Source organism: Schistocerca piceifrons, unplaced genomic scaffold (assembly GCF_021461385.2).
Source record: "Schistocerca piceifrons isolate TAMUIC-IGC-003096 unplaced genomic scaffold, iqSchPice1.1 HiC_scaffold_913, whole genome shotgun sequence".
Classification (NCBI taxonomy): domain Eukaryota; kingdom Metazoa; phylum Arthropoda; class Insecta; order Orthoptera; family Acrididae; genus Schistocerca; species Schistocerca piceifrons.
In genome coordinates, this window is record NW_025729183.1 from 4,387,915 (window position 1) to 4,460,003 (window position 72,089).

Sequence of the window (72,089 nt, forward strand, 5' to 3'; positions counted from 1 at the left end):
GACCGCGCCAGACGACAGTAGTGGCACGCAGCGAGTCGCCAGGAACAGTTGTTATATATATTTATTGTAGCGCGAGTCGGGAGAGGTAGTAGTCAGTCGACAGTAGTAGCGGGTGGACGGTTGTACTGAGCGGGCGTCGGCGGCGTGCTCTGCTCGTCTCGCGACTCTGGTCACGGTTCGGGACGATGTACAGTATATTGTGTTGCAATAAAAAGGTAGTGTGAAGCTGCATTGCGCAAATCTGATAACGTGTGTTAATTGTACTTATTTTGTTCAACAACACAAGCCCCACTATTACTTTTTTCTAAAGTAACTTCTTTCTTTTAACGAAAAACATTCACTTTTTAAAGACTACTTCCTATGGCATTTCCCTCCAAGGAGTGCAATTAATTACCAGCCAGCACTCATTCATTGCACACAGCTGTGTAAGGGGGGGTATCTACAATTGAGGAGCAGATATAAATGCAATTTTTTGTTTCTTTCGTGTGTCTTTTTCATTGGGGTAACGATCTTTGGCTCTTTTTATTCTGAATACAGGGCCAAAGGTCAACGCTGCTGCCCTTATACAATTCATCAGGTTTCATTATGTCTGTTGCAATGTTACATACGGTTCATTCTTTCATTAATATTATCGTTGGGTTTCTTTTGTAGGGACCTTAACATTCTGGCACATTTTTATTATCATCGGTCTCTCTGCCTATTTGTGCGGGGAGGTTATACCTGGGTCCATTTCCATTTACATTTCAATATTGATAGACTTTTTGTTTTCTTTTTTGTTTCTTGTTCTTTCTTTTTTTCCTTCTTTTTTTTTTTGTTTTGTTTTTCCCGCTCTCACCACCACCGCCGCATCACGCCATGCCTCCCCCCTTCCGTTTTTTTTTTTTGGTTTCTTTTCTGTTCTTCAACTGCTTCAACATCACCGCGCCCCATTTCCACACCACAGCCATCAGCCTCCAAGACGGGCAGCCGCAGTGTGCCATTTCCGGCGCACAAGCACACCCGTACGGTACTCTCCTCGCCCCCACGCCACCAACAACACGGCGACCACGCGGCTTTCAGGCATGGCACGGCACCGGCGAAATGCCCCGCCCCCGCCCCCGCCCCTCCGCGCATCCGTCCGTCTCGCCACGTTCACTGACAGCCGCGTCTGCGGCTACACCACGACAACCACAACACAACACCGCTCCCCTCCCTGGCAACTCATTGTTTTTCTCCTCCTCTTTTGCACAAACCACAACGCCGAGCACAGGCGCAAGCCACCCACACCGCGCCCCTCCCCGTGTCTTTGGCCGCCGCTCCTCGTTTCCTCGTTTGCCCCCTCCCATCTCCCGAAATGCCATGCCAGCAGCGTTACGCATGCCCCTCCCCTGTCCACACAACACTACCGCCAGCCAAACGAACAGCCTTCCGGGCCACATGCAGGGCAAGCCCACCTCCAAACACTGCCAATTCACGGACGCAATTCGCTAAACACACACACACACACACACACACACACACACACTTTCTCGACACCTTTCTGTACGGAGGGTGGCGTCATCTCGACCGTGACAGAGTGACGGCAACTATCGACGATCCATTTCCCCCCACTGGTAAAACATGTCCACCAACACCTACATACATCATTCAAGTACACAGACAATAGCATACACACAATGGGAGGGCACACGAACATGGACGGCACGGCACTGTCATACACTCTTCCTCAGAACCATATCAACAAACGTTACGTACACCCGGGAAAGCGAAAGCGAAAGCAAAAGCAAAGCCCAATGCAGCCGTCAAAGGTAACGTTCACCACGGCAGACACTTGCAGCCGCGCCGCCGTTAAACGCATTTCAGTGCGGCTCCAATACGCCTCCGACACGGGAACGTTCCGTTGCTCTGCGAATGCGTTTCTCCCTTTTTCCCTTCCTCTCTCTTTTGCCCCCCCCTCTCCCTCTGTCCTTTCCTCCTGCACTCTTGCCTCATTCCTCACGTTCTGCCCAGACATTCGACCGATCAAAGTCAACCTTTCGTTACCGTTCTCAGCGCGACGGCGTACAACAGTATGACGGGTGTGCCCAAGACTTCGGTTCAGTTGCGTGACGCCGGTCTATCGCGCCGATCGACAGTTACTCAGGGGGCGACGGATCGGACCACGTCACCGACACACAAAACACTTCCAAACAAACAAATACATACACACCGGATGGACACAGACAAACACGTGTACAGACATTCGCCAAAAACGACCGCCGCCGCCGTCTAGCGTCGCGCTTACTGTACTGCACTGGACACGCGTGCATCTTGAATGACGACATCGGTGTGCGTGCGTCGTACGCAATCAGTCAGACACGGCTATCAAAAATCAGAGTCGAATGGTACATCATCGTGCGTGTCGCCGTACACGTACAGTACAATACAACAACAATGCGTCTTAGTGGCACGTTCATTTCAACGTCACTCACACACCTCCACGCTGCAGTTACGTCGCACCATTGTCAAAACTCGGCGTACAGCAAAGGGAATAGTGGGCGGCAAAAAAACAAAAAAAAAAAAAACAAAACAAATAAAAACATTTCACATTTCACCCTCGCCATGTATGGATGTGCAAAAACAAACCCGCAAACGGCCGTCGTTACGGTGACAAAAAAAAGTCGGCGATCGCACTGTCCCCCCTCGCAGACAGGTAACACACACACACCAACACCAATGGGTCAAAAAACCACGCCACGGCGACCAACCTCGTGGCCGTACCCCGCAACACCCTTTGACGCGCCCCCCCCACCCACAATCAAAATGCACACACACAACACAGCCGTCCACACAAACAACAACAACAACAACAACAATTCCGCCCTTCCCGCAAAAGGCAAGTTGGTGGCCCTGAAAAGGGCCGTTTTGCCGCTCTCGCAACGGAGGAGCCTTCTCCATCCTTCCTTCCTTCCTTCCATTCCAGAGCCACCTCCTTACTTGGAGCTCGTGTACTTGGTCACCGCCTTCGTGCCCTCGCTCACGGCGTGCTTGGCCAGCTCGCCAGGCAGCAACAGCCGCACAGCGGTCTGGATCTCGCGGGACGTGATGGTCGAGCGCTTGTTGTAGTGCGCCAGGCGAGAAGCCTCGGCCGCAATGCGCTCGAAAATGTCGTTCACGAAGCTGTTCATGATGCTCATCGCCTTCGACGAGATGCCCGTGTCAGGGTGCACCTGCTTCAGCACCTTGTAGATGTAGATGGCATAGCTCTCCTTCCTCTTGCGCTTCTTCTTCTTGTCGCCCTTCGAAATGTTCTTCTGCGCCTTGCCAGCCTTCTTGGCGGCCTTCCCGCTAGTCTTGGGCGGCATCTCGAACGAACGTACGGCAGCAGCAACACCAGTAGCAAGCGCTCCGCTCTAGTCAGCGTCTCCCCACACAGTGGCACCCGCCGCCAGCCGCCGCCGCACCTTTACCAGCTCGCCCTGTTGCGGCCGCCGACCAATGGGGCGCGCGCGCAACCGGCCGCCGCACCCGAGCCCATAAAGCACCCCCACCCCGGCTGCGCCGGCACGCACACTCAACCGAACCACCTATTATAGACAACAACACCATCATAACACAAGACAAGGACAAAGCAGAAGTTTTCAAAAATGTGCTAGAGAACATCCACAAACTCCCAGAGGATGAAAAATTCGACCTAGAACACGAAAATATAGTGAAAATGGAGCTACCAACCATAATGTCCACCCCCACAGTACACAATATGGAAGAAGCAAGACTCATGGAAGAAATCAGCTACAAAGAAATCACAGAAGCCATCGGAAGCGGCAAAAACAACGCGCCAGGACATGACGGAATCACCAGACGACAACTAAGACTAGCCCCACAGGATAAGTTACTAACAGCAATGAAAACCTTATTCAACGGAGCAATCAAGCTACATACCATCCCGAAAAAGTGGAAGACAGCAAAAGTGAAAATGCTACACAAACCTGGAAAACCACCCAATAACCCACTATCTTACAGGCCGATAACACTACTCCCAGTGATGGGAAAATGTTTCGAAACAGTAATCACAAACCGAATCCAGGACTACTGCACCAAAAACAAACTCATCCCCAAAATTCAAGCAGGCTTCCGAAAAGAACACTCAACCATCGATCCCATACTACGCCTCTGCAACAAAATCACAGAAGGACTTAACCTATGCGACATCGCGTCAACACTGATGTTAGACATAGAAAGGGCCTTCGATAAGGTGTGGCATGCTGGCCTTTACTATAAGCTGCTGAAAATGGGACTACCTCAAAATCTAATCTCACTACTCAAAAATATACTCGACGAAAGACCGACTAGAGTATACGTTAATGGCAAGCCATCAAACATCTTCTATCCAGAGGCAGGGGTGCCGCAAGGAGCCATACTTTCACCACTGCTGTACTCCCTTTACACACATGACATCCCACAACCCACCAGGTGGAACGAAGGGCTAGCACTCTACGCCGATGACACGGCTTACTGGTGTCACTCTATGACAGCGGCAGGACTCTCTGAAATGACAGCGCAATACATTCAAAAGCTAGAGCCGTGGCTAGCAAAATGGAAAATAAGACCAAACGCCCTCAAGAGCCAGCTTATAGTTTTCCAGCATAGGAACAGGACAATGGACAGAAGCCAAAGCCGAAAAGACATCACAGTGCAACTATGGGGACAAAACATTACACCGCAAGACACTGGCAAATATCTAGGCATCACGTTAGACAGGACTCTATCTTGGAGCAATCACATCACGGAAATACTAGCAAAAGCGCGGCGCAGAATGGGGCTGATAAAGATTATCAGGGGTAGGGGGCATGGAGCTACCACGGAGACAATGCTGCACACATATAAGGCATTCATCCGACCAGTACTGGAATACGCAGCCCCAGTCTGGATGGCACACAACCAACAAACCCAGAGAGTGTGTGCAACGGAAAGGCGTATATTACGAATTGCGCTGAACGTACCATGTAGCACAGGAGAGTTAATAGTATACGACCAATCTAGGATAGAACCATTATCGCATAGACTAATAGAACTAAGTTATAGGATAGGACTAAATAGACTAAAAAGCAACACCCTCACAACAGAAGAACTGAAAAAGGAATACCACACCGCAAACTTCCCAGCATACCGATACCCAATACCAACACATACCGTAATATCAGCAATAGACATAGTAGACCCACAAAACGAAGAAATAGCAAACTTACACAAGGACCAGCGAATACTACAACACCTGCTCCAAACGGAAGAGAATGTATAAAGCAAACCAACAGAGACAATACAAAAAACAATACAAAAAACGGAAAGAAGCACAAAGAAAACACCCAACCCTTGCTGAGGTTTTTAAGGAGGTTTCCCTCAGCAGTAAGGCGAATGCCAGGGCTGTGAATACTCCTCCAAACTAGAAACTAGATAAGATGTGAAAAAAAAAAAAAGAAAAAAAAAAAAAAAAACCAGACAGACAGTAGAATACAACGGTCAGAATTAGATATCAGATAGAATACGGATAGGAAATAGGAATAGCATGTAAGAATAGTATATAAGAAATCCACCCAATGTTGAAATAAAGAGAGTCCAAACAGTATCAAAGTAAGATAAGCTAAGGCGTCAAAATGGCATTAGGCCATCAGTGCGCCCGCCTCTCCCCATAAGGGATTGGAATGAAACATAAAAAAAAAAAAAAAAAAAAAAAAAAAAAAAAAAAAAAAAAAAGCACTCCGCTGCTCGACTCGCTGCCGCTCGCACCGGTCGTTTTCGTTTCCGTTTCGTGTGCACCGTCGCTAGCCCATCGCCATGTCCGGACGCGGAAAGGGAGGCAAAGTCAAGGGCAAGTCAAAGTCCCGCTCAAGCAGGGCTGGGCTCCAGTTCCCGGTCGGCAGAATCCACCGCCTCCTGCGCAAGGGAAACTACGCAGAGCGCGTCGGCGCCGGGGCGCCCGTCTACCTCGCCGCCGTCATGGAGTACCTCGCGGCTGAGGTGCTCGAGCTGGCCGGAAACGCGGCCCGCGACAACAAGAAGACGCGCATCATCCCGCGCCACCTGCAGCTTGCCATCCGCAACGACGAGGAGCTCAACAAGCTCCTGTCGGGCGTCACCATCGCACAGGGTGGTGTCCTGCCCAACATCCAGGCCGTCCTGCTGCCAAAGAAGACCGAGAAGAAGGCCTAAAGGAGGCCAGGCAATCGCAGCGCCGCGTGCTCCCCTGCGCGCAACGCCCTTTGCCGGCTCGGCTCGGCCCGGCCCACAACAATCGGCCCTTTTCAGGGCCACCACACAAACCTACGTCCAAAGCAAAATTTCAGTCGTCCTTGTTTTGTTTTAACTTTGCACTTTCACAGCACAGCCGCCGCCGGCGCACGTCCGCCATCTTGTCGTCCACACAGCCCGTGTGGCCCAACACACACACACATTTTGCACGGTCGCAGTCGCCTTCCAAACGACAACGGCAGCAATAATGACCATTGTTAAAAGGGAGGCGTGTCGACACACCGCCCTCCGCTCCCGCGCGCAACGGCCGTCGACACGAACGAAACAGCTGATCCGGCCGCCTATGCCCACACGCCTTGCCTCGGAAACCCCAACGCCGCCGCAAACACACAGAGCCAAACCACGCAAGCAAATAATCACCGCCTCTCGCACAACAACACACAGCCCGCCATCTCCATCGCGATCGATACAAAGACACACAATAACAAACACAAACGAAGCAGCTCCACTCTCACACACACAGCCAGCCACATGACACGCTTCCTTTCCTTCTCCCCTCCCAGTCACATCACGTCGCTCAAACGGACAGAAAGAAACAAACAAACAAACAAACAACACAGCGCACACACGCAGCAACAACACAGACTCTTTCGCACTTTTCAACTTCCGAACAGTGTGGTGGCCCTGAAAAGGGCCGTTTTCTAGTCTCTCCCACCCACAAGCACGGCCGCGGGAAGGCCAGCGCCCGCTGCGACGCAGCCTAACCGCCGAAACCGTACAGGGTGCGCCCCTGCCTCTTCAGGGCGTACACCACGTCCATGGCCGTCACAGTCTTGCGCTTGGCGTGCTCAGTGTACGTCACCGCGTCGCGGATCACGTTCTCCAGGAACACCTTCAGCACCCCGCGGGTCTCCTCGTAGATCAGACCAGAGATGCGCTTCACGCCGCCCCTGCGAGCCAGGCGGCGGATGGCGGGCTTCGTGATGCCCTGGATGTTGTCGCGCAACACCTTGCGGTGCCGCTTGGCGCCACCCTTGCCGAGCCCCTTTCCTCCCTTGCCGCGGCCTGTCATCCTTCCTCGGGCAAAGCAAAACGTGCACAAACAGCAGCTGCAGCGGCTGGCGAGTCGGCTACGGTCTGCGCCCAGCGCGCCCGCCGCCCCCCTATATAGACTCTGGCCCGCCCTCCCCCCACCACGCGCAACCGAGGGCATATAAGCGCAGCACGGAGGCGCGCGGGCCCGTTGTCAAGGCAGCACCGGACGCCGCGCCGCACCTAGCCTCCACGCACGCCGCTCCGCTACCGCTATGGCCCGCACAAAGCAAACGGCCCGCAAGTCCACCGGCGGAAAGGCGCCGCGCAAACAGCTCGCCACCAAGGTGGCGAGGAAGAGCGCGCCCGCCACCGGAGGCGTCAAGAAGCCCCACCGCTACAGGCCGGGCACCGTCGCCCTGCGAGAAATCAGGCGCTACCAGAAGAGCACAGAGCTGCTCATCCGCAAGCTGCCATTCCAGCGCCTAGTGCGCGAGATCGCCCAGGACTTCAAGACCGACCTGCGCTTCCAGAGCTCCGCAGTCATGGCCCTGCAGGAGGCCAGCGAGGCCTACCTCGTCGGCCTCTTCGAAGACACCAACCTGTGCGCAATCCACGCCAAGCGCGTCACCATCATGCCCAAGGACATCCAGCTCGCGCGCCGCATCCGCGGCGAGCGCGCCTAAACCGCGCCGCGGCACCGCACCGCACAAACAAAAACGGCCCTTTTCAGGGCCACTAACATCTCTCCGTCGCGAGCAAACTTTGTCGGTCGCCTGCCTCTCGCCCCACAACCCAAAACAAAAACCACCACTTCCCGTCCGTCCGCCACACCCGCTCACTCTGCCTGCCTGCTTAGCAGCGCGCAACAATCACACATCATCCCTCCCCGGCGCTCAAAGCGCACAATACCCAACGGCCGACGTCACACCGCACGGGTGGCTGGCCGGCCGGCCGCCGCTTTCGTTTCGAAAACACAACCCGCACTCCACTCCGACGGCCAACGGCCAGGCAGGCGCGCCACCGAAATCCCCGCCGACATCTCATCTCAACGTGCCCCCCGTTGCAAAACATAACACACACACACAAAGAAACAAACAAAGACCAGACACGACTAGACAAGACAGACATCCGAGAAGAACGAACGCAGGCAAGCCAACCAACGTATTCAAAAAAACAACGTGACAGAAAACCAACCGTCGGCCGCCGCCAAAAACACGGCGACAATCAACCACGACAACAACACCGCTTACCGCTACCGCCGCCCACACCCGCCACCGACCCCCGCAATCCAACCACCACGGCACGCAAACAGCATCCCCACGGGCATACAGAAAACGCCAGACAGGCAGACAGACACACACCCACACCGCAACACGACAATCAAAACCTTCCCCGACGTGCTTTGATGGCCCTGAGAAGGGCCGTTTTGGGCCGCGCGTCTCTTGCGCGCCACTAGACGACGACGGGGGCTGGGGACGACGGAGTCAAGCGCCAAACCCTTCCTTTCCCATCTCTTTCTCCTCTACTTCTTCTTCTTGGGCGAAGCCTTCGCCTTAGACGGCGTCGTCGCCTTCTTCGGGCGCGGCGCCTTCGGCTTCTTCGTCGGAACCTTGGCGGCCTTCTTCGCCTTCGACGGCGACTTGGCCTTGGCCGGCTTGGCCGCAGCCGCCTTCTTCGCACCCGCGGGAGCGGCCGACGCCGCAGACGCCTTCTTGGCGGCGCCCGCCTTCCGACCGGTCGCCGCCTTCACGCCACCAGCCTTCTTTGCGCCGGCCGCACGGGCGCCCTTCTTCTCCTTGCTGGCCGGAGCGGCGCGCTTCTTCTTGGCACCGCCAGCACGAGCCTTGCCGCCCTCGGCCGCCCCCCCGCCGCCGGCGCCGGCAAGCTTGAACGAGCCGGACGCGCCCTTCCCCTTCGTCTGCACCAGCTCGCCCGCCACGACGGCCGACTTGAGGTACTTCTTGATAAACGGCGCCAGCTTCTCCGCGTCCAGCTTGTAGTGCGCGGCAATGTACTTCTTGATCGCCTGCAGCGACGACCCGCCGCGCTCCTTCAGACTCTTGATGGCGGCCGTCACCATCTCAGAGGTGCGCGGGTGCGCAGGCTTGGCGCGCGGCTTCTTCGCAGACGACGCAGACTTGGCCTTCTTCGTAGTGCCGGTGGCGGCGGGTGCCGCAGCAGTCTCGTTCGTAGCCGCCTGATCTGCCATTTCGACGACGCGCCTAACACACAGCGAGAGCGAGCGGGACGGCAGGCACGCAAGCACAGCACAGCAGAGCAGAGAATCACAAGGCCCAGCCAGTGTCGCGGGCGGGCGCGGACGGCCGAGAGAGCGGCCGCCACTCTGCGCGCCGCCGCGCCGCGCCTCCCGCGCTTGCTACCGCCCAACGTCCGACAGCCTGTGCGGAGCAGCCCCAAACCTGCGCCACAACCGCCCGCGCCTTTCAAACCACCGAGGATGGGGCTACACACAGCCACACCACAGTCGCCAACCAGTCGCCGCGGCAGCGCCGCAAACCACGGCCAAACTGCAGCTACCGCGCGCTACAGCCTGGGTCGGCCCGCCGAGAATCGCCGCCCGCGCCCAAATGCCGCCCCCACAGCCCCAGCCGACGACCCGCCACAATGGCCAAACCTTCGGCAAAACTCCCACACCGTCGCCGCGGCAGCCCGGCCAGCGCGGCCGGCGCCACAGCCACACAAGCCGAGGCGTGCGGCGATGACGGCCGTGCAAACGCGCCTCCGCCGCCCCATCGCCTTCCGTCGCCCTCCCGCCGTTTCCCGATCGGCCCGCAGCCGTCGGGCCACATCGCGCGCCGTCCTCCTCCTCTCGCCCGCCAACATTCACAGCCGTTTCTCAACAATTGCCCGCCGCAAACGGACGCCGCCTGCGCAACAGGCACCGCCGCCCCTCGCCGCTTCCGACCCAACCCCTCGCCCGAGGCAAACCGCAATCCGAATCTACAGACCAACCCAATCTGCCGTCAGCACACACGACAGCCGACCTTACACGTTACGCGTTACACATTACGTTCTTACACGTCTAGGGTAGGTTAGGTTAGGTGGACGTGGGTTAGGTTAAGGGGACTTGGGTTAGGTTGAGCGTCCAAACTTAGGTTAAGCATTCAAACACGTCAGTCGTCAGACGTTAGGTTAGGTTACACGTTAGGTTAGGTTAAGGGGTCAGTGCTAGGTTAAGAAGAAGCGTCAAACGTAGGTTAAGAAAGCGTTCAAACGTGAGGCGTGAGCCGGACAGCTTACCTTACGTAGACGTTAGGGGCTCAGGCTGAGCTGACCTCACCTCACCACACCACAGGTTAGGTTCGGTTCGGTTTGGTTCCGCTCGGCTCAGCGTAAAGCGCCGAGGTCAGGGTTACGTTCGTTCACCTTCGGGCGCCACACTACTTTCGGTTGAAAGGTCGCGACGGGACGACGTCGGCAGGCACGCCGCAAACAAACAAACAAACAAAACGTACAGACGGGGAGCAGCACGACCACGACCAGATACCGAGCGCGAACGAGACACACGCGAACCACCCCCACCGGCCAAAGGGCACCACACAACAACCCAGAGCACCACGTGTCGACACCAGAGCAACCCGCCGCTCACGCGACATGGCTGGCACCGAAGGGCAACCGCCCGCAACTGCGCTTTCCGCGCCGGCCCGGATGCACGTCGTGCTACAACACCACCACTACCGTACACAACATCACTATCATGCGCGCCCGCGGCTCGCCGCCGTCGCAGTCGCAGCCCCAACGCCAGCACTTTTGCACCACCATTCACACGCACCGCAACACAGCTCGCCGACACAGCCGAACAAAACAAACAACAGCAACAACGCCGCCGCCTCTACTTGTGCCGGCGACCCACCCCGCCGATGGCGCACCTTTCGCCAGCCGGCAATCGACACGCACGCACCCACCCACCCCCCGGGGCCCAGTGCAAAAACACACAAAAATAAAAAAAAAAATTAAAACACAAACGACACGGGAAGCGCACACCGCCACTTCGCGCGCACGCCACCAACCAGTCGTCGTCTCAAAATAACAAACAACAACCAAAACACAAACAAAATAAACTAACAACTAGGGCAACACAAAACAAAAACGCCTCGCACGAACCGCCCACAAAACGAACAAGCACACGCACAGCCTCTGCTGACGACCACGACGCAGCGGCACGCTGCTCCTGTCCCGCGCCCCGCGCCCCACTCGATTCACAACTCACGCGACACCGTCAACGACGGGCTCGCTTCCCGCAACCTACCACCTTTCGGCCACGACGCACAGCCCCAGCCCCACCCGACGACGCCCGTGGCAACGACTGCACTTTCACCACCGCCTCCCCCCAACACACACACAGCCAGCCAAAAACGCACTCGCGACCCACACATGCACACGCCAACCAGTCAACGTCGACAACCACACGCAAGGCTCGAAACGAAACCGGCGTCCTTCCACGTTGCCATCAAGCTACCTACACGACACAAGACACAAGGAACCAACACAACAGCCGGCCCCACTAATTCCCACTCTCACGCCAAACGCACGCACATTCCCCTTCGCACTGACACCGACCGGCTCGCTACCACACCTCTCGGCAGCCGTTTCACGCCAATTCACCACACCGCCCACACAGTCGACAAGCGCCCGCCCTGTACGGCACGCAACGACGCAGCGCAGCAAAAGGGCGCCCGCAACACATACCTTACCTCTCCTCTCTCTCTCCGCCGCCCGACGCGCCAACCGCCACACCACACCGCCAGCCACTCGCAAATTGTGCACTGCCACCAGCCACACGTCCAACACGCCGCGCCGCCTCCGGCCACCCGCCAGGGGGCGCTCACGTCCGCCGACAACAGCGCGGCCCGCCGGGCCGGGCCGAACCGAACCGAGCCGCCGCTGCTCTGCACTCGGCACGGCCACACCCTGCTGCAGACCGGGCTCGTCTCTCTGTACGCGTCTGCCTGCGCATCAACACAACACGCCACATCGCGCAATGGCCGTGCCGACCTTTTTTTCTCTCTACCGCCATCCCTTCTTCTCGCGTTTTACTCGTTGTTGCAGCAGCGGCGCACACCTACACATCCACAGCCCCAGCCGAGCCGAGCCGAGCCGGCCTCACCTCAGGGCCCGCCGCCAGCGTCTCCTCCTCGGGCACAGGTGCGGTGCTGTGGCCGCCCATCCAACCGCATTGCTGGCCGTCCAGCCGCCAGGCGTTCCCACTGCCGCGAGCCACGCCGCGCACCGACCCTGCTGCAGAAAACGAAGCATGGCCAGAGACCGACCGATACACAAAGCAAGCCGTCGCCTCGCCTCTTGTCCTTCCTGCCTTCCTTCCGCCCCCGCCCTTCTCAACACCACCGCCTCTCCACTTTCGCCCCCCCCTTCCTTTTTTTTTTTTTCTTCTTCTTTCTTTCTTTCTTTCTTTCTTAGGCCCTCTCTCCTTCCCGCCATGGCGGTTACGGCACCGCCTGCAGCAGCAGATTTTTTTTTTTTTTTTTTGCGCCCACACGCCTACTCCTACCACCATTACCTTGCCCTGCCCTGCCCTGCCCTGCCCTGCCCATCACAACGTCGCAGTCGAACCGACGCTTGCCAACACACTGCCCACGTTCCTTTCTCTTTTCGGCCTACGCCCATTACGCGCCGCCGCCACAGCATATTCTCCCTTCCCTTCCCTTCCCACAACACACCGACGTCATCACACGCACCCAAAACAGGGGCCACGACCGTGTTCCTCGCCCACTCCCATCCCGCACGGTACGCACATTCCCAACTACTACCGCGCACCCTCCCTTTCCAATCTGTGTGTCTCTGTGTCTGTGTCCTGTCCGCGCGTGACGCCTCTCAACATCCGCCGTCCCCCGTCCCGTTTTCGCCCCCATGCCGTCGTCGCGCCGCCTCCTCCTCCTCCTCCTCCGCCCCGTCCACCGCCGCCCCTGTCCGCCCCGCACCACACCATACACCGCTGCTTGTCCCGGCCGTTGCCACCAAAGGCGCCGACCGCAAACGCGCCACGCCGCAGCCCCCGTGCGTCTCGCTCGCTTGCATCTCCGTGCCGACGCTGCCTCTCTTCCCGCACGCACTCGACCTCGACAACACAGTCTTTGGGCTCCGCCACTGCGTGTTCCGGTGGTACGCACGCTGCAACACGTATGTATTCATTACCAGAGCGATGGCGAGGCATGACAGCATCTCCGTCTGACCAGAGGGTTATTTATCGTTGCTGGTCGGCGCTTGGACCGCGCCAGACGACAGTAGTGGCACGCAGCGAGTCGCCAGGAACAGTTGTTATATATATTTATTGTAGCGCGAGTCGGGAGAGGTAGTAGTCAGTCGACAGTAGTAGCGGGTGGACGGTTGTACTGAGCGGGCGTCGGCGGCGTGCTCTGCTCGTCTCGCGACTCTGGTCACGGTTCGGGACGATGTACAGTATATTGTGTTGCAATAAAAAGGTAGTGTGAAGCTGCATTGCGCAAATCTGATAACGTGTGTTAATTGTACTTATTTTGTTCAACAACACAAGCCCCACTATTACTTTTTTCTAAAGTAACTTCTTTCTTTTAACGAAAAACATTCACTTTTTAAAGACTACTTCCTATGGCATTTCCCTCCAAGGAGTGCAATTAATTACCAGCCAGCACTCATTCATTGCACACAGCTGTGTAAGGGGGGGTATCTACAATTGAGGAGCAGATATAAATGCAATTTTTTGTTTCTTTCGTGTGTCTTTTTCATTGGGGTAACGATCTTTGGCTCTTTTTATTCTGAATACAGGGCCAAAGGTCAACGCTGCTGCCCTTATACAATTCATCAGGTTTCATTATGTCTGTTGCAATGTTACATACGGTTCATTCTTTCATTAATATTATCGTTGGGTTTCTTTTGTAGGGACCTTAACATTCTGGCACATTTTTATTATCATCGGTCTCTCTGCCTATTTGTGCGGGGAGGTTATACCTGGGTCCATTTCCATTTACATTTCAATATTGATAGACTTTTTGTTTTCTTTTTTGTTTCTTGTTCTTTCTTTTTTTCCTTCTTTTTTTTTTGTTTTGTTTTTCCCGCTCTCACCACCACCGCCGCATCACGCCATGCCTCCCCCCTTCCGTTTTTTTTTTTTTGGTTTCTTTTCTGTTCTTCAACTGCTTCAACATCACCGCGCCCCATTTCCACACCACAGCCATCAGCCTCCAAGACGGGCAGCCGCAGTGTGCCATTTCCGGCGCACAAGCACACCCGTACGGTACTCTCCTCGCCCCCACGCCACCAACAACACGGCGACCACGCGGCTTTCAGGCATGGCACGGCACCGGCGAAATGCCCCGCCCCCGCCCCCGCCCCTCCGCGCATCCGTCCGTCTCGCCACGTTCACTGACAGCCGCGTCTGCGGCTACACCACGACAACCACAACACAACACCGCTCCCCTCCCTGGCAACTCATTGTTTTTCTCCTCCTCTTTTGCACAAACCACAACGCCGAGCACAGGCGCAAGCCACCCACACCGCGCCCCTCCCCGTGTCTTTGGCCGCCGCTCCTCGTTTCCTCGTTTGCCCCCTCCCATCTCCCGAAATGCCATGCCAGCAGCGTTACGCATGCCCCTCCCCTGTCCACACAACACTACCGCCAGCCAAACGAACAGCCTTCCGGGCCACATGCAGGGCAAGCCCACCTCCAAACACTGCCAATTCACGGACGCAATTCGCTAAACACACACACACACACACACACACACACACTTTCTCGACACCTTTCTGTACGGAGGGTGGCGTCATCTCGACCGTGACAGAGTGACGGCAACTATCGACGATCCATTTCCCCCCACTGGTAAAACATGTCCACCAACACCTACATACATCATTCAAGTACACAGACAATAGCATACACACAATGGGAGGGCACACGAACATGGACGGCACGGCACTGTCATACACTCTTCCTCAGAACCATATCAACAAACGTTACGTACACCCGGGAAAGCGAAAGCGAAAGCAAAAGCAAAGCCCAATGCAGCCGTCAAAGGTAACGTTCACCACGGCAGACACTTGCAGCCGCGCCGCCGTTAAACGCATTTCAGTGCGGCTCCAATACGCCTCCGACACGGGAACGTTCCGTTGCTCTGCGAATGCGTTTCTCCCTTTTTCCCTTCCTCTCTCTTTTGCCCCCCCCTCTCCCTCTGTCCTTTCCTCCTGCACTCTTGCCTCATTCCTCACGTTCTGCCCAGACATTCGACCGATCAAAGTCAACCTTTCGTTACCGTTCTCAGCGCGACGGCGTACAACAGTATGACGGGTGTGCCCAAGACTTCGGTTCAGTTGCGTGACGCCGGTCTATCGCGCCGATCGACAGTTACTCAGGGGGCGACGGATCGGACCACGTCACCGACACACAAAACACTTCCAAACAAACAAATACATACACACCGGATGGACACAGACAAACACGTGTACAGACATTCGCCAAAAACGACCGCCGCCGCCGTCTAGCGTCGCGCTTACTGTACTGCACTGGACACGCGTGCATCTTGAATGACGACATCGGTGTGCGTGCGTCGTACGCAATCAGTCAGACACGGCTATCAAAAATCAGAGTCGAATGGTACATCATCGTGCGTGTCGCCGTACACGTACAGTACAATACAACAACAATGCGTCTTAGTGGCACGTTCATTTCAACGTCACTCACACACCTCCACGCTGCAGTTACGTCGCACCATTGTCAAAACTCGGCGTACAGCAAAGGGAATAGTGGGCGGCAAAAAAACAAAAAAAAAAAAAACAAAACAAATAAAAACATTTCACATTTCACCCTCGCCATGTATGGATGTGCAAAAACAAACCCGCAAACGGCCGTCGTTACGGTGACAAAAAAAAGTCGGCGATCGCACTGTCCCCCCTCGCAGACAGGTAACACACACACACCAACACCAATGGGTCAAAAAACCACGCCACGGCGACCAACCTCGTGGCCGTACCCCGCAACACCCTTTGACGCGCCCCCCCCCCACCCACAATCAAAATGCACACACACATCACAGCCGTCCACACAAACAACAACAACAACAATTCCGCCCTTCCCGCAAAAGGCAAGTTGGTGGCCCTGAAAAGGGCCGTTTTGCCGCTCTCGCAACGGAGGAGCCTTCTCCATCCTTCCTTCCTTCCTTCCATTCCAGAGCCACCTCCTTACTTGGAGCTCGTGTACTTGGTCACCGCCTTCGTGCCCTCGCTCACGGCGTGCTTGGCCAGCTCGCCAGGCAGCAACAGCCGCACAGCGGTCTGGATCTCGCGGGACGTGATGGTCGAGCGCTTGTTGTAGTGCGCCAGGCGAGAAGCCTCGGCCGCAATGCGCTCGAAAATGTCGTTCACGAAGCTGTTCATGATGCTCATCGCCTTCGACGAGATGCCCGTGTCAGGGTGCACCTGCTTCAGCACCTTGTAGATGTAGATGGCATAGCTCTCCTTCCTCTTGCGCTTCTTCTTCTTGTCGCCCTTCGAAATGTTCTTCTGCGCCTTGCCAGCCTTCTTGGCGGCCTTCCCGCTAGTCTTGGGCGGCATCTCGAACGAACGTACGGCAGCAGCAACACCAAGACCTCAATGCCAAGCACGCAGACTGGCACTCACGAGTAAGCAACAGAGCTGGTCGACAACTGCAACGACTCGCGCGCATCCACCAGTTTCAGGTATGGGGCCCCGAGGAGCCCACCCACTTCCCAAACAACGGAAACAGGGCGGACGTCCTCGACATCGCACTCACGAAACACGTTACGGGTTTTGTGGCTGCCAATTCGATAAACAGGATGTCGTCGGACCACAATCCAGTTATCCTAGAGGTCGACATGGGAGAATGGCTGTCGCTCCCACAGCGCACCACAAATTACAAACGAACGAACTGGGAACAGTTCAGCAACGGAATAGCTGCTGAACTTGCCCAAGCCCCGCCTCCAACAGCAGAGACTGCTGAACAAGCGCTGGAAGACTTCACTAAAGCGATCCTGCAAGCAGCTGAGGAAGCAACACCTGCGCCAGCGGGAGCCCCCCGCTCCAGGCAGCTCCCCCAGCACCTGCTTGCCCAAATCAGACACAAAAACAGGATCGCCAAAGAATGGAAACTCACTAGGAACAAAAACACGAGGAGGCTGCTCAACAGACTACAACGAGAGTTGAAAGTTGCACTCACTGAGTATCGCAACCAGCAATGGTCAGAACGACTATCAACTCTCAAACTAGACGACCACAGCTTGTGGCAAGCCACGAAGCAGTTCACAAGAAGACGCGCAAAAATGCCCCCTCTGCATGGCGAACGTGGACTGCAATTCAGCACTGAAGACAAAGCAAATGCGCTAGCAGACGTGTTCGAAAAACAATTTACGCCAGCAGAGGTACAGGACAGAGAACACGTTGCAATCGGCCGCAGACAACTGGCCACCTTTTTAGAGGCAGACGACGACGATGAATACACGCCGCTCTTTAGTTCCGAAGACGTGACGAGTGTCATCAAATCGCTGCCAACAAGAAAGGCACCAGGCCACGACCAGCTCACCAACGAACTATTAAAACACATCCCGCCCATGGCAATAACACACTTAGCAGATATCCTAAACGAAATTACGCGATCGCAAAAATTCCCGACACAGTGGAAACACGCTGAAGTAGTCTCGATCGCAAAACCTGGAAAAGACCCGGTGTTCCCGCAACACTATAGACCGATTAGTCTACTGCCTACCCTCAGTAAACTATACGAGCGTCTCCTCTTAGTACCGATACAGGATCACATCAGAAGAGAGCAAATCCTGCCCAAATTCCAGTTTGGGTTCCGCCCACAACATTCGGCCCCCCAACAAATAATGAGGGTAGTAGAAGCAGCCACAGAAAGCTTCAACTGCAAAGGCTACTGCGGGATCGTCTTACTAGACGTGGCAAAAGCCTTTGATTCAGTTTGGCACACCGGGCTACTCCATAAATTGTACACCCAGGGCTTCCCCGGAAAGATTGTGAAACTTATAAAAAGCTATCTCTCCGGTAGGACATTCTCCGTAAAAGTAGAAACATCACTGTCAAGCAGGAGAAGAATACAAGCAGGGGTTCCACAGGGTTCGGTTCTTGGTCCAACCCTGTACAGTCTCTACACCGCAGACATACCAACCACCCAACACGTACAAACAGCACAGTACGCTGATGACACCGCATTCTTCTCCTGCTCAACAAACAGGAACCTGGTCACGAGACGTCTTCAAACCGCCCTAAATAAAACAGATGAATGGGCCAAACAATGGCGAATCTCACTAAACTCTGAGAAGACCCAAGCCATGCTAATGACTAGACGTCTCGGTAAACGCCGCCCCCCCAGAAGACCCTACCAAATGCTGCACCTGCAGGGCCAAAACCTCCCCTGGAGAGACACTGCGAGGTACCTCGGTGTGACACTAGACAAGCGCCTGACTTGGAAGTGCCACATCGAGGAAGTTCGCAAAAAGGCCCTAGGCAGGATGCAGATCCTCTATCCAATATTGAACAGAGAAAGTTCCCTTGACCCGAACACAGGAGTAGCCGTATATCGAAGTCTAATTAGACCGATACTGGAGTATGCGTGCCCTGTATGGGGTTACGCTGCCAGATCGACGGTAGAACGGTTACAAAAGATCCAGAACAGAGCGCTTAGAAGAGCGCTACACACACCGCCGCGCTTTCCGACGGAAGACCTCCACATAGCGGCAGACATCGAAAAACTAAACACGCGATTCCGTACCCTGGCGGAGCAGTTTTACGCCAACGCGGAAAGGTCGCCAAACGACCTAATAAACTCACTTGGTCGGTACAACAACGTACCAGACCGATACAAGAGACCAAAAGCAATACTCCTCGCATAATAATAAAAAAAATAATAATAATAATAAAAAAACAAACCCGTTACTAATAGTGACAGAAAAGAAACCAGAATACTCTAAAGAATAGAACAATCAAAAGACAAGAACATCCAAATACTCCACCAAAAATTGAAGGAAATGTCCGAGTGGGACAACAACCTTCACAGAAAACAACCTCTGAAGACAGAGGAAGAAATTAGAGTGAGCTGCTGCTGCTGCGCCGGCACGCACTCCGCTGCTCGACTCGCTGCCGCTCGCACCGGTCGTTTTCGTTTCCGTTTCGTGTGCACCGTCGCTAGCCCATCGCCATGTCCGGACGCGGAAAGGGAGGCAAAGTCAAGGGCAAGTCAAAGTCCCGCTCAAGCAGGGCTGGGCTCCAGTTCCCGGTCGGCAGAATCCACCGCCTCCTGCGCAAGGGAAACTACGCAGAGCGCGTCGGCGCCGGGGCGCCCGTCTACCTCGCCGCCGTCATGGAGTACCTCGCGGCTGAGGTGCTCGAGCTGGCCGGAAACGCGGCCCGCGACAACAAGAAGACGCGCATCATCCCGCGCCACCTGCAGCTTGCCATCCGCAACGACGAGGAGCTCAACAAGCTCCTGTCGGGCGTCACCATCGCACAGGGTGGTGTCCTGCCCAACATCCAGGCCGTCCTGCTGCCAAAGAAGACCGAGAAGAAGGCCTAAAGGAGGCCAGGCAATCGCAGCGCCGCGTGCTCCCCTGCGCGCAACGCGCTTTGCCGGCTCGGCTCGGCCCGGCCCACAACAATCGGCCCTTTTCAGGGCCACCACACAAACCTACGTCCAAAGCAAAATTTCAGTCGTCCTTGTTTTGTTTTAACTTTGCACTTTCACAGCACAGCCGCCGCCGGCGCACGTCCGCCATCTTGTCGTCCACACAGCCCGTGTGGCCCAACACACACACACATTTTGCACGGTCGCAGTCGCCTTCCAAACGACAACGGCAGCAATAATGACCATTGTTAAAAGGGAGGCGTGTCGACACACCGCCCTCCGCTCCCGCGCGCAACGGCCGTCGACACGAACGAAACAGCTGATCCGGCCGCCTATGCCCACACGCCTTGCCTCGGAAACCCCAACGCCGCCGCAAACACACAGAGCCAAACCACGCAAGCAAATAATCACCGCCTCTCGCACAACAACACACAGCCCGCCATCTCCATCGCGATCGATACAAAGACACACAATAACAAACACAAACGAAGCAGCTCCACTCTCACACACACAGCCAGCCACATGACACGCTTCCTTTCCTTCTCCCCTCCCAGTCACATCACGTCGCTCAAACGGACAGAAAGAAAGAAACAAACAAACAAACAACACAGCGCACACACGCAGCAACAACACAGACTCTTTCGCACTTTTCAACTTCCGAACAGTGTGGTGGCCCTGAAAAGGGCCGTTTTCTAGTCTCTCCCACCCACAAGCACGGCCGCGGGAAGGCCAGCGCCCGCTGCGACGCAGCCTAACCGCCGAAACCGTACAGGGTGCGCCCCTGCCTCTTCAGGGCGTACACCACGTCCATGGCCGTCACAGTCTTGCGCTTGGCGTGCTCAGTGTACGTCACCGCGTCGCGGATCACGTTCTCCAGGAACACCTTCAGCACCCCGCGGGTCTCCTCGTAGATCAGACCAGAGATGCGCTTCACGCCGCCCCTGCGAGCCAGGCGGCGGATGGCGGGCTTCGTGATGCCCTGGATGTTGTCGCGCAACACCTTGCGGTGCCGCTTGGCGCCACCCTTGCCGAGCCCCTTTCCTCCCTTGCCGCGGCCTGTCATCCTTCCTCGGGCAAAGCAAAACGTGCACAAACAGCAGCTGCAGCGGCTGGCGAGTCGGCTACGGTCTGCGCCCAGCCTGTGTGCTAATGTGTGAAACGGTGTTGGTGTGTTCCACATGGTTAAGGTGTAGGTTTTAATAGCCTAGCGCTATTTTTCCTACATTAAGTTTGTGAAAGTTATGGGGTATGCGTATGAGTTCCTAAGCTGTCCTGCACGGGGACAAATGTTGTTATGGTTGCTGCATCACTCTTACCGGCGCAGCAGGTCTGGCCAGCGTAATGACGCCCGCCAGTGTGGTCGGCTGCCGAGTCTTCTTACCAGTTGGTTGGTCGACCTCTCGGCTTTATCGTAGAATGTTGTCGCTGCGTCCTTAAACCTCTGGCGTAGGGGTTGGACGGCAGCGACGCGGTGAAGCTCCTCCGTGGGGAAGTCCTTGGGCAGGTGAAGTGCCAGTCGTAGCGCCCTGTTTTGGATAGACTGCAGGCGCTTCAGGTTTGTATCGGCCGTGTTTCCCCACACGACCGCTGCGTATTCCAGCAGCGGTCGTATGGCGGCCTTGTACAGCGTAAGACCGACGTCTTCTGGCAGCGTTGACGTGGGGTTGAGCACTGGGTAGAGCAGCCTCAACCTACCCAGTGCCTTGCCCCTAATGTCTTCAACGTGTTGCCGCCATGTGAGCCGCCGGTCTAAAGTGACGCCTAGGTATTTGGCTGTGTCGTTCCATTCGACTGGCACTCCACACACCGATACTGTTGGCGCGTCGTGGCGGAAGGGGCGACTAGCTATAATAATCGCCTGACTCTTCTCGCCATTGTTGGCGAGGCGCCACTTCTTTGCCCACTCGGTGAGCTCGTCGGTGGCCGCCTGTAGACGCCGCTGCAGGACGTCGACGCTCCAGCTGCTGCTGTAGATCGCCGTGTCGTCAGCATAAAGCGCCGTCTGGACGCGGTTCGTGCGTGGCAGGTCGGCGGTGTAGAGGGAGTACAGCGTCGGACCGATGACCGAGCCTTGAGGTACACCCGCAAGTATTCGGCGCTCCGTGGAAATTCCACTGGCTGCGCGGACGTGAAACGTCCTTTCCTGCAGATAGCTCTGCAGGAGCCTCACGTGCGACACAGGTACCCCCTGCACAAGAAGCTTGTACAGGAGGCCGTCATGCCACACGGAGTCAAAGGCACGAGACACGTCCAGCAAGAGAGCGCCGAAATACTTACGTCGGTCAACGGCTCCGAACGCTTCCTCCGTCAGGCGCAGCAGCTGGTGCGTCGTCGCGTGCTCCCGACGAAAACCGAACTGCTCGTCGGGGAGAAGTCCTTCGGCGTTTACGTGGGCCAGCAGGCGGACCAGGTAGAGCCTTTCGAATACCTTTGATGTTGCTGGCAGGAGGCTGATGGGGCGGTAGTTTTTAGCCAAGCGAGTGTCCTTCCCTGGCTTGGGAAGAGCAACTACCTCCGCATGCTTCCAGCAAGATGGGTATACGCTGGTGCGCAGTATCCCGTTAAAGATTGCCGCAAGATGGTGTGCTGCGGCGTCGGGAAGCTGCTTCAGCAACATGTTGGTGACGTTATCTGGTCCGCCTGCTTTCTTGCGTTGCAGGTGGCGAAGTTGCAGCTGGACCTCTTCCGGCGAGACGGGCTGTATCTCGTCGTCCTCCGCGCGTTCGCGGAGAAATACAGGCAGGCGGTCCGCTACTAGGCGCAAGTGTTCCTCGTCGACGGGCTCTTCAATTGTTGTGAAATTTGCAGCGAACGCGTCCGCCAGTGCGTTTGCCTTGGCGTCCGGTTCGCTGACAAATCTGTTGCCCACTTGTAGAGGAGGGATGGGCTGAGTGCGGCGGAGGAAGCTTTTCATTGACTTCCACGCCGTCCCGTCCTCGGTGTTCAGCCCTTCAATTTTGGCGGCCCACTCGGCGTTCCTGTGTGCGTCTACATCTGCCTTGATGTGGCGGCGCAACCTGTTGAGTTGCCTTTTCGTCCTCGGGTCCTTGGTTAGCTGCCATTCCCGTTGTAGCCTGTTTTTGGCAGCTATCTGGTCCCTGATGTGACGTGGCAGTATGCGCGGCGTGTGCTCGTCTGCCGCCTGGCGCCTGGCGGGTGTTGCGGCCGTTGCTGCCTCCGTGATGGCTTGTGTTAGGTGTTGCAGTGCGACCTCTGCACCTTCAGCGTCGACGTCGGGAATAGTCTCCAGTGCTTCTGCGACGTTTTCACGGTACTCTTCCCAGTTGATGCCCCTGAGGTCGAGTCCGTGTCGTCGCATCGGCATTATCTCCGAGTCGAGCGTGAAGATTACCGGCAGGTGGTCGGAGGAAAGTGCCGTCCGGGTGCTGGCTGCCACATGTTGCCGGATTCCTTTAAGGATAATGAAATCCAGCACGTCCTCACGCCCTCTTGCCGGGTAGATGGTCGGTTCGTGCGGTCCCACGGCTATCGCGTCGTGTCGTTCGACCACGCGTTGTAACCGGCGACCGCTGGTGTTAGTGACGCGGCTGTTCCAGGCAGCGTGCTTAGCGTTCCAGTCGTCTCCCAGTATGATGTTACCTGGGAGGGACAGGAGCTTGTTTACGTCTTCTGCGTCCAGTGCACCGCGTGGTGGCCTGTAGACAGCGCAGAACGTGATTCTTCCGTGCACGGTGTCGACTGCAACGGCGGCTGCTTCCATTGCAGTGAGCTCCGGCACAGGAACACGGTGGTGTCGAATGGAGCGTCGGACGTAAACAGCCGTGCCGCCCCCTGCAGTCGGTCGGTCGTATCGGTAGCAGGCGTAGTTGGCCACGCCGACTCGTACGCCAGGCTTCAGGTGCGTTTCCGCGACGAGGCAGATGTCGATGTCTTCGTCGCGTAGAAACTGCCGGAACTCGCCGTCTTGCGTCCTCAGGCCATTAGCGTTGAACACGCAGATCCTCATGCTCCTGTGGTGTTCAGGCATGCTGGGCTGAGGATGTTGCAACGGCGAGTACCTGATGTACTGCGGCCATTAGCTCGGACATGCGAGCCATCATGAGCTGCATTGCGTCGAGGAGACGGTCAATGCGGTCGCCATCTTGTCGGGGGCCGACAACATGGTCGCTTCCCGTCTCCCGGTTGCCGCCATTTTGTTGGCTGGCGTCGACGTGGGCTGCGGGAGTTTGCTGCTGTACCGTGGTTGGCCGCTGCTGCCGTGGAGGTTGCTGCTGAACCGTGGTTGGCCGCTGCTGCCGCCATCGCGGTTCGGGGAAGTCCGCCATGCTGGCCTGGTCCGGGGCGGGCGGCGCTGATTGGTCCGCCCGGCTGTGGCGAGGAGCGGCCGGGGGGGCCGCTTGCCGTGGCAGGGGCGCAGGAGGCGGGGCTACCAGCCGCTGCGCCGCCGTCATGGCCGCGCGCTGCGGCGGGGAGGGCGGAGCTACGGCCTGGTGAGCTGCTGCAGGGGCAGTGGGTTGGCGCACAGGTACCTGGAGTATGGCGGCGTGCGGAGCAGGTCCGCCATTTCCTTTTGCTGCCGGGGCGGAGTTCTGCGGCTGCCTGTGGGGCCGCTGCGGTTCTTTGTTCCGGGCGTTGGAGTTCCCCTGCTGCTGGCCGGGGTTGACGACCGCTCTGGAATGCGCTCTTCCCGTGGCGCGGCCTCTGCGGCCGCGTCGTCTCTTTGTCCGGCTGTTGGCGGGCGCTGGGGCTCCACGTGGGTGAGAGTTTCCCGCCGGAACTCTGCGTTGCTGTGCGTCGTTCCCGCGTGCGCGGGCCGCGTACGCTTTATGTTTCGTGCAACCTCTGTAGTTGGCGCAATGTTCTTCGCCACACAGTTTGCACTTGGGTGTGAAGTCTTTGTGCGGGACTCCCGTTTTTTCACACCCTTCAGTGGCGTGCTGTTCGCCGCACTTCACGCAGAAAGCGGGCATGCCACAGTATTTCATGGAGTGTCCAAGTTCGAGGCATCGGCAACACTGTGTATATGCCGCTTTATTACGAAGAACTTCAGCAATCACCTCGATGTTGCCTATTCTTTTCAGTTGGAACAGCTTCCTGTTTTCTGCGTTGTTGGCCGCAATTACGAGGAATAGAGGGTTTCGCCCTTTGGTGCGATGAGGTCCCATTTTAATCACCTCCTCAACGCAATAACCCATCTGTTCGAGGTCTTCTTTAACCTCTGCAGGTTTCATGCTGCGAGGTATTTTGCGGAAGACCACCTTAATAGGCTTCTTCCTGTTGGCGCTGTAAGTGAAGAAGTGCCATCCGCGTTTGGTACACTCTTACCTCACTTTTACGAAATGTTCACTGGTCTTAACTTTCACTCTGTGCAGGTCCTCGCCTGAAACACTAACACTATAATTGTCCCTGCCTATCAGTAAGTTAAGAGCATTCTGAAGCTCGCGAAAATGCCCTTCAAACTTGATCACGAGCGGTGGCGGCGTCTGTCGCTGTTGCGGTGGTGGCAGCGTCACGTCCTCGTCTTCCGAGTCACCCAGCGCGCCCGCCGCCCCCCTATATAGACTCTGGCCCGCCCTCCCCCCACCACGCGCAACCGAGGGCATATAAGCGCAGCACGGAGGCGCGCGGGCCCGTTGTCAAGGCAGCACCGGACGCCGCGCCGCACCTAGCCTCCACGCACGCCGCTCCGCTACCGCTATGGCCCGCACAAAGCAAACGGCCCGCAAGTCCACCGGCGGAAAGGCGCCGCGCAAACAGCTCGCCACCAAGGCGGCGAGGAAGAGCGCGCCCGCCACCGGAGGCGTCAAGAAGCCCCACCGCTACAGGCCGGGCACCGTCGCCCTGCGAGAAATCAGGCGCTACCAGAAGAGCACAGAGCTGCTCATCCGCAAGCTGCCATTCCAGCGCCTAGTGCGCGAGATCGCCCAGGACTTCAAGACCGACCTGCGCTTCCAGAGCTCCGCAGTCATGGCCCTGCAGGAGGCCAGCGAGGCCTACCTCGTCGGCCTCTTCGAAGACACCAACCTGTGCGCAATCCACGCCAAGCGCGTCACCATCATGCCCAAGGACATCCAGCTCGCGCGCCGCATCCGCGGCGAGCGCGCCTAAACCGCGCCGCGGCACCGCACCGCACAAACAAAAACGGCCCTTTTCAGGGCCACTAACATCTCTCCGTCGCGAGCAAACTTTGTCGGTCGCCTGCCTCTCGCCCCACAACCCAAAACAAAAACCACCACTTCCCGTCCGTCCGCCACACCCGCTCACTCTGCCTGCCTGCTTAGCAGCGCGCAACAATCACACATCATCCCTCCCCGGCGCTCAAAGCGCACAATACCCAACGGCCGACGTCACACCGCACGGGTGGCTGGCCGGCCGGCCGCCGCTTTCGTTTCGAAAACACAACCCGCACTCCACTCCGACGGCCAACGGCCAGGCAGGCGCGCCACCGAAATCCCCGCCGACATCTCATCTCAACGTGCCCCCCGTTGCAAAACATAACACACACACACAAAGAAACAAACAAAGACCAGACACGACTAGACAAGACAGACATCCGAGAAGAACGAACGCAGGCAAGCCAACCAACGTATTCAAAAAAACAACGTGACAGAAAACCAACCGTCGGCCGCCGCCAAAAACACGGCGACAATCAACCACGACAACAACACCGCTTACCGCTACCGCCGCCCACACCCGCCACCGACCCCCGCAATCCAACCACCACGGCACGCAAACAGCATCCCCACGGGCATACAGAAAACGCCAGACAGACAGACAGACACACACCCACACCGCAACACGACAATCAAAACCTTCCCCGACGTGCTTTGATGGCCCTGAGAAGGGCCGTTTTGGGCCGCGCGTCTCTTGCGCGCCACTAGACGACGACGGGGGCTGGGGACGACGGAGTCAAGCGCCAAACCCTTCCTTTCCCATCCTCTTTCTCTTTCTCCTCTACTCTACTCTACTTCTTCTTCTTGGGCGAAGCCTTCGCCTTAGACGGCGTCGTCGCCTTCTTCGGGCGCGGCGCCTTCGGCTTCTTCGTCGGAACCTTGGCGGCCTTCTTCGCCTTCGACGGCGACTTGGCCTTGGCCGGCTTGGCCGCAGCCGCCTTCTTCGCACCCGCGGGAGCGGCCGACGCCGCAGACGCCTTCTTGGCGGCGCCCGCCTTCCGACCGGTCGCCGCCTTCACGCCACCAGCCTTCTTTGCGCCGGCCGCACGGGCGCCCTTCTTCTCCTTGCTGGCCGGAGCGGCGCGCTTCTTCTTGGCACCGCCAGCACGAGCCTTGCCGCCCTCGGCCGCCCCCCCGCCGCCGGCGCCGGCAAGCTTGAACGAGCCGGACGCGCCCTTCCCCTTCGTCTGCACCAGCTCGCCCGCCACGACGGCCGACTTGAGGTACTTCTTGATAAACGGCGCCAGCTTCTCCGCGTCCAGCTTGTAGTGCGCGGCAATGTACTTCTTGATCGCCTGCAGCGACGACCCGCCGCGCTCCTTCAGACTCTTGATGGCGGCCGTCACCATCTCAGAGGTGCGCGGGTGCGCAGGCTTGGCGCGCGGCTTCTTCGCAGACGACGCAGACTTGGCCTTCTTCGTAGTGCCGGTGGCGGCGGGTGCCGCAGCAGTCTCGTTCGTAGCCGCCTGATCTGCCATTTCGACGACGCGCCTAACACACAGCGAGAGCGAGAGCAAGAGCGAGCGGGACGGCAGGCACGCAAGCACAGCACAGCAGAGCAGAGAATCACTTTTTTTTTTTTTTTTTTTTTTTTTTTTTTTTTTTTTTTTTGTGTGTGTTGAAGGCAAGGGTGCTATCGCCTGAGGCGATTGGTCCCTCTTGTGTGCTGGTAGGGTTACTTAGTTGGGGTCGCTATTTATTTATAAATAGGGGCACCATTTTTGAATCTTTGGAGGTCCCTTTGGGCACTGATTTGGTCCTTTAGGGCCTCGTTAGTGGTCTTCCTCTGGTCATGGCCTATTTCTTTTCTACTTTTTTGTGGTTTCATAGTCTATCCTAACATTCTTGAAGTTTCTATGCTAATTTAGTGACTAATTTTTGCGTTTTCATACTTAGAACGTGTTGATGTTTCTATCCTATGTGCTAATACATTTTCTTGCTGTTTCTAGCCTATTTACTACCTACACTTTCTTGATGTTTCTAACCTATGTACTAACTATCCTTACTTGATGTTTCTAACCTATGTACTACCTACGCTTGCTTGATGTTTCCACCTAGACCTCGGTCTGGCTCTCTTGATGTTTCCATTATATTCTACAGTAGTTATCCTAGTCTCTTAGTTGCGAATGATGGTCAATGGCACCCTGATTTTGTGCCAGGGTGCCGGTTCGTACGTGGCGATCTCCTCTAACTGGTTAAGGTCAGGTCTGAGTCTGTTTACCTTGTCCACTAGTCTCGTTGTTGCCTCCTTTACGAGTTCGGCCATGCGTGGCATCTCCAGTTCCCTGTGGATTCTGTCGGTACTTGTCCATGGCGAGGCCTTCAATATCAATTTCAGGCACCTGTTTTGCAGCGTCTGGAGCTTTGCGAGATTGGTTCTGCATGTGATGCCCCAGGAGGAACATCCATATAGCATGGCCGGTAGTACTATCGCCTTGTATATTTTTAGTTTCGTTGTTGGTAGCATGTCCTTGCTAGCCAAGATGGGATAGAGGGCATGGATGGCTTTGGTGGTCTTCGTTCTCTTGTCTTCCAGGTGCCACTTGAAGGTCATTTTGCTGTCTAGGGTGACACCTAGATAGCGGACTGTTTGTTTCCACGGAACTCGCTCTCCGTTAATTTCTAGTCGGTCATGGAGTTCCGGGCGTCGTCTGGTAAATAGGATGGCCTCGGTTTTTGATGCATTTATTTTTATCCGGTTGAGTCTCGCCCATGTTTCAGTTAGGTCGACTTGTTCTTGCAGCTTCCGGATCGTGGTGTCCAACCTTCTGTTGCTGGCCAGTAGGGCCGTGTCGTCGGCGAACTGGGCCAGTACTGTGTCCTGGGTTGTTGGCATGTCGTTTACGTACACTGTGAACAGTGTGGGGGAGATGACTGACCCTTGTGGGATGCCCTCGTGGAGGGTTTTTATTTCTGACCTTTTTCCATTTATGGCCACAAAGCATCTTCTATTTGTCAGGTAGTTGTCAATGAGTTTGAGGTAGCAGCGGGGGAGATCCGTGTCCTCGTATAATTTCACTAGGAGGTTATCTCTCCATACTTTGTCGTAGGCTTTCTCCACGTCCAGAAGGATTGCCGCCGTGAATCTGGAGAGATTCATGTTTTTTGTAATGTATTCTGTGATCCTGAGGAGTTGCAGTTCCGCTGACAGGGTTTCCTGATAGGCAAACTGTTCCCTGCGTATGACGTGGTTTTCAAGGAGAGGTTGCCTGATTCGCGGGAGTATTACCCGTTCCAGCACTTTCGACATTGTTGGTAGCAGACTTATGGGGCGGTGGTTTTCTGGTTTTGTGAGGTCTTTGCCTTTCTTCGGGATGGGGACGATTTTGCACACTTTCCACACGTCGGGAAAGTGACTTTTTTGAAGGCATGCATTGATTATGCGGGTGAGTAGTACGAGCGGTTTGCGCGGTAGGTGTTTCAGTTGTTCGTTGGACACCTTGTCTGGTCCAGGCGCAGAGTTGTTGTTTAGTCGCCGTATGATCGTGCGGACTTCACCTGTGGTTGCTAATTCTGCTGTGTCGTTGATTGGATTTTCCCTTATTTGCTGAATTGTTGTTTGGATTCTTCTGTTGAATTCTTCTTCATCCGGTAGTTGTGCTGCTCTCTGCTCTACTCTGTTTTGTGATTCGTATGTTGATGCAAATAGTTCAGCCTGCCTGAGATCATCAAAAATTATGTTGTTTTCGTCCTTGAGGGCCGGTTTTCGTTGTTTTGGTGTTCGTAGGTTCTTTATGAGCTTCCAGTCGTCCCGCAGGCGCAGTTGAAGTGTCGACATCCTGTCCTCCCAGACCTCTGCCTTCCACTCTTTTGCACGTTTGTGGATTTCCCGTGTGAGCCTGTTGACTTCCCTCCTTGCTTGAGGGTCTCTGGTGCGGATCCATCTGCGGCGTTCCTGGTTTTTCAGGTATTTTAGGTCCTGAATTAGTGGCGGAAGTGTGTTGTGTTTGACCTCTAGGAATGTTGTTTTGCTGGACGCTCGTTTGTAGGCTGTAGTTATCTTGTCTGTGATGGTGGTGATGGCTTCTTCTATTTGTTGTTCTGTGTTTAGCGCTGCTGTGGGCGTGACATTGTTGTTTAGCCACCGTTCATATTGTGCCCAGTCGATGTTGATGGTTTGTCGTGGTCGTGGGGGTTCCATTGCGTCACCGATGTGGCCTATTACTGGAAGGTGGTCTGATGTTAGTGTATTTCGTACTTGTAGGTTCAGTTCTGGATCTAGGTTTTTAGTCATGCAGATGTCGAGTACATCTGGCCGGTGGAGGCTATTGAAAGGAATGTATGTGATGTCCTTCGGGGCTGTTATTGCTGCGTTAAGGCGACCTTGTAGCTCATGGAGTCTGTCACCTCTTGCATTGCTCCTTCTGCAGTTCCAGGCTTCACTTTTGGCATTAAGGTCTCCACATAGGAGGACCCGTTCGTGGTTGTCAAATATCCACGTGAGGTCTTGTTCATTGAGCTCTGCTCTGGGGCTGAGGTACGCAGCTACCAGGGCTATTTTGCCTTGCGCCGTTTCTATTTGTACAACTGTGGCCTCAAGTGAGTGCATCGGTGGCGTGGTCTCAGGGTGATGGGTGATGTGCGGGCGGATGTATATGGCAGTGCCTCCTCCCCTCCTGTTGACTCTATCTGTCCTGTGACATATCATGTTTCGGAGGTTTAGGTTTGCGTTTTGCTGGAGGTGGGTTTCAGTGACGAAGAGGACGTCTATCTTCTGCTCTTCGATGAATTCGTTGAGTAGTTCTCTTTTGTTGGCAATTCCATTTGCATTGAAATTGCAGAATCGGAGGTGTTTCTTCTTTGGTGGCCTAAAATCCATTGAAAGTGCCGAAGATAGTCATCATTCCTCCAATGACGGTTGTGATCTTGGACATTATGTCCGGTGCCTGAGTAAAGTCGTTCATGAGCGTTGTTAGTTGTTGTAATATGTTTGAGGATTGGACTTTGTCCCATAGTGCTTTTAGCTTGTTGACAAAGCTGAGGATTGCTTCTAGGCCGTTGTTGTTGGCAGTGGCTGTGGCGTTGTTTGTTTGTGGGGGCAGAGTTGCCCAGTTTCTTCTTCCTGATCGGCTGGCTTCTGCTGGTGTGGGCATTGCCGTTGGTCGAATTGTTGGTCTGGGTTCAGGCGCTTGTCTTTGCGGTCGCTGTTTATTGTATGCTTCGATGGCCTTTTGGTATTCTTCACAGCCTCTGAATGAAGCTGGGTGACCATCTTTGTTGCAGTTTACACAGTGAAGAGTTCCCTCTTTCGGTAATGGGCACTGGAATGCTCTGTGGTCTCCACCACATCGGACGCAGCGCGTCGGCATGTTGCAATAATTCGCTGTGTGGAAGAACCCCTGGCACTTTTTACATTGTGGGGGGCCTTCTTTGCTTTTGTATGATTCTACCGTAATTTTGGTGTCAAGTAGGTATCTCGTATTATATATTGCCTCGTTTTCAGGTTTTTTCTCTAGTGTTACACAGAAGACATCCATTGGACGTAACTCTTTCATGTTTTCATCCCTCTTTTTGTATTGGTGTATGTTGGACGTTTCGAAGTTGTGTAGTTGTAGTTCTTCTTCTATTTCTTGCTCTTTGACGGTGTTTGGTAGGCCCTTTATGACCACTTTCAGTTGTCTGTCGGCTTGTGGTTGATGGGTGAAGTTTCCGATTCGGTGGTGGTTGAAAAATTCCAGCGCTGTGCGCTGGTCTTTTATCGAATCAAAATGGTATTTGATAGATTTTCCTTTATGGATGGCTTTGATGGGGCCTTCCATGTATTGCTTTAGGGTTTTGTTCAGGGTTAGATAATGCCCTGGATATTCAATTGTAATCGGCGGGACGCGTGGTCTTTTTGGGACCGCTCGTTGCGCCGGTGCGGTTGTGGTCTGCTGTTGAGGTGGGGGGCCCGCTGTTGTGTTATTAGCGGCCTCCAGGTTGGTGGTGGTATCGTTCAGCGCGTCGTATCTGTTCGCCGTTGGGACGGTGAACTTGTTCGGCGCATCTGTTTCTGACGAGTTTTTTCTTTTTAGAGTTTTTCTGGCTCCCTGGAATTCTCCCTGGCCATCGTCGAATTCCATTTCCTCGTCACTTGAGAACTTGGGGTTGCCTGTGTTCGTTGCAGCGTCGTCGCTGTCTGAATTGTATGGAACATTGTTTTCCGTAATGTTGTGGCGCGCTAGCTCCTGCCGGTGCTTGGCGGCCATCTTGTCGTCTCTGCTTCTGGTGGATTTGGCGAGCTGTGTCTCGCTGGCCGGAAGTGTCATGTTGTCGTGGCCTTCCAGTGACGTATGTGGATGGTCTTGTCTCGTCGAATCTGGATTTCGACGGGAAGAGTGGGGTTTTACAGACTCAGACCTAGCCCTAGCCCTGTCCGCGGAAACTGAGTATGCCCTGCGGTTCGAATCTTTCCTGGAGGCGCGCGGACGTACCCCGCCCAGGGGGATGTCCATTGGCTGGACTTCCGCCTGGGGAGGAGGCCCTGGTGCCTCTTCATTCCCTATGCTAAACATCCCTAGCCCATCCGGCTATCCCGGTGGATCTCGCCTATCACTAGTAAGACGGCCCTATCAGGACACTATTGCTTGTTTAACACGCAGTGGGAGCACTTCAAACTTAAAAGTTCGCAGCGCACCCTCCCGCGCGTGCACACAGCTCGGCTGCTCGGAGACCGATGAGAGAATCACAAGGCCCAGCCAGTGTCGCGGGCGGGCGCGGACGGCCGAGAGAGCGGCCGCCACTCTGCGCGCCGCCGCGCCGCGCCTCCCGCGCTTGCTACCGCCCAACGTCCGACAGCCTGTGCGGAGCAGCCCCAAACCTGCGCCACAACCGCCCGCGCCTTTCAAACCACCGAGGATGGGGCTACACACAGCCACACCACAGTCGCCAACCAGTCGCCGCGGCAGCGCCGCAAACCACGGCCAAACTGCAGCTACCGCGCGCTACAGCCTGGGTCGGCCCGCCGAGAATCGCCGCCCCCGCCCAAATGCCGCCCCCACAGCCCCAGCCGACGACCCGCCACAATGGCCAAACCTTCGGCAAAACTCCCACACCGTCGCCGCGGCAGCCCGGCCAGCGCGGCCGGCGCCACAGCCACACAAGCCGAGGCGTGCGGCGATGACGGCCTTGCAAACGCGCCTCCGCCGCCCCATCGCCTTCCGTCGCCCTCCCGCCGTTTCCCGATCGGCCCGCAGCCGTCGGGCCACATCGCGCGCCGTCCTCCTCCTCTCGCCCGCCAACATTCACAGCCGTTTCTCAACAATTGCCCGCCGCAAACGGACGCCGCCTGCGCAACAGGCACCGCCGCCCCTCGCCGCTTCCGACCCAACCCCTCGCCCGAGGCAAACCGCAATCCGAATCTACAGACCAACCCAATCTGCCGTCAGCACACACGACAGCCGACCTTACACGTTACGCGTTACACATTACGTTCTTACACGTCTAGGGTAGGTTAGGTTAGGTGGACGTGGGTTAGGTTAAGGGGACTTGGGTTAGGTTAAGCGTCCAAACTTAGGTTAAGCATTCAAACACGTCAGTCGTCAGACGTTAGGTTAGGTTACACGTTAGGTTAGGTTAAGGGGTCAGTGCTAGGTTAAGAAGAAGCGTCAAACGTAGGTTAAGAAAGCGTTCAAACGTGAGGCGTGAGCCGGACAGCTTACCTTACGTAGACGTTAGGGGCTCAGGCTGAGCTGACCTCACCTCACCACACCACAGGTTAGGTTCGGTTCGGTTCCGCTCGGCTCAGCGTAAAGCGCCGAGGTCAGGGTTACGTTCGTTCACCTTCGGGCGCCACACTACTTTCGGTTGAAAGGTCGCGACGGGACGACGTCGGCAGGCACGCCGCAAACAAACAAACAAACAAAACGTACAGACGGGGAGCAGCACGACCACGACCAGATACCGAGCGCGAACGAGACACACGCGAACCACCCCCACCGGCCAAAGGGCACCACACAACAACCCAGAGCACCACGTGTCGACACCAGAGCAACCCGCCGCTCACGCGACATGGCTGGCACCGAAGGGCAACCGCCCGCAACTGCGCTTTCCGCGCCGGCCCGGATGCACGTCGTGCTACAACACCACCACTACCGTACACAACATCACTATCATGCGCGCCCGCGGCTCGCCGCCGTCGCAGTCGCAGCCCCAACGCCAGCACTTTTGCACCACCATTCACACGCACCGCAACACAGCTCGCCGACACAGCCGAACAAAACAAACAACAGCAACAACGCCGCCGCCTCTACTTGTGCCGGCGACCCACCCCGCCGATGGCGCACCTTTCGCCAGCCGGCAATCGACACGCACGCACCCACCCACCCCCCGGGGCCCAGTGCAAAAACACACAAAAATAAAAAAAAAAATTAAAACACAAACGACACGGGAAGCGCACACCGCCACTTCGCGCGCACGCCACCAACCAGTCGTCGTCTCAAAATAACAAACAACAACCAAAACACAAACAAAATAAACTAACAACTAGGGCAACACAAAACAAAAACGCCTCGCACGAACCGCCCACAAAACGAACAAGCACACGCACAGCCTCTGCTGACGACCACGACGCAGCGGCACGCTGCTCCTGTCCCGCGCCCCGCGCCCCACTCGATTCACAACTCACGCGACACCGTCAACGACGGGCTCGCTTCCCGCAACCTACCACCTTTCGGCCACGACGCACAGCCCCAGCCCCACCCGACGACGCCCGTGGCAACGACTGCACTTTCACCACCGCCTCCCCCCAACACACACACAGCCAGCCAAAAACGCACTCGCGACCCACACATGCACACGCCAACCAGTCAACGTCGACAACCACACGCAAGGCTCGAAACGAAACCGGCGTCCTTCCACGTTGCCATCAAGCTACCTACACGACACAAGACACAAGGAACCAACACAACAGCCGGCCCCACTAATTCCCACTCTCACGCCAAACGCACGCACATTCCCCTTCGCACTGACACCGACCGGCTCGCTACCACACCTCTCGGCAGCCGTTTCACGCCAATTCACCACACCGCCCACACAGTCGACAAGCGCCCGCCCTGTACGGCACGCAACGACGCAGCGCAGCAAAAGGGCGCCCGCAACACATACCTTACCTCTCCTCTCTCTCTCCGCCGCCCGACGCGCCAACCGCCACACCACACCGCCAGCCACTCGCAAATTGTGCACTGCCACCAGCCACACGTCCAACACGCCGCGCCGCCTCCGGCCACCCGCCAGGGGGCGCTCACGTCCGCCGACAACAGCGCGGCCCGCCGGGCCGGGCCGAACCGAACCGAGCCGCCGCTGCTCTGCACTCGGCACGGCCACACCCTGCTGCAGACCGGGCTCGTCTCTCTGTACGCGTCTGCCTGCGCATCAACACAACACGCCACATCGCGCAATGGCCGTGCCGACCTTTTTTTCTCTCTACCGCCATCCCTTCTTCTCGCGTTTTACTCGTTGTTGCAGCAGCGGCGCACACCTACACATCCACAGCCCCAGCCGAGCCGAGCCGAGCCGGCCTCACCTCAGGGCCCGCCGCCAGCGTCTCCTCCTCGGGCACAGGTGCGGTGCTGTGGCCGCCCATCCAACCGCATTGCTGGCCGTCCAGCCGCCAGGCGTTCCCACTGCCGCGAGCCACGCCGCGCACCGACCCTGCTGCAGAAAACGAAGCATGGCCAGAGACCGACCGATACACAAAGCAAGCCGTCGCCTCGCCTCTTGTCCTTCCTGCCTTCCTTCCGCCCCCGCCCTTCTCAACACCACCGCCTCTCCACTTTCGCCCCCCCCTTCCTTTTTTTTTTTTTTCTTCTTCTTTCTTTCTTTCTTTCTTTCTTAGGCCCTCTCTCCTTCCCGCCATGGCGGTTACGGCACCGCCTGCAGCAGCAGATTTTTTTTTTTTTTTTTTGCGCCCACACGCCTACTCCTACCACCATTACCTTGCCCTGCCCTGCCCTGCCCTGCCCTGCCCATCACAACGTCGCAGTCGAACCGACGCTTGCCAACACACTGCCCACGTTCCTTTCTCTTTTCGGCCTACGCCCATTACGCGCCGCCGCCACAGCATATTCTCCCTTCCCTTCCCTTCCCACAACACACCGACGTCATCACACGCACCCAAAACAGGGGCCACGACCGTGTTCCTCGCCCACTCCCATCCCGCACGGTACGCACATTCCCAACTACTACCGCGCACCCTCCCTTTCCAATCTGTGTGTCTCTGTGTCTGTGTCCTGTCCGCGCGTGACGCCTCTCAACATCCGCCGTCCCCCGTCCCGTTTTCGCCCCCATGCCGTCGTCGCGCCGCCTCCTCCTCCTCCTCCTCCGCCCCGTCCACCGCCGCCCCTGTCCGCCCCGCACCACACCATACACCGCTGCTTGTCCCGGCCGTTGCCACCAAAGGCGCCGACCGCAAACGCGCCACGCCGCAGCCCCCGTGCGTCTCGCTCGCTTGCATCTCCGTGCCGACGCTGCCTCTCTTCCCGCACGCACTCGACCTCGACAACACAGTCTTTGGGCTCCGCCACTGCGTGTTCCGGTGGTACGCACGCTGCAACACGTATGTATTCATTACCAGAGCGATGGCGAGGCATGACAGCATCTCCGTCTGACCAGAGGGTTATTTATCGTTGCTGGTCGGCGCTTGGACCGCGCCAGACGACAGTAGTGGCACGCAGCGAGTCGCCAGGAACAGTTGTTATATATATTTATTGTAGCGCGAGTCGGGAGAGGTAGTAGTCAGTCGACAGTAGTAGCGGGTGGACGGTTGTACTGAGCGGGCGTCGGCGGCGTGCTCTGCTCGTCTCGCGACTCTGGTCACGGTTCGGGACGATGTACAGTATATTGTGTTGCAATAAAAAGGTAGTGTGAAGCTGCATTGCGCAAATCTGATAACGTGTGTTAATTGTACTTATTTTGTTCAACAACACAAGCCCCACTATTACTTTTTTCTAAAGTAACTTCTTTCTTTTAACGAAAAACATTCACTTTTTAAAGACTACTTCCTATGGCATTTCCCTCCAAGGAGTGCAATTAATTACCAGCCAGCACTCATTCATTGCACACAGCTGTGTAAGGGGGGGTATCTACAATTGAGGAGCAGATATAAATGCAATTTTTTGTTTCTTTCGTGTGTCTTTTTCATTGGGGTAACGATCTTTGGCTCTTTTTATTCTGAATACAGGGCCAAAGGTCAACGCTGCTGCCCTTATACAATTCATCAGGTTTCATTATGTCTGTTGCAATGTTACATACGGTTCATTCTTTCATTAATATTATCGTTGGGTTTCTTTTGTAGGGACCTTAACATTCTGGCACATTTTTATTATCATCGGTCTCTCTGCCTATTTGTGCGGGGAGGTTATACCTGGGTCCATTTCCATTTACATTTCAATATTGATAGACTTTTTGTTTTCTTTTTTGTTTCTTGTTCTTTCTTTTTTTCCTTCTTTTTTTTTTGTTTTGTTTTTCCCGCTCTCACCACCACCGCCGCATCACGCCATGCCTCCCCCCTTCCGTTTTTTTTTTTTTGGTTTCTTTTCTGTTCTTCAACTGCTTCAACATCACCGCGCCCCATTTCCACACCACAGCCATCAGCCTCCAAGACGGGCAGCCGCAGTGTGCCATTTCCGGCGCACAAGCACACCCGTACGGTACTCTCCTCGCCCCCACGCCACCAACAACACGGCGACCACGCGGCTTTCAGGCATGGCACGGCACCGGCGAAATGCCCCGCCCCCGCCCCCGCCCCTCCGCGCATCCGTCCGTCTCGCCACGTTCACTGACAGCCGCGTCTGCGGCTACACCACGACAACCACAACACAACACCGCTCCCCTCCCTGGCAACTCATTGTTTTTCTCCTCCTCTTTTGCACAAACCACAACGCCGAGCACAGGCGCAAGCCACCCACACCGCGCCCCTCCCCGTGTCTTTGGCCGCCGCTCCTCGTTTCCTCGTTTGCCCCCTCCCATCTCCCGAAATGCCATGCCAGCAGCGTTACGCATGCCCCTCCCCTGTCCACACAACACTACCGCCAGCCAAACGAACAGCCTTCCGGGCCACATGCAGGGCAAGCCCACCTCCAAACACTGCCAATTCACGGACGCAATTCGCTAAACACACACACACACACACACACACACACTTTCTCGACACCTTTCTGTACGGAGGGTGGCGTCATCTCGACCGTGACAGAGTGACGGCAACTATCGACGATCCATTTCCCCCCACTGGTAAAACATGTCCACCAACACCTACATACATCATTCAAGTACACAGACAATAGCATACACACAATGGGAGGGCACACGAACATGGACGGCACGGCACTGTCATACACTCTTCCTCAGAACCATATCAACAAACGTTACGTACACCCGGGAAAGCGAAAGCGAAAGCAAAAGCAAAGCCCAATGCAGCCGTCAAAGGTAACGTTCACCACGGCAGACACTTGCAGCCGCGCCGCCGTTAAACGCATTTCAGTGCGGCTCCAATACGCCTCCGACACGGGAACGTTCCGTTGCTCTGCGAATGCGTTTCTCCCTTTTTCCCTTCCTCTCTCTTTTGCCCCCCCCTCTCCCTCTGTCCTTTCCTCCTGCACTCTTGCCTCATTCCTCACGTTCTGCCCAGACATTCGACCGATCAAAGTCAACCTTTCGTTACCGTTCTCAGCGCGACGGCGTACAACAGTATGACGGGTGTGCCCAAGACTTCGGTTCAGTTGCGTGACGCCGGTCTATCGCGCCGATCGACAGTTACTCAGGGGGCGACGGATCGGACCACGTCACCGACACACAAAACACTTCCAAACAAACAAATACATACACACCGGATGGACACAGACAAACACGTGTACAGACATTCGCCAAAAACGACCGCCGCCGCCGTCTAGCGTCGCGCTTACTGTACTGCACTGGACACGCGTGCATCTTGAATGACGACATCGGTGTGCGTGCGTCGTACGCAATCAGTCAGACACGGCTATCAAAAATCAGAGTCGAATGGTACATCATCGTGCGTGTCGCCGTACACGTACAGTACAATACAACAACAATGCGTCTTAGTGGCACGTTCATTTCAACGTCACTCACACACCTCCACGCTGCAGTTACGTCGCACCATTGTCAAAACTCGGCGTACAGCAAAGGGAATAGTGGGCGGCAAAAAAACAAAAAAAAAAAAAAACAAAACAAATAAAAACATTTCACATTTCACCCTCGCCATGTATGGATGTGCAAAAACAAACCCGCAAACGGCCGTCGTTACGGTGACAAAAAAAAGTCGGCGATCGCACTGTCCCCCCTCGCAGACAGGTAACACACACACACCAACACCAATGGGTCAAAAAACCACGCCACGGCGACCAACCTCGTGGCCGTATCCCGCAACACCCTTTGACGCGCCCCCCCCCCCACCCACAATCAAAATGCACACACACATCACAGCCGTCCACACAAACAACAACAACAACAATTCCGCCCTTCCCGCAAAAGGCAAGTTGGTGGCCCTGAAAAGGGCCGTTTTGCCGCTCTCGCAACGGAGGAGCCTTCTCCATCCTTCCTTCCTTCCTTCCATTCCAGAGCCACCTCCTTACTTGGAGCTCGTGTACTTGGTCACCGCCTTCGTGCCCTCGCTCACGGCGTGCTTGGCCAGCTCGCCAGGCAGCAACAGCCGCACAGCGGTCTGGATCTCGCGGGACGTGATGGTCGAGCGCTTGTTGTAGTGCGCCAGGCGAGAAGCCTCGGCCGCAATGCGCTCGAAAATGTCGTTCACGAAGCTGTTCATGATGCTCATCGCCTTCGACGAGATGCCCGTGTCAGGGTGCACCTGCTTCAGCACCTTGTAGATGTAGATGGCATAGCTCTCCTTCCTCTTGCGCTTCTTCTTCTTGTCGCACTTCGAAATGTTCTTCTGCGCCTTGCCAGCCTTCTTGGCGGCCTTCCCGCTAGTCTTGGGCGGCATCTCGAACGAACGTACGGCAGCAGCAACACCAGTAGCAAGCGCTCCGCTCTAGTCAGCGTCTCCCCACACAGTGGCACCCGCCGCCAGCCGCCGCCGCACCTTTACCAGCTCGCCCTGTTGCGGCCGCCGACCAATGGGGCGCGCGCGCAACCGGCCGCCGCACCCGAGCCCATAAAGCACCCCCACCCCGGCTGCGCCGGCACGCACTCCGCTGCTCGACTCGCTGCCGCTCGCACCGGTCGTTTTCGTTTCCGTTTCGTGTGCACCGTCGCTAGCCCATCGCCATGTCCGGACGCGGAAAGGGAGGCAAAGTCAAGGGCAAGTCAAAGTCCCGCTCAAGCAGGGCTGGGCTCCAGTTCCCGGTCGGCAGAATCCACCGCCTCCTGCGCAAGGGAAACTACGCAGAGCGCGTCGGCGCCGGGGCGCCCGTCTACCTCGCCGCCGTCATGGAGTACCTCGCGGCTGAGGTGCTCGAGCTGGCCGGAAACGCGGCCCGCGACAACAAGAAGACGCGCATCATCCCGCGCCACCTGCAGCTTGCCATCCGCAACGACGAGGAGCTCAACAAGCTCCTGTCGGGCGTCACCATCGCACAGGGTGGTGTCCTGCCCAACATCCAGGCCGTCCTGCTGCCAAAGAAGACCGAGAAGAAGGCCTAAAGGAGGCCAGGCAATCGCAGCGCCGCGTGCTCCCCTGCGCGCAACGCGCTTTGCCGGCTCGGCTCGGCCCGGCCCACAACAATCGGCCCTTTTCAGGGCCACCACACAAACCTACGTCCAAAGCAAAATTTCAGTCGTCCTTGTTTTGTTTTAACTTTGCACTTTCACAGCACAGCCGCCGCCGGCGCACGTCCGCCATCTTGTCGTCCACACAGCCCGTGTGGCCCAACACACACACACATTTTGCACGGTCGCAGTCGCCTTCCAAACGACAACGGCAGCAATAATGACCATTGTTAAAAGGGAGGCGTGTCGACACACCGCCCTCCGCTCCCGCGCGCAACGGCCGTCGACACGAACGAAACAGCTGATCCGGCCGCCTATGCCCACACGCCTTGCCTCGGAAACCCCAACGCCGCCGCAAACACACAGAGCCAAACCACGCAAGCAAATAATCACCGCCTCTCGCACAACAACACACAGCCCGCCATCTCCATCGCGATCGATACAAAGACACACAATAACAAACACAAACGAAGCAGCTCCACTCTCACACACACAGCCAGCCACATGACACGCTTCCTTTCCTTCTCCCCTCCCAGTCACATCACGTCGCTCAAACGGACAGAAAGAAACAAACAAACAAACAAACAACACAGCGCACACACGCAGCAACAACACAGACTCTTTCGCACTTTTCAACTTCCGAACAGTGTGGTGGCCCTGAAAAGGGCCGTTTTCTAGTCTCTCCCACCCACAAGCACGGCCGCGGGAAGGCCAGCGCCCGCTGCGACGCAGCCTAACCGCCGAAACCGTACAGGGTGCGCCCCTGCCTCTTCAGGGCGTACACCACGTCCATGGCCGTCACAGTCTTGCGCTTGGCGTGCTCAGTGTACGTCACCGCGTCGCGGATCACGTTCTCCAGGAACACCTTCAGCACCCCGCGGGTCTCCTCGTAGATCAGACCAGAGATGCGCTTCACGCCGCCCCTGCGAGCAAGGCGGCGGATGGCGGGCTTCGTGATGCCCTGGATGTTGTCGCGCAACACCTTGCGGTGCCGCTTGGCGCCACCCTTGCCGAGCCCCTTTCCTCCCTTGCCGCGGCCTGTCATCCTTCCTCGGGCAAAGCAAAACGTGCACAAACAGCAGCTGCAGCGGCTGGCGAGTCGGCTACGGTCTGCGCCCAGCGCGCCCGCCGCCCCCCTATATAGACTCTGGCCCGCCCTCCCCCCACCACGCGCAACCGAGGGCATATAAGCGCAGCACGGAGGCGCGCGGGCCCGTTGTCAAGGCAGCACCGGACGCCGCGCCGCACCTAGCCTCCACGCATGCCGCTCCGCTACCGCTATGGCCCGCACAAAGCAAACGGCCCGCAAGTCCACCGGCGGAAAGGCGCCGCGCAAACAGCTCGCCACCAAGGCGGCGAGGAAGAGCGCGCCCGCCACCGGAGGCGTCAAGAAGCCCCACCGCTACAGGCCGGGCACCGTCGCCCTGCGAGAAATCAGACGCTACCAGAAGAGCACAGAGCTGCTCATCCGCAAGCTGCCATTCCAGCGCCTAGTGCGCGAGATCGCCCAGGACTTCAAGACCGACCTGCGCTTCCAGAGCTCCGCAGTCATGGCCCTGCAGGAGGCCAGCGAGGCCTACCTCGTCGGCCTCTTCGAAGACACCAACCTGTGCGCAATCCACGCCAAGCGCGTCACCATCATGCCCAAGGACATCCAGCTCGCGCGCCGCATCCGCGGCGAGCGCGCCTAAACCGCGCCGCGGCACCGCACCGCACAAACAAAAACGGCCCTTTTCAGGGCCACTAACATCTCTCCGTCGCGAGCAAACTTTGTCGGTCGCCTGCCTCTCGCCCCACAACCCAAAACAAAAACCACCACTTCCCGTCCGTCCGCCACACCCGCTCACTCTGCCTGCCTGCTTAGCAGCGCGCAACAATCACACATCATCCCTCCCCGGCGCTCAAAGCGCACAATACCCAACGGCCGACGTCACACCGCACGGGTGGCTGGCCGGCCGGCCGCCGCTTTCGTTTCGAAAACACAACCCGCACTCCACTCCGACGGCCAACGGCCAGGCAGGCGCGCCACCGAAATCCCCGCCGACATCTCATCTCAACGTGCCCCCCGTTGCAAAACATAACACACACACACAAAGAAACAAACAAAGACCAGACACGACTAGACAAGACAGACATCCGAGAAGAACGAACGCAGGCAAGCCAACCAACGTATTCAAAAAAACAACGTGACAGAAAACCAACCGTCGGCCGCCGCCAAAAACACGGCGACAATCAACCACGACAACAACACCGCTTACCGCTACCGCCGCCCACACCCGCCACCGACCCCCGCAATCCAACCACCACGGCACGCAAACAGCATCCCCACGGGCATACAGAAAACGCCAGACAGACAGACAGACACACACCCACACCGCAACACGACAATCAAAACCTTCCCCGACGTGCTTTGATGGCCCTGAGAAGGGCCGTTTTGGGCCGCGCGTCTCTTGCGCGCCACTAGACGACGACGGGGGCTGGGGACGACGGAGTCAAGCGCCAAACCCTTCCTTTCCCATCCTCTTTCTCTTTCTCCTCTACTCTACTCTACTTCTTCTTCTTGGGCGAAGCCTTCGCCTTAGACGGCGTCGTCGCCTTCTTCGGGCGCGGCGCCTTCGGCTTCTTCGTCGGAACCTTGGCGGCCTTCTTCGCCTTCGACGGCGACTTGGGCCTTGGCCGGCTTGGCCGCAGCCGCCTTCTTCGCACCCGCGGGAGCGGCCGACGCCGCAGACGCCTTCTTGGCGGCGCCCGCCTTCCGACCGGTCGCCGCCTTCACGCCACCAGCCTTCTTTGCGCCGGCCGCACGGGCGCCCTTCTTCTCCTTGCTGGCCGGAGCGGCGCGCTTCTTCTTGGCACCGCCAGCACGAGCCTTGCCGCCCTCGGCCGCCCCCCCGCCGCCGGCGCCGGCAAGCTTGAACGAGCCGGACGCGCCCTTCCCCTTCGTCTGCACCAGCTCGCCCGCCACGACGGCCGACTTGAGGTACTTCTTGATAAACGGCGCCAGCTTCTCCGCGTCCAGCTTGTAGTGCGCGGCAATGTACTTCTTGATCGCCTGCAGCGACGACCCGCCGCGCTCCTTCAGACTCTTGATGGCGGCCGTCACCATCTCAGAGGTGCGCGGGTGCGCAGGCTTGGCGCGCGGCTTCTTCGCAGACGACGCAGACTTGGCCTTCTTCGTAGTGCCGGTGGCGGCGGGTGCCGCAGCAGTCTCGTTCGTAGCCGCCTGATCTGCCATTTCGACGACGCGCCTAACACACAGCGAGAGCGAGAGCGAGAGCGAGCGGGACGGCAGGCACGCAAGCACAGCACAGCAGAGCAGAGAATCACAAGGCCCAGCCAGTGTCGCGGGCGGGCGCGGACGGCCGAGAGAGCGGCCGCCACTCTGCGCGCCGCCGCGCCGCGCCTCCCGCGCTTGCTACCGCCCAACGTCCGACAGCCTGTGCGGAGCAGCCCCAAACCTGCGCCACAACCGCCCGCGCCTTTCAAACCACCGAGGATGGGGCTACACACAGCCACACCACAGTCGCCAACCAGTCGCCGCGGCAGCGCCGCAAACCACGGCCAAACTGCAGCTACCGCGCGCTACAGCCTGGGTCGGCCCGCCGAGAATCGCCGCCCCCGCCCAAATGCCGCCCCCACAGCCCCAGCCGACGACCCGCCACAATGGCCAAACCTTCGGCAAAACTCCCACACCGTCGCCGCGGCAGCCCGGCCAGCGCGGCCGGCGCCACAGCCACACAAGCCGAGGCGTGCGGCGATGACGGCCGTGCAAACGCGCCTCCGCCGCCCCATCGCCTTCCGTCGCCCTCCCGCCGTTTCCCGATCGGCCCGCAGCCGTCGGGCCACATCGCGCGCCGTCCTCCTCCTCTCGCCCGCCAACATTCACAGCCGTTTCTCAACAATTGCCCGCCGCAAACGGACGCCGCCTGCGCAACAGGCACCGCCGCCCCTCGCCGCTTCCGACCCAACCCCTCGCCCGAGGCAAACCGCAATCCGAATCTACAGACCAACCCAATCTGCCGTCAGCACACACGACAGCCGACCTTACACGTTACGCGTTACACATTACGTTCTTACACGTCTAGGGTAGGTTAGGTTAGGTGGACGTGGGTTAGGTTAAGGGGACTTGGGTTAGGTTAAGCGTCCAAACTTAGGTTAAGCATTCAAACACGTCAGTCGTCAGACGTTAGGTTAGGTTACACGTTAGGTTAGGTTAAGGGGTCAGTGCTAGGTTAAGAAGAAGCGTCAAACGTAGGTTAAGAAAGCGTTCAAACGTGAGGCGTGAGCCGGACAGCTTACCTTACGTAGACGTTAGGGGCTCAGGCTGAGCTGACCTCACCTCACCACACCACAGGTTAGGTTCGGTTCGGTTCGGTTCCGCTCGGCTCAGCGTAAAGCGCCGAGGTCAGGGTTACGTTCGTTCACCTTCGGGCGCCACACTACTTTCGGTTGAAAGGTCGCGACGGGACGACGTCGGCAGGCACGCCGCAAACAAACAAACAAACAAAACGTACAGACGGGGAGCAGCACGACCACGACCAGATACCGAGCGCGAACGAGACACACGCGAACCACCCCCACCGGCCAAAGGGCACCACACAACAACCCAGAGCACCACGTGTCGACACCAGAGCAACCCGCCGCTCACGCGACATGGCTGGCACCGAAGGGCAACCGCCCGCAACTGCGCTTTCCGCGCCGGCCCGGATGCACGTCGTGCTACAACACCACCACTACCGTACACAACATCACTATCATGCGCGCCCGCGGCTCGCCGCCGTCGCAGTCGCAGCCCCAACGCCAGCACTTTTGCACCACCATTCACACGCACCGCAACACAGCTCGCCGACACAGCCGAACAAAACAAACAACAGCAACAACGCCGCCGCCTCTACTTGTGCCGGCGACCCACCCCGCCGATGGCGCACCTTTCGCCAGCCGGCAATCGACACGCACGCACCCACCCACCCCCCGGGGCCCAGTGCAAAAACACACAAAAATAAAAAAAAAAATTAAAACACAAACGACACGGGAAGCGCACACCGCCACTTCGCGCGCACGCCACCAACCAGTCGTCGTCTCAAAATAACAAACAACAACCAAAACACAAACAAAATAAACTAACAACTAGGGCAACACAAAACAAAAACGCCTCGCACGAACCGCCCACAAAACGAACAAGCACACGCACAGCCTCTGCTGACGACCACGACGCAGCGGCACGCTGCTCCTGTCCCGCGCCCCGCGCCCCACTCGATTCACAACTCACGCGACACCGTCAACGACGGGCTCGCTTCCCGCAACCTACCACCTTTCGGCCACGACGCACAGCCCCAGCCCCACCCGACGACGCCCGTGGCAACGACTGCACTTTCACCACCGCCTCCCCCCAACACACACACAGCCAGCCAAAAACGCACTCGCGACCCACACATGCACACGCCAACCAGTCAACGTCGACAACCACACGCAAGGCTCGAAACGAAACCGGCGTCCTTCCACGTTGCCATCAAGCTACCTACACGACACAAGACACAAGGAACCAACACAACAGCCGGCCCCACTAATTCCCACTCTCACGCCAAACGCACGCACATTCCCCTTCGCACTGACACCGACCGGCTCGCTACCACACCTCTCGGCAGCCGTTTCACGCCAATTCACCACACCGCCCACACAGTCGACAAGCGCCCGCCCTGTACGGCACGCAACGACGCAGCGCAGCAAAAGGGCGCCCGCAACACATACCTTACCTCTCCTCTCTCTCTCCGCCGCCCGACGCGCCAACCGCCACACCACACCGCCAGCCACTCGCAAATTGTGCACTGCCACCAGCCACACGTCCAACACGCCGCGCCGCCTCCGGCCACCCGCCAGGGGGCGCTCACGTCCGCCGACAACAGCGCGGCCCGCCGGGCCGGGCCGAACCGAACCGAGCCGCCGCTGCTCTGCACTCGGCACGGCCACACCCTGCTGCAGACCGGGCTCGTCTCTCTGTACGCGTCTGCCTGCGCATCAACACAACACGCCACATCGCGCAATGGCCGTGCCGACCTTTTTTTCTCTCTACCGCCATCCCTTCTTCTCGCGTTTTACTCGTTGTTGCAGCAGCGGCGCACACCTACACATCCACAGCCCCAGCCGAGCCGAGCCGAGCCGGCCTCACCTCAGGGCCCGCCGCCAGCGTCTCCTCCTCGGGCACAGGTGCGGTGCTGTGGCCGCCCATCCAACCGCATTGCTGGCCGTCCAGCCGCCAGGCGTTCCCACTGCCGCGAGCCACGCCGCGCACCGACCCTGCTGCAGAAAACGAAGCATGGCCAGAGACCGACCGATACACAAAGCAAGCCGTCGCCTCGCCTCTTGTCCTTCCTGCCTTCCTTCCGCCCCCGCCCTTCTCAACACCACCGCCTCTCCACTTTCGCCCCCCCCTTCCTTTTTTTTTTTTTCTTCTTCTTTCTTTCTTTCTTTCTTTCTTAGGCCCTCTCTCCTTCCCGCCATGGCGGTTACGGCACCGCCTGCAGCAGCAGATTTTTTTTTTTTTTTTTTTTGCGCCCACACGCCTACTCCTACCACCATTACCTTGCCCTGCCCTGCCCTGCCCTGCCCTGCCCATCACAACGTCGCAGTCGAACCGACGCTTGCCAACACACTGCCCACGTTCCTTTCTCTTTTCGGCCTACGCCCATTACGCGCCGCCGCCACAGCATATTCTCCCTTCCCTTCCCTTCCCACAACACACCGACGTCATCACACGCACCCAAAACAGGGGCCACGACCGTGTTCCTCGCCCACTCCCATCCCGCACGGTACGCACATTCCCAACTACTACCGCGCACCCTCCCTTTCCAATCTGTGTGTCTCTGTGTCTGTGTCCTGTCCGCGCGTGACGCCTCTCAACATCCGCCGTCCCCCGTCCCGTTTTCGCCCCCATGCCGTCGTCGCGCCGCCTCCTCCTCCTCCTCCTCCGCCCCGTCCACCGCCGCCCCTGTCCGCCCCGCACCACACCATACACCGCTGCTTGTCCCGGCCGTTGCCACCAAAGGCGCCGACCGCAAACGCGCCACGCCGCAGCCCCCGTGCGTCTCGCTCGCTTGCATCTCCGTGCCGACGCTGCCTCTCTTCCCGCACGCACTCGACCTCGACAACACAGTCTTTGGGCTCCGCCACTGCGTGTTCCGGTGGTACGCACGCTGCAACACGTATGTATTCATTACCAGAGCGATGGCGAGGCATGACAGCATCTCCGTCTGACCAGAGGGTTATTTATCGTTGCTGGTCGGCGCTTGGACCGCGCCAGACGACAGTAGTGGCACGCAGCGAGTCGCCAGGAACAGTTGTTATATATATTTATTGTAGCGCGAGTCGGGAGAGGTAGTAGTCAGTCGACAGTAGTAGCGGGTGGACGGTTGTACTGAGCGGGCGTCGGCGGCGTGCTCTGCTCGTCTCGCGACTCTGGTCACGGTTCGGGACGATGTACAGTATATTGTGTTGCAATAAAAAGGTAGTGTGAAGCTGCATTGCGCAAATCTGATAACGTGTGTTAATTGTACTTATTTTGTTCAACAACACAAGCCCCACTATTACTTTTTTCTAAAGTAACTTCTTTCTTTTAACGAAAAACATTCACTTTTTAAAGACTACTTCCTATGGCATTTCCCTCCAAGGAGTGCAATTAATTACCAGCCAGCACTCATTCATTGCACACAGCTGTGTAAGGGGGGGTATCTACAATTGAGGAGCAGATATAAATGCAATTTTTTGTTTCTTTCGTGTGTCTTTTTCATTGGGGTAACGATCTTTGGCTCTTTTTATTCTGAATACAGGGCCAAAGGTCAACGCTGCTGCCCTTATACAATTCATCAGGTTTCATTATGTCTGTTGCAATGTTACATACGGTTCATTCTTTCATTAATATTATCGTTGGGTTTCTTTTGTAGGGACCTTAACATTCTGGCACATTTTTATTATCATCGGTCTCTCTGCCTATTTGTGCGGGGAGGTTATACCTGGGTCCATTTCCATTTACATTTCAATATTGATAGACTTTTTGTTTTCTTTTTTGTTTCTTGTTCTTTCTTTTTTTCCTTCTTTTTTTTTTGTTTTGTTTTTCCCGCTCTCACCACCACCGCCGCATCACGCCATGCCTCCCCCCTTCCGTTTTTTTTTTTTTGGTTTCTTTTCTGTTCTTCAACTGCTTCAACATCACCGCGCCCCATTTCCACACCACAGCCATCAGCCTCCAAGACGGGCAGCCACAGTGTGCCATTTCCGGCGCACAAGCACACCCGTACGGTACTCTCCTCGCCCCCACGCCACCAACAACACGGCGACCACGCGGCTTTCAGGCATGGCACGGCACCGGCGAAATGCCCCGCCCCCGCCCCCGCCTCTCCGCGCATCCGTCCGTCTCGCCACGTTCACTGACAGCCGCGTCTGCGGCTACACCACGACAACCACAACACAACACCGCTCCCCTCCCTGGCAACTCATTGTTTTTCTCCTCCTCTTTTGCACAAACCACAACGCCGAGCACAGGCGCAAGCCACCCACACCGCGCCCCTCCCCGTGTCTTTGGCCGCCGCTCCTCGTTTCCTCGTTTGCCCCCTCCCATCTCCCGAAATGCCATGCCAGCAGCGTTACGCATGCCCCTCCCCTGTCCACACAACACTACCGCCAGCCAAACGAACAGCCTTCCGGGCCACATGCAGGGCAAGCCCACCTCCAAACACTGCCAATTCACGGACGCAATTCGCTAAACACACACACACACACACACACACACACTTTCTCGACACCTTTCTGTACGGAGGGTGGCGTCATCTCGACCGTGACAGAGTGACGGCAACTATCGACGATCCATTTCCCCCCACTGGTAAAACATGTCCACCAACACCTACATACATCATTCAAGTACACAGACAATAGCATACACACAATGGGAGGGCACACGAACATGGACGGCACGGCACTGTCATACACTCTTCCTCAGAACCATATCAACAAACGTTACGTACACCCGGGAAAGCGAAAGCGAAAGCAAAAGCAAAGCCCAATGCAGCCGTCAAAGGTAACGTTCACCACGGCAGACACTTGCAGCCGCGCCGCCGTTAAACGCATTTCAGTGCGGCTCCAATACGCCTCCGACACGGGAACGTTCCGTTGCTCTGCGAATGCGTTTCTCCCTTTTTCCCTTCCTCTCTCTTTTGCCCCCCCCTCTCCCTCTGTCCTTTCCTCCTGCACTCTTGCCTCATTCCTCACGTTCTGCCCAGACATTCGACCGATCAAAGTCAACCTTTCGTTACCGTTCTCAGCGCGACGGCGTACAACAGTATGACGGGTGTGCCCAAGACTTCGGTTCAGTTGCGTGACGCCGGTCTATCGCGCCGATCGACAGTTACTCAGGGGGCGACGGATCGGACCACGTCACCGACACACAAAACACTTCCAAACAAACAAATACATACACACCGGATGGACACAGACAAACACGTGTACAGACATTCGCCAAAAACGACCGCCGCCGCCGTCTAGCGTCGCGCTTACTGTACTGCACTGGACACGCGTGCATCTTGAATGACGACATCGGTGTGCGTGCGTCGTACGCAATCAGTCAGACACGGCTATCAAAAATCAGAGTCGAATGGTACATCATCGTGCGTGTCGCCGTACACGTACAGTACAATACAACAACAATGCGTCTTAGTGGCACGTTCATTTCAACGTCACTCACACACCTCCACGCTGCAGTTACGTCGCACCATTGTCAAAACTCGGCGTACAGCAAAGGGAATAGTGGGCGGCAAAAAAACAAAAAAAAAAAAAAACAAAACAAATAAAAACATTTCACATTTCACCCTCGCCATGTATGGATGTGCAAAAACAAACCCGCAAACGGCCGTCGTTACGGTGACAAAAAAAAGTCGGCGATCGCACTGTCCCCCCTCGCAGACAGGTAACACACACACACCAACACCAATGGGTCAAAAAACCACGCCACGGCGACCAACCTCGTGGCCGTACCCCGCAACACCCTTTGACGCGCCCCCCCCCCACCCACAATCAAAATGCACACACACATCACAGCCGTCCACACAAACAACAACAACAACAATTCCGCCCTTCCCGCAAAAGGCAAGTTGGTGGCCCTGAAAAGGGCCGTTTTGCCGCTCTCGCAACGGAGGAGCCTTCTCCATCCTTCCTTCCTTCCTTCCATTCCAGAGCCACCTCCTTACTTGGAGCTCGTGTACTTGGTCACCGCCTTCGTGCCCTCGCTCACGGCGTGCTTGGCCAGCTCGCCAGGCAGCAACAGCCGCACAGCGGTCTGGATCTCGCGGGACGTGATGGTCGAGCGCTTGTTGTAGTGCGCCAGGCGAGAAGCCTCGGCCGCAATGCGCTCGAAAATGTCGTTCACGAAGCTGTTCATGATGCTCATCGCCTTCGACGAGATGCCCGTGTCAGGGTGCACCTGCTTCAGCACCTTGTAGATGTAGATGGCATAGCTCTCCTTCCTCTTGCGCTTCTTCTTCTTGTCGCCCTTCGAAATGTTCTTCTGCGCCTTGCCAGCCTTCTTGGCGGCCTTCCCGCTAGTCTTGGGCGGCATCTCGAACGAACGTACGGCAGCAGCAACACCAGTAGCAAGCGCTCCGCTCTAGTCAGCGTCTCCCCACACAGTGGCACCCGCCGCCAGCCGCCGCCGCACCTTTACCAGCTCGCCCTGTTGCGGCCGCCGACCAATGGGGCGCGCGCGCAACCGGCCGCCGCACCCGAGCCCATAAAGCACCCCCACCCCGGCTGCGCCGGCACGCAACATCTCACCAGAGGCATCGTCGAAGCCGCTACAGCTGCCGTAACGGCGAGGAGAGAAGACGACGGCAACTTCAGGCAACCACCGCAACTCCCGCAACATCTTCTAGACGAAATTACGTCCAAGAACCGGCTGCAACGGGAGTGGATACGGACGCAAAATCCCGCGATAAAAAGGACGCTCAACAGGATGCGGCGTCACATCAAAGCGGCCGTAGATGCACACAGGCAACAGCAGTGGGCAGACAAAATAGCGCAATTAAACATCGAAGATGGCACCGCCTGGAGGGTAGTGAAAGGTTTCCTGCGCCGCTCACTGAAGATACCACCCCTGCAGGTCGGCGCGGACTACGTTAGCGAGCCGAATGCGAAGGCAAATGCCTTGGCAGACGCTTTCGCCGCTAACTTCGTGCCGATCGAAAACCCAGTGGACGCGGACCACATTCAGCTCGTCAGAGAGCGCCTCCCTGTCTTCATGGCAGCGAGGGATGAGGACCACGACATCACACCGATCAGCGCAGACGAGGTCACCGTCCAACTCCGCGCACTCAACAGCAAGAAGGCAGGTGGCCCTGACCTGGTTACCAACATTCTTCTGAAGCAGCTGCCAGACACAGCAGCGGACGTTCTGGCAAACGTCTTCAACCGCATCCTGCAGACCGGCACCTACCCAGGCTGCTGGAAACACGCTGAGGTGGTAGCGCTTCCCAAGCCAGGGAAAGACATCCGCTTGGCGAAGAACTACCGCCCCATCAGCTTACTGCCTGCCCTGTCGAAGGTGTTCGAGAGACTGTACATTCAGCGCCTCCACCAGCTCATTGAAGACGAGGGCATCTTACCCAATGAGCAATTCGGCTTCCGGCAGGGTCACTCAACGGTTCACCAACTGTTGCGCTTAACGGAAGAGGCGTTCGGAGCCGTTGACCGACGTGAGTACTTCGGCGCTCTTCTGCTCGACGTGTCTCGCGCCTTTGACTCCGTGTGGCACGAAGGCCTCCTGTACAAACTTTTTGTGCTGGGGGTTCCGACGCCGCACGTGAGTCTCCTGCAGAGTTATCTACAGGATAGGACGTTTCACGTACGGGCTGCCAGTGGAATTTCCACGGAGCGTCGAATACTCGCGGGTGTACCACAAGGCTCGGTCATAGGCCCGACACTCTATTCGTTATACACAGCGGACCTGCCGCGTACAGAGCCAATCAAACTCGCTCTGTACGCGGACGACACCGCAGTCTACGGCCGCAGCAGAAGCGCAGCCATCCTCCAAAGGCGACTACAAACGGCCACAGAAGACCTGACACAGTGGGCAGTCAAATGGCGACTCTCCTACAATGCAGAAAAGTCGCAGGCCATCCTTATCTCAAGACGACTCATTCCACCGGGACTGCCACGATTAACAGTCCGAGGACGTCCCGTAGAGTGGAGTGCCAGTGTCAAATACCTTGGCGTCACGATAGACAAGCGTCTAACGTGGCGCCAACATACAGAAGAGGTGAGGGCAAAAGCACTGGGTAGACTACGTCTGCTATACCCTGTGCTAAACCCAACATCAACGCTTCCTGCCCACTTAGGTCTCACGCTGTACAAGGCTACAATCCGCCCCCTGCTGGAATATGCAGCGGTCGTATGGGGCAACACAGCGGAGACCAACCTACGCCAATTGCAGACGATCCAAAATAGATCTCTGAAGCTGGCACTCCACCTACCTCGAGATTTTCCCTCGGAGGAACTACACGTCGTCGCCGACATCCTGCCACTTCGAAGGCGGTTCAAGGAAACCGCCAAGAAGTTCTACAAAAATACCGAGCAAGCAAGAAACCCACTGATTCGCGAGCTCGGACATAGGCCACACTGGTCAAACACCACCAGGTGGCCAGACTTGTTGCGGCTTGACTAATCAAGCTTAACCACGAATCATCTCAAGGCTCCAGTGCTGAGCAACTTAGCAAATCAAAAGAATTTTTCTAACAAGGACAAACCACATATTAGAAGGAAAAATAGTAAGTAACTGTTACAGACTTCTCCAAACTCAGGTGTTGCGCGGAAGGAAACCAGCTGCAACTCCTAACTGAAGCACAAGCTGCGCCGGCACGCACTCCGCTGCTCGACTCGCTGCCGCTCGCACCGGTCGTTTTCGTTTCCGTTTCGTGTGCACCGTCGCTAGCCCATCGCCATATCCAGACGCGGAAAGGGAGGCAAAGTCAAGGGCAAGTCAAAGTCCCGCTCAAGCAGGGCTGGGCTCCAGTTCCCGGTCGGCAGAATCCACCGCCTCCTGCGCAAGGGAAACTACGCAGAGCGCGTCGGCGCCGGGGCGCCCGTCTACCTCGCCGCCGTCATGGAGTACCTCGCGGCTGAGGTGCTCGAGCTGGCCGGAAACGCGGCCCGCGACAACAAGAAGACGCGCATCATCCCGCGCCACCTGCAGCTTGCCATCCGCAACGACGAGGAGCTCAACAAGCTCCTGTCGGGCGTCACCATCGCACAGGGTGGTGTCCTGCCCAACATCCAGGCCGTCCTGCTGCCAAAGAAGACCGAGAAGAAGGCCTAAAGGAGGCCAGGCAATCGCAGCGCCGCGTGCTCCCCTGCGCGCAACGCGCTTTGCCGGCTCGGCTCGGCCCGGCCCACAACAATCGGCCCTTTTCAGGGCCACCACACAAACCTACGTCCAAAGCAAAATTTCAGTCGTCCTTGTTTTGTTTTAACTTTGCACTTTCACAGCACAGCCGCCGCCGGCGCACGTCCGCCATCTTGTCGTCCACACAGCCCGTGTGGCCCAACACACACACACATTTTGCACGGTCGCAGTCGCCTTCCAAACGACAACGGCAGCAATAATGACCATTGTTAAAAGGGAGGCGTGTCGACACACCGCCCTCCGCTCCCGCGCGCAACGGCCGTCGACACGAACGAAACAGCTGATCCGGCCGCCTATGCCCACACGCCTTGCCTCGGAAACCCCAACGCCGCCGCAAACACACAGAGCCAAACCACGCAAGCAAATAATCACCGCCTCTCGCACAACAACACACAGCCCGCCATCTCCATCGCGATCGATACAAAGACACACAATAACAAACACAAACGAAGCAGCTCCACTCTCACACACACAGCCAGCCACATGACACGCTTCCTTTCCTTCTCCCCTCCCAGTCACATCACGTCGCTCAAACGGACAGAAAGAAACAAACAAACAAACAAACAACACAGCGCACACACGCAGCAACAACACAGACTCTTTCGCACTTTTCAACTTCCGAACAGTGTGGTGGCCCTGAAAAGGGCCGTTTTCTAGTCTCTCCCACCCACAAGCACGGCCGCGGGAAGGCCAGCGCCCGCTGCGACGCAGCCTAACCGCCGAAACCGTACAGGGTGCGCCCCTGCCTCTTCAGGGCGTACACCACGTCCATGGCCGTCACAGTCTTGCGCTTGGCGTGCTCAGTGTACGTCACCGCGTCGCGGATCACGTTCTCCAGGAACACCTTCAGCACCCCGCGGGTCTCCTCGTAGATCAGACCAGAGATGCGCTTCACGCCGCCCCTGCGAGCCAGGCGGCGGATGGCGGGCTTCGTGATGCCCTGGATGTTGTCGCGCAACACCTTGCGGTGCCGCTTGGCGCCACCCTTGCCGAGCCCCTTTCCTCCCTTGCCGCGGCCTGTCATCCTTCCTCGGGCAAAGCAAAACGTGCACAAACAGCAGCTGCAGCGGCTGGCGAGTCGGCTACGGTCTGCGCCCAGCCAGCTAGAGCATCTTCTACAGGGTTCGCCCTCTAACCCTGGTTGCCGGAGTATTTGCAGGCTTCCCCTGCATTGCCTCCATATCTTCTCTCGACTAGTAGTTTCTTGCTTCTTCACTTTTTGTTATTGTCTTCTTGTTGCCCTTTTCAGGTTTTGTTGTCTTCTGTGCTGACCGCGTTTGCGGGCAGCGGTGTTGGCCCATCCGCCAGTCGTATGTCCCAAGAAGAGGAGAATAACACAGGATTTACCTGACGGCATTGCCTGCATTCGTCAGAGGAGAGAGATTGGGTTGAACTTCTTTATTTGTGGTATGGCAGCAGGGTATGCGGGATTATAAAAAGTGAATCATAGGGACGGAGCTGCAAGCAGCGTCCGCTTAGTGCACTCCCGGTTTCTCATCTGTCGAGGAGTGCGACAGGCCGCTGATAGCGGTCGCGAACATCTTGAGGAGCACCAATGTCTCGAATGAGGGGATTGGCAGAGGCATGCGACCGTCGGTAAAAACGGACGGCAGTCTGCTGGATGCGGAGCATCACGTCCAATTCATCAGCTGCTTGGTGTAGGTAGCGATGAGGGAACTGCGGGTGGACATGGAAGACCCGCCGAAGAATCTTATTCTGTTGCGCCTGGAGACGCTGGATATGCGTGGGGGCTGCATTGCCCCAAGCCTCACATGCATAGTCAACAATCGGCCGAATAAATAATCGGAAGATGAGGAGGCCATTCCGGATGGAGAGGTCAGACCCCTCATTAAGGAATGGGTACAGTGCGCCCATCCGCTGGTGGACTTTTGCTCAGACGGCGTCGATATGCGGCTTCCAGAGTAGGCGATCGTCCATGATGACGCCCAGGTACCGGACAGTCTTCTGCCAGGGGAGAGCGGTCCCGTAAAGGTGAAGTGGCGGGGCCGGCATCGTTGTCTTCCTCGTAAAGACGATGGCCTGTGTCTTCAGGGGGTTGAACCGGATGCGCCAGCGAGCTGCCCAGATCTCCAGATCGTCGCACGCCCGCTGCAACCGGGAATGCATGGCTGCATGCCACCGGCTCCTGGTGTAGAGCATCGTATCATCGGCATAAACGGCTTTCTCCACACGAGGCGACGTCGGAAGGTCCGATGTAAAGATAGTGTAAAGGACGGGGCCCAGGACAGAGCCCTGCGGCACCCCAGCGACGATGGGCCTGGCAGTGGAGAGGGCTGCTTCAACGCGGACAGCGAAAGTACGGTGCCGCAGGTACGATGCAATGAGGCGCACGTATGCCCGGGGAAACCCAAGGTGGGCCATCTTCCAAAGAAGGCCAGTGTGCCAAACACTGTCAAATGCCTTGGTGACATCAAGAAGAACCGCTCCACAGTATTCCCGGTTATTGAAGGCGCGAGTGATGTACTCCACAACACGTACAATCTGCTGGGTCGTGGAGTGGCCGCGGCGGAAGCCGAACTGTTCCGGGGGGAGGATTTCCCGAAGATCCAGGATGGCCCGGAGTCGCTGAAGAAGTAGCCGCTCAAACAACTTGCTGATGTGGGGAAGCAAACTGATAGGCCGGTAGGATTTTGGGTCTTTCCGATCCTTGCCCGGCTTGGGAACAGCAATAACGATGGAGTGCTTCCACGCTGCAGGGTAGGTGCGAGTCCGCAGAACCCAATTGAAGATGGCAGTGAGACGAACAACTGCCAGGAGCGGCAGATTCTTAAGGACCCGGCCAGTAATGTTATCAACACCTGGAGCCTTGGACGCCGGGAGAGCCCTGATGCCCGCACGGACTTCAGCCACGGAAATAGGCGGGATGTCGTCGCGGTCCTCCTCCTCGTCCCCATGGAGGATGGTCTGCACCTCGGCGTCAACCTGGGCGACGTGCAACTGGTCCACACCATCGTGAAGGGGGGTAAAATTCTCCTGAAAGATGTCCGCAAGGAGATTCGCCTTATCCGCATGTAGATAGGCCGTCCCAGTCGGCGTTGCAAGAGGGGGTATCCGTGTCCTGCGTTTCGTAAAAAAGCGGACCGCATTCCAGTGCAGGGGGTCGGGGGTGAACGCCTGCAATTTCGCAGCCCAGCGTCGATTCTTATGCTGGACAATCGCCGCCTTGATGTCACGGCGCAGGCTGTTGATTTGGCGCTTCAGCTGTGGGTCCCGGGTCACACGCCAATCCTTGCAGAGGCGGTTACGAGTGCGGATGTCCTGGAGGATTTCCGCCGGGAGAGCAGAAGATGCGAATGTGCTGGGGCGCGGGCGGGGTGTCGCTCCCTCCAGAGCGGCGGTGAGAGTATCAGCGAACTGGTCGACAGAGGCCTCGTGAACGCCGACGCCATCCACTTGTTGCTGCAGGGCGGCAGTAACTCGTCGCTGGAAGCAGGGCCAATCCGTATGGTTGAAATTGAGGTGGCCCGGACTCTGCGCCGGGGCGACGTCCAGTTGAAAGAGAACGGGCAGATGGTCGGAGTTCAGTTCGTGAAGGACTTCAGCAGTCAGGAACTGATTAAGTCCCCGAGTAATAGCGATGTCAAGTACGTCAGGCCTCCCTCTGCTGGGATAACACGTTGGCTCCACGGGACCGCAGACATACGCGTTCACCTCTTCAGTGGCCTGGAGTAGAAGGCGCCCATTACGATTGGTGACCAATGAATTCCAGGCCGCATGTTTGCAATTAAGGTCACCTGCGATGAAATATTTGCCTGGAGTCCGTAGAAGGAGACGGGCATCATCGATGAGGAGCTGGCGGCGAGGGCTCCGGTAGACAGCCATAAACGTGACCGGTCCAGTGGCTGTTTCAACCTGGACAGCAGTGACTTCTATAGACCCGATGGCAGGCGGTTGAATTTCACAATGCGGGATGGAGGAGCGGATGAAGATCGCCGTGCCACCCCCTTGCGTCGGTCGGTCGGTCCGAAAGCATCGGTAATTTGCGATGTTGGAGCGGATGCCTGGTTTTTTTTTTTTTTTTTTTTTTAAAAAAAAAAAAAAAAAAAAAAAATGTATCTCTTTATTCATCATTAATATTTATACAAAAGAACCCACTACCTTAGTGATTAGTGGGTCGTAGCTAATCTATATATATAATACATATTCAGCAGCTAATTCTCAATGTTAATGTATATTACGCTATGTTAGTTATTGAAGCTACAGACAGAATAAGATAATGGGCAGACTACAGCTAAAATCTACTTACTTAATATTTCCTACTGGTTAATTTCTAACTGCCTGCAGCGTTACAGGTGTGTCAGCATAAATATAAACCTACTACTGTGGCCTTGCTCATCGAGCTAATCCCGATGAGCGTGCCCCTGACACTGGGCTGGCCAGGACTGTTTGTCGCTGCAGGTTCCTAACTTAGTATCTATATCTAAAGCTACAACTATTACTAACCTACGTCAATTCCGGTGCTTTGGTCTTCATTCGGGAGCCCCCATCCCCCTAGTCCTGCACGTGGCGGATTGCAACTCATGAAGTCGACCAGTCCACGTACAGGCGGTATAGGATGAGGGTAATTGTCGCGTTCGGTAAAATGTCACTAATCGTGAACTACCCTCATGTATCCCCTAGTGGGACACATTTGGTGAATGTCCTAAACGTGTAAATCACTCAGATATGCCGTTAATACTTTCCGTGAAACCTCGTCTGCCAATTTGTTTAAAGTTTCAAAAGTTTCTTTTTGTCTTAATAGGTCGTATGTATTATTATGCGGAAGTTGTTGTCTCAGCGTCATTGCTACATCATCGAAAAGGGGGCACTCATAAACCACATGGTCGGGAGTGCCCTCCGAAGCACCACAGTCACACTCGGGTGTAGCCTTTTTCCCAAACCGACACAAGTATGTCGGGTAGGGCCCATGACCAGTGAGAAAGTGTATTAAACCCCGCGTTGGCTCAAAGTACTTTATCCCCAACCTTTCTTTTACGTCTGGCAAGAACTCAAAGGTTCTTCTGCCTGTTTCATCTGTTTCCCAAGATCTTTGCCATAGGTCCTCGCCCTTTCTACGTATTTCTTTCTTATCTATTACCGGTATTCCCATGATGTTTTCTGTTTTCACGTTGTTCCCCTTTTTGACCCAGTACCAAGCCGCTTGTTCACGAATTTTGATATCTAAAGGACAGAGCCCCATTATTACTAAGAGTGCACTTCCTGGAGAAGTTCTATACGCCCCTATGGATCTTAGAAGCATGTTTCTCTGTACTCTTCTCACTGCCATGGCAGGCATCACCCTTGTGAGCCTATGTGCCCAGACTCCCGATCCGTAACCCACTACTGATGCTAATATACTGTTATGATACAACTTGATTAGGTGAGGTGGAAGATGGAATCGTTTATGACCGATTGATATGAGATTGTTTAATAATTGTAATGCTTTTTGGGATACGGACTCAATGTGCTTTCCAAAGTTCCACCTTTCATCGATGATGACGCCTAGGTAGCGAGTCTCTTGTCGTCTTATTACTGGTGAGCCTCCTATTCTGACTGTAGGGTTCCTCGCCAGCTGTCCTTTCAGTAATAAGTAAGTCGATTTGGTCGGTGAGATCGTCATCTTAGTATTTGTGCACCACAGTTGTAATTCGGTCATCGCTCTGTCTATTTTTGGTTCGATGTCTTCGCGGCTTCGGCCGCCGACCAGCAAGAGGAGGTCATCCGCGTAGGCTATCACCTCTAGCACATCTTCACTCTGTTCTAATTTGTCCAAAAGTGGTTCCATATGGATGTCCCAGAACAGGGGACCTAGTACGGAGCCCTGGGGACATCCCTTAGTTATGGATTTTCCTACTCTGCCGCTAGGGGATGATAGCCAGACCTCCCGCCCTTCACAATAGCTCCTCAGGCAACCATATAGCGACCCTGGACACTCTTTCTCCCGCAAGCAGGAGAAGAGCGAAGGCCACCACAGGTTGTCAAAGGCGCCACTGATGTCAACCATGATGCCAACAACGTACTTGTATGGGGTAGAGTCGCAGACCTCGGCCGCCAGAGCGATCGCATCAGTTGCCGATCTGCCCGGCCTGAAGCCGAACTGCCTGCCACTCATCCCACACAGCACTCGGTGTGCAGTCAATCTGTCAGCTAGCAGTTTCTCAAGTAATTTCCCAAGGATGTTCAATAGGCAAATTGGCCTATACGACTTTACATCCGCTGGGTCCTTGTTGGGTCCCTTTTTTATTATAACAACATTTGCCTCTTTCCAGATTTTCGGAAATTTTTTTTGTCTTAGGCATTCATTGTATAACTGGGTTAATGGTGCCACCAGTTGAGGTGCCAGGAACTGCACCACCTCCGCCACAATGCCGTCTGGGCCGGGGGCTTTTCCAGTTTTCATTGCTTTAATATGGCCAGCCACCTCCTCCTCAGAGAAGGGGTAGACCGCTCTGTCGTTATCAACTCTGTCCATATCTTGGTTTCGTAGCTGGGACTGTCCCTCTGTGTCGCTGGCCTCATCGTCATCAGGCAGCAGGGACCGGAGAAGAACCTCGGCAGTCTCCTGCCAAGACTCTGTCATCCCATCCCCGCGTCTAACTGTTGATAACATCATTGGGGACCGGATCTTTTCCCTCACTAATTTATAGGGTATTCCCCATGGGTCCAGGGCCAGCTGGTCCATCACAAACCTTTCCCAGCTACGTAGCCTGACTTCTTTTAGTTCTTTTTGAAATTCGTCTTTTGCCTCCCGGTATAGCTGTAACCATCGCTGTTTTTCCCACCAGACGACACTGCGCTGGTAGTGCCTCCTCAGCCTTCTGACAGACTGACGCATTTCCTGAAGTTCAGCTGACCATGGTGACGGGGAGGCCGCCATGGCTCTCCTCCTGGTTGGAACAGCTGCCTTGACCGCTCTGGTTATTGCGTCTACCAGTTCTTCGGCCCGCTTGTCCACGTCCAGGTCCTGTCGTGCTTCACCTTCAGGCAATGGAGGTATGTCGCACTCTCTCGCTAGTCTCTCCCAGTCCGCTCTCTTGAAGTTCAGTTGCAACTCCCACCCTGTGGCCCAGTGACAGCCTCCGTTTCCTAAGCTGAACATTATTAGATTATGGTCGCTTGTTGTCGCATTCTCCTTTACTTCCCAATTCTGAATGATATTAGCAGAATTTGGTGTAACTAACGTTACATCTATATTAGTGCCGCGCCCCCCTCCCGCTGCATAAGTGGGAGGGTTGCCAGGTCTATTTGCAACCACAAGTTGCAGAGCCATAATCATTTCCTCTACTTTTTCTCCATTTTCATCTCTTGTGCCACTGTACCACAGGGGGGATTTTGCATTTATATCTGCTGTTATTATCAGCTTGCGACCTCGCAACGCCGTGGCTACTCTGGTCAGGTGATCCAAATGTTGTTCAATATTATCCCCGTATTGGAAATACATGTTTATAAAAGTTATACTTCCCATGGGAGCCTGTACCTCCACGACGTTGCAATGAGTGGTGGAAAATTGTTCAAGTGTTGTTGCTCGTATGGACTGATTGGTAATGACAATCGCCGCTTTGGGGGCTTCCCCGTTACAAGCTATCTGCCATGTAGCGGCTGCAAATGAGAGTTTTCCAGCTTGAGAGTACGGCTCCTGCAAGCAGAGTACGTCAAGCCTCTTCTCCTCCACCTCTCTTCGGAGCTCCTGCATCACGAGTCTGCTGTTATGCGTATTCAACTGTCCAACAGTTAGTTTTGTCATTATGGGAAGTAAGTATGTAATCTGTCTTCAGGCCATGTCTTGCTCCAATCAAAGGCGATTCGACCATGAGCTAGGACTGATTGAGTATAGATGTCATTCAAGTCAAATTTCTCCCCACGTCTGTCGAACACTTTCTTAAGTAAGTCCCGCAGGGCCCCGAAGTCGGTGGGAAGATTCACTGACTTTAATTGTATCCTGTCTACAGCCTCCATTACCGAGAAGGTGACCTTTCTTCCGTCTTCGTGTCCTACCCGGACCACATGTCGTAAGGCAGTGGTCAGGATAGCCGGCTGCTCCAATCTTGCCAATTGCATGGTGAATTCTAAATTGGGATACACCCTGATCGGATCTACAGGCGGTAGCCTGATTACTGGAGTTTCTGCCTCAGTTGGGTTGGTGCTGGTGACTGTACTTTCTTGAAGAGGTTCTTTTGTTTGTTCAACATTTTGTGCAGGGGCCCGGGAGGCCGCTACCACTACAGGATGCTTCTGCCGTTGGATGTTGTTGTTCGGCCTTTCTCCCCGATTTAGGGGAGGGGGAGCTGTGTTTCTGTCCGGAGGATCGGTTTGTATGCCTCTGTCCACCATAAAGGGATCTGTTTGTATTTCCTTCTCAACTGTTGTGATGCATAAGGTGCCCGAAAGCGACCTTAGAAATTCTTTAAATTTATTAGCTCTCACAGCATCCCTCCTTCTCTTACTCGGGGACTTGTGTTTGAGCATCCTGTTAGCTGTGCTCTGCTCAGCCATAGTCGATTCTTGAGATCAGGCGTTGTTCAAGCATCCGGTAAGTGGGGCAGTTCCGTCCCGTGGCACCACAGGATTTCTTCCCCCGATTTTTACACGGAATGCAGACCCCTGTCGTTCTGCATTCCTTGCGGTTGTGACCACTTTCACCGCATCTGGAGCAAGCCGACCCCCTGGTACAGTGCCTCAGAATGTGGTCCAGGTCGCCGCAGTTGTGGCAGCGAGGTACCACGATATAATCCCTTGTGTTAATGGCATGAAAGCCTACATATAATCTGCCCATTGATCTTATTTTTTTCCATAATTGTGCCGAGACCTCGGCCACGTGATGTACCACATCGCGATCTCGAGGTCCTGTTTTGAACTTCAGCTTAAAAGAATTTTTAAATTCTTGCTCATTGATATCTTCAAAATTCTGTGATCTAACTGTTTCATGAAGCTCCTCATTAGTCATAATCGTGGGCACATCGTATAATATTATTAAAGGGTTTCTTTTTCGGGGGGGTTCGCACTTAACAACTGCATTTAGTTTTTGATTGTTTAAGAGTTTCTCCTTGTCCTCCTCACTAGCGACTTCCACAATAACTGAGTTTCTACTGGGTTTTACTCTTTTGATTTTGATCTTATCCTTCACTGGGTCTACAGTTTTAGTTAGCAGCTCCTGTATTTTCTTAACGCTCGTATCTTGGCCAGGCAGGGTCCTCAAGAAGACTGCCGTGTCTGACCGTTTAGCGACTTTTTCTATTGTGTCCCTTGTTGAGGTTTGTTTAGCTGGCGCCTGTGCAGCCACAGCCGCCCAAGTCTTACTAGGTTGTTTTCTTAGTCTTTCATTTTCTTTTGTTAATTCCAATACGCGGCCTTCCAGTCTTGCATGAGCTATGGCCCATGCCGATAGCTCATTCTTGATCGTATTAAGAGCCGCTTGACTAATTTTACCATTCTTAACATTTTGCTCTAAGAGCATGGTAATTCTTGCGTGTTTTTGGACTACGCTCTCATCATCTGCCTGTCCCATCCCGTCCTGTGGTGAGGGTACAGACATCATAGAAGCCCGTAAAGGCGCACTCGTATCACTCGCTTCGGTTTCAGCCATCTTGGTAACGAGTGATAAAAAGGTGGGAGCCCGTCTCTTGCCCCGGACCGGCTCCTCTGGCATGGGGGGGGACTATTGCAGCTCGCCCACCGACCTCGCCCCTAGGTCAAGGGCACTCCAGAGCTGCAGGGTTCAACGCGCCGTTTCCAGCGCACTGGTCCCCATCGAAGGCCTCGTCGTCGACGATTTCACCCGACGCTCCTCGGCAAGTGCACCCCGCACTCCGGAGAGGCGGATGCACCCCTCGCCCTTCGCCGCCTACTAGCCCGAGTTTCCACCCGAAGGCCGAGGACCCACTCCTACTCAGGTGGTGGGTCGGTCCCCCAGTCGTTCGGCGGTCTGGGCCCATCTAACCTGGCCCAGGCGATGTCACCACCACCTGGGTTTGGCAGAACACGCCCCGGTTACCCAGGGGCGCGGCGAAGCACCCTTGCCGACTCGCGCCGCGATCCCACGCCGACAAACGAGGTCGCCGGCATGCAGAGCACCTGCTGGTCTGTGCCCTGCGAACAGAAAGGGACTGGTGTTCGGTCCCTCGACACAGCTCCCCCTGTGCCACGCACCCTTCGCTTTCGCATCGGGTTGGGTCGCAGCTCTCCCTTTTGACGCAAGGCAGAATGCCGAGCTTGACGTCTGGCACCACGGGAAGGCGGAAAGAGCCACTTGGGAAGGAGAGGCTGTAAGAGACGCTTCACTTCCCCGAGTGAGGACTGCCGCGGCACGCCCGACTGGAAGCGATACGCCCCAGTGCGAGCCTCCGTGCCTTACGGCGCGCCGGCAACGGGCGGGCCCGCGCCGAAACGCGCCGTCAAGCGACTGACCTCACGCCAGACGGATGCCTGGTTTGAGAAACGTCTCATTCACCAGGCATATGTCCACGTCATGTTCAAACAAGAACTGCCGGAGCTCCTCAAGGTCGTAGGTGAGGTTGGCGGCGTTATAAGCCACGATGCGGAAATCATCCAAGCGGCGGCGTCTAGGCATGCTGGGCTACTGAAGTGTCTGCAGTAGGAGCCTGAAGGCTGCGTGAGATCGTCGCCTCCACCGTGGCGGCGATGGTTGCAGGCAGGTTGACGATGGCATGGGTCAACTCGGTCACCATCGTGGTCAGATGCTGCAGTAGCTGGAAAACGTCATGGAGCCCAACAGTAGGCACCGCAGTGGGTGAAGGAGAAGCTGGCTGGCGGTCCTGGCGCGGAAGAGGCGGCGGGACGCTTGGCACCTCGGCAGCTGCAGTAGCCCGTGGGTGGGAGACGCCCTTCAGGGCATCGGCCACTGTGATACCGGGCTGGATCCTCGCGGACCGGCGTTCCATGAGGGAGGGCCACGTACGGTTGTCATTGGCCGGCCGTGTGGGCGGCGGTTGGCGCCGCCGGCGGGTATCAGCACGTCGGGAAGGCGGGACGGGAGGAAGACCCCGCTGCCGACGGCTAGCCTCCTTATGCTTCGCGCAGGAACGAAAATTGGCAGGATGACTGCCTCCACACAGGCCACAGACGGGCGGCTCTTCCTTGCTTCGTGGACAAAGGCGGCTGTCGTGGCCAGCACCACACTTGACGCACATAGGCGGCATAGTGCAGTGACGGGCCACGTGGTTGAACCCTTGGCACCGGAAGCATTGGACCGGGCCACGGGACTTCCGCAGACGTTCCACGGTGACGGAGAGGTCGTAAATCCTGGTTAGCTGGAATATTTCCCGATGCCGAGGAGTGTCCTGCAGGACGACGACGCGGTGGCCAGTAAGCTGATTGGTCCCGGGCATACGATGGTAATCCACCACCGTCGCGACGAAGCCGAGGTCCTCCAGTTCTTCCTTCAGTTCGTCATGGGTGAGAGACGCCGGAATGTGCTTCAACAGCGCCTTCAGAGTCGGCGGACGTACCGCTGGATAGGTATACATGGGGATACCCTCTCGCCCAACCATATCCATTACAGTCACATAATCCTCAGTACAGGAGAGGCTGAGTTTGAGGGTATCACCCCCCGTCTGCTTGGCAGTAAATGACTGCTTACAATGTTCCTTTAACCACGTGTGTAGTTGCTTGTAGGAATTCTTAAACTGCAACACAATGGGCGGCACCTTCCGCTGCAGCTGAGGTTGGGACGGTTGCTGCTGCGCCCCCTGCTGTTGCTGTTGCTGCTGGGGCGGTGGAACGCCGTCCGCGCCGTCTTGGATGACGTCGTAGCGGTTAGACGTTGGCACCGCGTCCGTGTCAGGCCGCCGCTGCGGCTGCTTCGAGACCTTCTTCTTTGGTTATTCCGGAAACCGTCATCTGCTTCAGTGGCGGCGTCGCCGGTGCGCTTACGACTATGCTGCTGGTGGCCGTCGTCATCTTCACCCGAAGAATCAGGAGTGCAATCCATACCGATATCCAAAGTCCTTGCACAGGTCGTCAACAGATCGTTCTCACGAAGGCGTTGCCTGGTCATCATAGGTGGGGGGCCGGATGAGGCCGCCGACGAAGTATTCTCCGCCGGACGGCGATCCGCCACACCCTCAGCCGGAGTAGCGTCCGTAGACATAACGAGCTCTCGCGCGACACGTCCGCTCTCGTCGGAAGACTAACTCCGAATAGCGGTGTTGGCCCATGTCGAGCCGACTGCACTTCTCCCGGCGCGGACGGCGCAGGGAGCGCCTCACTTCGGCTGCTGTTTAGCGGCCGCTTGTGTGGCCGTCAGCATGGCCTCCGCAACTCGCTGTAGCGTGTCGGCAAGGCTTGCCACCTTGTCGATTGCCACAGACAGTGCGGAGACGGCTGCTGCCAGGATGTCTTCATTCGCTGCAGGTGCAGCGTCCCGCCTTGGCGCAGCAGACTGACGGGCGGTGGCAGTCGTGTTGCCACTCTTGCCACCGTCCGTTGTAGTGGCGTCCTCTTTGCGCAGTTTCCCCTTGTGGGGGGAAACGCGCTCAGCTTCTGGCGTGCCCTCTCGGGCACGTTTGTTGGCGCGGATGCGCCTTCTTCTGTTCCCCACCGTGGTGGGGGCGTTTGAAGCGCCTGCGGCTGTCCTCTGCGTAGTCGCTGTTGCCTGCCGCCTCGACGGTTTTGCGCCTGGGCGCGGACGGCCGAGGGAGCGGCCGGCAGACTTCTGTGCTGGCTGCCCACGCTGGCGAGCAACCGCGGCTTTGAAGACTTCACAGCCGCGATAACTCGCCACATGTGGGCCGCCACAGTTTGCACACTTGGGAGTGTGCGTCCTCGGAAGTGGGCAGAGCCCACTTGCGTGGGGGCCTGCGCACTTCACGCATGCCTCGGGAAAGGAACAGTGGCGAGCCACGTGACCCATCCCCTGGCAGCGGAAGCACTGGACGAGCCCCCTCTTCTGCTTGAGGCCCTCCGCGGTGACCGATGTGTTGGCCACCTTCTTCAGCTCGAAGAGCCGCCTGTTCTCCGGTGTATCGGTGGCAATCACCAGCAGGGAAGGCGACTCCTTGTGGCTGACGTGGGACTTGACCCGCGTCACGTTCCTGACGTGGAAGTCAAGGTCCGCCAGCTCCTCCTTCAACAGGTCAGGTTCTGCCGCCATGGGGAAACCCTTGACGACTACCTTCAGTAGCCTCTCGGGGACGGCGGCGTGCGTGTACCAGTGCAGGCCCTGGTTCGACGCCTCCGACGTCACCTTTACGTAATCCTGCGTGTTGCTGACTTGCAGCCGCACAAGGTTTCCAGAAGCAGCTCGCAGGGTGAAATCGGCACCCAGCGCGCCCGCCGCCCCCCTATATAGACTCTGGCCCGCCCTCCCCCCACCACGCGCAACCGAGGGCATATAAGCGCAGCACGGAGGCGCGCGGGCCCGTTGTCAAGGCAGCACCGGACGCCGCGCCGCACCTAGCCTCCACGCACGCCGCTCCGCTACCGCTATGGCCCGCACAAAGCAAACGGCCCGCAAGTCCACCGGCGGAAAGGCGCCGCGCAAACAGCTCGCCACCAAGGCGGCGAGGAAGAGCGCGCCCGCCACCGGAGGCGTCAAGAAGCCCCACCGCTACAGGCCGGGCACCGTCGCCCTGCGAGAAATCAGGCGCTACCAGAAGAGCACAGAGCTGCTCATCCGCAAGCTGCCATTCCAGCGCCTAGTGCGCGAGATCGCCCAGGACTTCAAGACCGACCTGCGCTTCCAGAGCTCCGCAGTCATGGCCCTGCAGGAGGCCAGCGAGGCCTACCTCGTCGGCCTCTTCGAAGACACCAACCTGTGCGCAATCCACGCCAAGCGCGTCACCATCATGCCCAAGGACATCCAGCTCGCGCGCCGCATCCGCGGCGAGCGCGCCTAAACCGCGCCGCGGCACCGCACCGCACAAACAAAAACGGCCCTTTTCAGGGCCACTAACATCTCTCCGTCGCGAGCAAACTTTGTCGGTCGCCTGCCTCTCGCCCCACAACCCAAAACAAAAACCACCACTTCCCGTCCGTCCGCCACACCCGCTCACTCTGCCTGCCTGCTTAGCAGCGCGCAACAATCACACATCATCCCTCCCCGGCGCTCAAAGCGCACAATACCCAACGGCCGACGTCACACCGCACGGGTGGCTGGCCGGCCGGCCGCCGCTTTCGTTTCGAAAACACAACCCGCACTCCACTCCGACGGCCAACGGCCAGGCAGGCGCGCCACCGAAATCCCCGCCGACATCTCATCTCAACGTGCCCCCCGTTGCAAAACATAACACACACACACAAAGAAACAAACAAAGACCAGACACGACTAGACAAGACAGACATCCGAGAAGAACGAACGCAGGCAAGCCAACCAACGTATTCAAAAAAACAACGTGACAGAAAACCAACCGTCGGCCGCCGCCAAAAACACGGCGACAATCAACCACGACAACAACACCGCTTACCGCTACCGCCGCCCACACCCGCCACCGACCCCCGCAATCCAACCACCACGGCACGCAAACAGCATCCCCACGGGCATACAGAAAACGCCAGACAGACAGACAGACACACACCCACACCGCAACACGACAATCAAAACCTTCCCCGACGTGCTTTGATGGCCCTGAGAAGGGCCGTTTTGGGCCGCGCGTCTCTTGCGCGCCACTAGACGACGACGGGGGCTGGGGACGACGGAGTCAAGCGCCAAACCCTTCCTTTCCCATCCTCTTTCTCTTTCTCCTCTACTCTACTCTACTTCTTCTTCTTGGGCGAAGCCTTCGCCTTAGACGGCGTCGTCGCCTTCTTCGGGCGCGGCGCCTTCGGCTTCTTCGTCGGAACCTTGGCGGCCTTCTTCGCCTTCGACGGCGACTTGGCCTTGGCCGGCTTGGCCGCAGCCGCCTTCTTCGCACCCGCGGGAGCGGCCGACGCCGCAGACGCCTTCTTGGCGGCGCCCGCCTTCCGACCGGTCGCCGCCTTCACGCCACCAGCCTTCTTTGCGCCGGCCGCACGGGCGCCCTTCTTCTCCTTGCTGGCCGGAGCGGCGCGCTTCTTCTTGGCACCGCCAGCACGAGCCTTGCCGCCCTCGGCCGCCCCCCCGCCGCCGGCGCCGGCAAGCTTGAACGAGCCGGACGCGCCCTTCCCCTTCGTCTGCACCAGCTCGCCCGCCACGACGGCCGACTTGAGGTACTTCTTGATAAACGGCGCCAGCTTCTCCGCGTCCAGCTTGTAGTGCGCGGCAATGTACTTCTTGATCGCCTGCAGCGACGACCCGCCGCGCTCCTTCAGACTCTTGATGGCGGCCGTCACCATCTCAGAGGTGCGCGGGTGCGCAGGCTTGGCGCGCGGCTTCTTCGCAGACGACGCAGACTTGGCCTTCTTCGTAGTGCCGGTGGCGGCGGGTGCCGCAGCAGTCTCGTTCGTAGCCGCCTGATCTGCCATTTCGACGACGCGCCTAACACACAGCGAGAGCGAGAGCGAGAGCGAGCGGGACGGCAGGCACGCAAGCACAGCACAGCAGAGCAGAGAATCACAAGGCCCAGCCAGTGTCGCGGGCGGGCGCGGACGGCCGAGAGAGCGGCCGCCACTCTGCGCGCCGCCGCGCCGCGCCTCCCGCGCTTGCTACCGCCCAACGTCCGACAGCCTGTGCGGAGCAGCCCCAAACCTGCGCCACAACCGCCCGCGCCTTTCAAACCACCGAGGATGGGGCTACACACAGCCACACCACAGTCGCCAACCAGTCGCCGCGGCAGCGCCGCAAACCACGGCCAAACTGCAGCTACCGCGCGCTACAGCCTGGGTCGGCCCGCCGAGAATCGCCGCCCCCGCCCAAATGCCGCCCCCACAGCCCCAGCCGACGACCCGCCACAATGGCCAAACCTTCGGCAAAACTCCCACACCGTCGCCGCGGCAGCCCGGCCAGCGCGGCCGGCGCCACAGCCACACAAGCCGAGGCGTGCGGCGATGACGGCCGTGCAAACGCGCCTCCGCCGCCCCATCGCCTTCCGTCGCCCTCCCGCCGTTTCCCGATCGGCCCGCAGCCGTCGGGCCACATCGCGCGCCGTCCTCCTCCTCTCGCCCGCCAACATTCACAGCCGTTTCTCAACAATTGCCCGCCGCAAACGGACGCCGCCTGCGCAACAGGCACCGCCGCCCCTCGCCGCTTCCGACCCAACCCCTCGCCCGAGGCAAACCGCAATCCGAATCTACAGACCAACCCAATCTGCCGTCAGCACACACGACAGCCGACCTTACACGTTACGCGTTACACATTACGTTCTTACACGTCTAGGGTAGGTTAGGTTAGGTGGACGTGGGTTAGGTTAAGGGGACTTGGGTTAGGTTAAGCGTCCAAACTTAGGTTAAGCATTCAAACACGTCAGTCGTCAGACGTTAGGTTAGGTTACACGTTAGGTTAGGTTAAGGGGTCAGTGCTAGGTTAAGAAGAAGCGTCAAACGTAGGTTAAGAAAGCGTTCAAACGTGAGGCGTGAGCCGGACAGCTTACCTTACGTAGACGTTAGGGGCTCAGGCTGAGCTGACCTCACCTCACCACACCACAGGTTAGGTTCGGTTCGGTTCGGTTCCGCTCGGCTCAGCGTAAAGCGCCGAGGTCAGGGTTACGTTCGTTCACCTTCGGGCGCCACACTACTTTCGGTTGAAAGGTCGCGACGGGACGACGTCGGCAGGCACGCCGCAAACAAACAAACAAACAAAACGTACAGACGGGGAGCAGCACGACCACGACCAGATACCGAGCGCGAACGAGACACACGCGAACCACCCCCACCGGCCAAAGGGCACCACACAACAACCCAGAGCACCACGTGTCGACACCAGAGCAACCCGCCGCTCACGCGACATGGCTGGCACCGAAGGGCAACCGCCCGCAACTGCGCTTTCCGCGCCGGCCCGGATGCACGTCGTGCTACAACACCACCACTACCGTACACAACATCACTATCATGCGCGCCCGCGGCTCGCCGCCGTCGCAGTCGCAGCCCCAACGCCAGCACTTTTGCACCACCATTCACACGCACCGCAACACAGCTCGCCGACACAGCCGAACAAAACAAACAACAGCAACAACGCCGCCGCCTCTACTTGTGCCGGCGACCCACCCCGCCGATGGCGCACCTTTCGCCAGCCGGCAATCGACACGCACGCACCCACCCACCCCCCGGGGCCCAGTGCAAAAACACACAAAAATAAAAAAAAAAATTAAAACACAAACGACACGGGAAGCGCACACCGCCACTTCGCGCGCACGCCACCAACCAGTCGTCGTCTCAAAATAACAAACAACAACCAAAACACAAACAAAATAAACTAACAACTAGGGCAACACAAAACAAAAACGCCTCGCACGAACCGCCCACAAAACGAACAAGCACACGCACAGCCTCTGCTGACGACCACGACGCAGCGGCACGCTGCTCCTGTCCCGCGCCCCGCGCCCCACTCGATTCACAACTCACGCGACACCGTCAACGACGGGCTCGCTTCCCGCAACCTACCACCTTTCGGCCACGACGCACAGCCCCAGCCCCACCCGACGACGCCCGTGGCAACGACTGCACTTTCACCACCGCCTCCCCCCAACACACACACAGCCAGCCAAAAACGCACTCGCGACCCACACATGCACACGCCAACCAGTCAACGTCGACAACCACACGCAAGGCTCGAAACGAAACCGGCGTCCTTCCACGTTGCCATCAAGCTACCTACACGACACAAGACACAAGGAACCAACACAACAGCCGGCCCCACTAATTCCCACTCTCACGCCAAACGCACGCACATTCCCCTTCGCACTGACACCGACCGGCTCGCTACCACACCTCTCGGCAGCCGTTTCACGCCAATTCACCACACCGCCCACACAGTCGACAAGCGCCCGCCCTGTACGGCACGCAACGACGCAGCGCAGCAAAAGGGCGCCCGCAACACATACCTTACCTCTCCTCTCTCTCTCCGCCGCCCGACGCGCCAACCGCCACACCACACCGCCAGCCACTCGCAAATTGTGCACTGCCACCAGCCACACGTCCAACACGC